Source organism: Triticum aestivum, chromosome 6A (assembly GCF_018294505.1).
Source record: "Triticum aestivum cultivar Chinese Spring chromosome 6A, IWGSC CS RefSeq v2.1, whole genome shotgun sequence".
Lineage (NCBI taxonomy): Eukaryota > Viridiplantae > Streptophyta > Magnoliopsida > Poales > Poaceae > Triticum > Triticum aestivum.
This window is the reverse complement of record NC_057809.1, coordinates 75,568,920-75,641,008: the sequence shown is the minus strand read 5'-3', so window position 1 is coordinate 75,641,008 and position 72,089 is coordinate 75,568,920.

Below are 72,089 nucleotides of genomic sequence, written 5' to 3'. Positions count from 1 at the left end.
ACATCGCACACGGACTAAACAATGGAACCCGTCGCTGATGTTTTCAAGAATCACTCACAATTGTATACCAGCAATCGTTTTCTCACAACACACACGGCTTGTTAGAAGTAATCGTCTGTGTTGTTATCGGTCTTCGCACACGTTTCCGATTACAGACCTGTTTGCCTCATATCACACACATCTTGTTCATTTGAACCATTTCTGTTCTCATGTCTCAACGCAAACATTTCATCTGAGTGAACCGCATGCCATATATCGCACACAACTTTGATCTAGCTGAACATTTCTTTTGTGTTTCCTAATCACAAACAGTTCATCCGAGTGAACCGTATGATGTACATTGCACACACCTTCATCTGGCTGCCCATTTCTTTTGTTCCTCCTCATCGCAAATGGTTAATTGAGCTAAACTGTATGCCCTGCATCGCACACGCAACTAAAATCTGAACCATGTTTGATGCATCCTCCATCGCAAATGTTTTGCACCTTTTTGACGGTTACTTTACACCACCGTTTCGTCGAAGGGTCTCTGATCGTAGTGTCGCGTTAGCAGCATCCTGCAGTAGTGGTATGTCTTGCAAATAAATACTCATGGTGACAAAGGGGTATTATTTTGATTCACTTGATATATGTTTTGGCACTCAACTCACGGATTCCCGAGGTGACATTGGGGTAATCTACGCATAGGGGTTGATGCACGTTCTTGTCTTTGTTTCTTTGGTAGAAATCTTGGGGCACTCTTTGAGGTTCTTTGTGCTGGATTGAGTATTATGAATCTGAAATTATCTGGTGTTATTTTAGTACAAACTCTTGGATAGATCAATCAGAAATAATAGCTTCGAGGTGGTTTCGGACCCTACAAACGATTTCTTCTTATGTTCTCTGCTAGATAAGAACTTTGGAGTGATTCTTCATTGCATGTTGAGGGATAGTTATATGATCCAATTATATTAGCATTGTTGGGAGATTGCACCAGCGAAAGTACAGTCCCTAGGCCTCATTTTCAAGCATTGCAATACCGTTTGTGCTCACTTTTGTTACTTGCTACCTTACTGTTTTTATTGTTCCTACTACAAAAATCAATATCTACTAGCATTACTACACTTGTACCACCATCTCTTCGCCGAACTAGTGCACCTATACAAATTTTCATTGTATTTGGTGCGTTGGGGACACAAGAGATTTTTATTATTTGGTTGTAGGGTTGTTTGAGAGATACTATCTTCATCCTACGCCTCCCACGGATTGATAAACCTAAGGTCATCCACTTGAGGGAAAATTGCTACTGTCCTACAAAACTCTGCGCATGGAGGCCCAACACGTGTCTACAAGAATAAAGTTGTGTAGTAGACATCAAGCTCTTTTCTGGCACCGTTTCCGGGGAGGTTAGGTAAGTGGCACTCATATCCCATCAACGAAGCTCTTTTCTGGCGCCGTTGTCGGGGAGGTGAGTGCTTGAAGGTATATCTTTAGATCTTGCAATTGAATCTTTTAGTTTCTTGTTTATCACTAGTCTGGTCTATAAAAGGAAACTACAAAAAAATGGAATTGAGGTTGCATCATATTATTGATCATCTTTATAATATCTTTCTTGAAAATGATGGTTTGGAAAATTGCGCTCAATTATTAGAAGAAGAAGTCAATAAAATTTTTGGCACAAAATATTTGAATGATGAGCATGATTGCAATGTTGTTAGTATGAATTATTTGAATATCCATGATGCTAATGATATGCAAAGCCATAAGCTTGGGGATGCTATATTTGATGAATATGATATTTTTAGTCCCCCAAGTTTTGATAAGAAAATTTGTTATGATGATTGCATGCCTCCTACTTATGATGATTATAATGATGAAAGTGGATTGGGAAAGGTCATGACTTTATTTAGTGATGAATCCACCATTTTGGATGAGGCTTCAATTGACTATGATAACAAAGTAGCTATCTATGATGATTATGCTGATGACATGTATGCTATAAAGAATAATGATAACCATGAAACTTGTCATCATGATTTTAATTTTCACTCTCATGATAGTTATTTTGTTGAGTTTGCTCCCACTACTATTGATGAGAAGAAATTTGCTTATGTGGAGAGTAATAAACTTTCTATGCTTTTGTGTCATGAAAAGAATGCTTCATGTGATAGTTATATTTTTGAATCCATGCATGATGCTACTAAAAATTACTATGAGAGAGGAACATATGCTTTTACATATTGCAATAGTATCAAGTTCCCTCTTTATGTGTTGAAAGTTTTGAAGTTGCACTTGTTTTGCCTTCCTATGCTAGTTGATTCTTGCTCCCATAAATTATTTGCTCACAAAATCCATATGCATAGAAACTGGGTTAAGCTTAAATGTGCTTTTCATGTGATTCATGATGCTCTCTTTTCGTGTTTCAATTCTTATCTTTTATGCGAGCATCATTGAAATCATCATGCCTAGCTAAAAGGCATTAAAGAAAAGCACTTGTTGGGAGACAAACCAACACTTTTACCTACTGTTTTTGTGTTTTCACATGATTAGGCTACTGTATTAATCATGTTTTATTGCTTGTGTTTCAATAAAGTGCCAAGTAAGACCTTTGGGATGGCTTATGGTGATAGTTGATTTGATCTTGCTGAAAAACAGAAACTTTTGTGCTCAGGAAAACAATTCTAATTTTTAACAGAAGCGTGATAAAATGCTCATTCTTTTCGAAGAATATTAATAGACAAATTACCCAGGTTTTCCTATTTTTTCAGAATTTTTGGAGTAGTAGAAGTATGGTTGGGGTACAGATTACTACAGACTGTTCTGTTTTTGACAGATTCTGTTTTCAATGCATAGTTTGCTTCTTTTCTAATTTCCATGGCTTATATTGCTCAATATAAATTGTGTAAATGATATGACACAGTAGGAATTGTGTGGGAAAAATTATGAATCTTGTCTTTGACAGTACGAAAAGTGAAATGGTTTGCTCTTTATCATACTACCCTATCTCAAAAAGTTTCGTTAAGTTTTGTGTGATTGAAGTTTTCAGGTTTTGGGTGAGATGTCGATATGAGAAGAATAAATAGTGACAATAACCTAATCATGGAGATGCCCAAGGCACCCCAAGCTAATATTCAAGGAATATCTAAGAAACTAAGCTTGGGGATGCCCCAGAAGGCATCCCCTCTTTCGTCTCCAACATTATCGGTAACCTCACTTGGAGCTATGTTTTCATTCGTCACAGGATATGTGCTTTGCTTGGACCATCATTTTATTTTGATAGGATTTGCTTTCTGTTATTTATAATAATGTTTTGCATCTTTTGTTTTAATAAAAGTGGTAATGATAGCATTTGCCATGCTTATTTTAAAAGTATACATGTTGTTGTTTGAAAGCAGAAAGTTTGCCGCTATTGAAAAAAATCCCTAGAAAATTCAAAATGTGATAAAATATTGAAATTTTTTGCAAAATGATATCTGAAAAAATTTCTATAGTGTGGCAAAGTTTCATAACTTTTGGAGTTAGGGAAGTATTGATACTCTTGGATTCTTTACAGACTGTACTGTTTTGGCAGATTGCTGTTATGTTTTCATTGTTTGCATATGTTTGCTTGTTTAATTATTGTATGTGAGGATAGGAGTATTAAATATGCAGAGGAATTTAGTGTGAAATGTTGAATAATAATTTTAGTTATTTTCTACAGTCGATAATGATAAGTTTTTTGCATTGGTCTATACTAACTTATCTCACGAGTCCTTGTTGAGTTGTGTGTGGATGAAGCTTTTGAGATTTAGGAAAACCGTGATATGAGAAGAATTAAGGAGACACAAAATCTCAAGCTTGGGGATTCCCAAGGCATCCCAAGATAATATTTCAAGAAGTCTCAAGCATCTAAGCTTGGGGATGCCCCGGTAGGCATCCCACCTTTTTTCTTCAACAATTATCGGTTAGTATCAGTTGAGCCTAAGTTTTTGCTTCTTCACATGATGTGTGATATTCTTGGAATGTCATTTTATTTTGTTTTTCTTGCTGTTTTAATAAAATGCTTAGATCTAAAAGTTTTTGAATAAGAGAGAGTCCTCAAATAGCTACCTATTTACTCAACTACTCGCTTGATCTTCACTTATATCTTTTTTGGAGTAGCTCGTCATTTCTCTTGTGCTTCACTTATATCCTATGAGTAAATCGTTGAATGAATTGAATATCATGAAGTTAAAATTATATCATGCCTAGTGGTAGCTTCACATTGGGTTTGGAAAGTGAATCTTTTGAGGCTTGACAATCACAATATTGGTCATACAAGCAATTCACGAATAATTAGTATAAGGAAGAGAACTTTCAGATGCAAATACACTATCATGGAAATATTTAGTGATTGTGAGCCCCCATCAAAATATTATATGCCAAAATTGCTGACGTTGGACAAGGAAGACAATGTAATGGTTTATGTTTGTTCGTATTCACATAGAAGTTATATTGTCATAGATCCTTCAACATGTGGTGCTTTCCCCCCATCCTTGCTAGCCAAAAATTCCGCACCAAGTAGAGATACTACTTGTGCATCCAAAAACCCTTAAACCCAAATCTTATCTTCAAGAGTCCATCATCCCTACCTAAGGATTGAGCAAGATCCTTCAAGTAAGTTTTCATCGGTGTAATAAGGCAGTAAAAATTGCTTCTAAAAGTCTGGGATCATTTAGTGTAAGAGAAAATTGAGCGTTGTACGAACTTGTGATGGTGAAGGATAAAAGCGACAGACTACATAATAAAGGTTTCCATCACAAGGGGCAATACGACGTGACGTTCTTTTCCACTAAGGGGTTCAGCATACAAACAAATAAGCGCATGTCAACCTCTGCTTCCCTCTACGAAGGGCCTATCTTTTACTTTTATGTATTTACTTTCATGCAAGAGTCAAAGTTTTTCTCTCTATTCCTTTTATTTTTCTCCTTTGGCAAGCATCATGTGGTGAGGAAAGATCTATGCACATATATCCTGTTGGATATGGGTAGCATGAGTTATTATTGTTGACATCACCCTTGAGGTGAATACGTTGGGAGGTGAAATTATAAGCCCCTATCTTTCTATGTGTCCGGTTGAAACGTTTTGCTCATGTGTATGCGGTGAGTGTTAGCAATCATAGAAGACTATATGATGGTTGAGTATGTGGAGCTCTTACTTAAACTCTGTTGAATAAGTTGAATTACAATTGTTTGGTGACTATGAACATAGGTTGTTGAGTTTCAAGAGAATTCATTGTTTGAACCTTAACATGTGAATTGATTACTGCTTTAACATGAGAAGTTTTATAAGAAACAATTGATGTTATGATGCTAGGAAAAGTGATTGAAATTGTCATTGATCAAACTTGTGCACTTTGCTAGCATTCACACTTCATAAATTATTTCTTTTATCATTTACCTACTCGTGGACGAGTAGGAATTAAGCTTGGGTATGCTGATACGTCTCCAACATATCTATAATTTATGAAGTACTCATGCCATGTTTACAACAATTTTACATGGTTTTGGTATGATTTGCATGGAACTAACCCGGACTGGTGCTATTTTCAGCAGAACTATCGTGTTGTTGTTTTTTGTGCAGAAATGAAAGTTCTCCAAATGAGCTGAAACTTTTTGACAAATTTTTTTGGAACAAAAGAGACCTCCGAAGCTTCGTGGGAGGACCAAAAGAGCCACGAGGAGGTCACAATCCACTAGGGTGCACCTGGTGGGCCGGGTGAGGGAGACCTGGATTCGGGGGTCCTTAGGTGTCCGGCCTATTCGAGCATGTGCCAGGCTGATGGGCCATGAAGATAGAACGGAAGATTATTCCTCGTGTTCGGATAGGACTCCTGGATGCGTGGAAGGCAAGATTGGAGACCATATGTATTCTTTCCTTCCCTTTTAAACCGCCTTTGTACCCCTCTGGTGTATATATAAACCGGACGGTTTAGTCTGTAGAGATGATCAGAATTCATATAGGCTAGACATCTAGGGTTTAGCCATTATGATCTCGAGGTAGATCGACTCTTGTAACCCCTATACTCATCAAATACAATCAAGTAGGACATAGGGTTTTACCTCCATTAAGAGGGCCCGAACCTGGGTAAACATCGTGTTCCCTGTGTCCCTTGTTACCTTCCATCCTGAGACGCACAGTTCGGGACCCCCTAGCCGAGATCGGCCGGTTTTGACACCAACATTGGTGCTTTCATTGAGAGTTCCTTTGTGTTGTCGACAAAAGGATCGATGGCTCGCCTTGTCATTAATGACGATATTACTTCTAGAGGGGCCCTAACTCTAGGACAGCTCCTCCAGCTCGGCGGTTTTACCATGGTGAAGGCAGCTGGAACTACGTCGGTATTTCCCCGGAGAGGGAGGAATGATGTAGCACAGCGACGGTAGAGTATTTCCCTAAGTTATGAAACCAAGGTATCGAACCAGTAGGAGACCCAAGCAACACAATGTAAGCAGCACTTGCACACAAATAACAACACCTTGCAACCCGACATGTTAAAGGGGTTGTCAATCCCTTTCGGGTAACGGCGCCAGAAATTGGTGTGTGATAGTAAAAAGGTTGTAATAGATTGGATAAATAGATCGCAAATAAAATAAAGTGTAACAAAGTATTTTTGGATTTCTGGTTTAATAGATCTGAAAATAAAAGCAAGGAAAAAGTAGATCGCAAAGGCAAATATATGAGAAATAAGACCCTGGGGCCATAGGTTTCACTAGTGGCTTCTCTCGAGAAAAATAGCAAATGGTGGGTAAACAAATTACTGTTGGGCAATTGATAGAACTTCAAATAATTATGATGATATCCAGGAAATGATCATTACATAGGCATCACGTCCAAGATTAGTAGACCGACTCCTGCTGCATCTACTACTATTACTCCACACATCGACCGCTATCCAGCATGCATCTAGTGTATTAAGTTCATGGAAAAACGGAGTAATGCAATAAGAACGATGACATGATGTAGACAAGATCCATTAATCTATATGGTGGTAGATAGAGATCTCGTCTTTTTATCCTTAGCAGCGACGATACATACGTGTCGGTTCCCTTTCTGTCACTAGGATCAAGCACCGTAGGATCAAACCCACTACCGGGCACCTCTTCCCATTGCAAGACAAATAGATCGAGTTGTCCAGACAAAACGGAAATATCAGAGAATAAATACGAGGCTATAAGAGATCATGCATATAAGTGCATAAAAGAGATCAAAGAAACTCAAATACTTCCATGGATATAAAAACATAGATCTGATCATAAACTCAAAGTTCATCGATCCCAACAAACACACCGCAAAAGAGTTACATCATATGGATCTCCAAGAGACCATTGTATTGAGGATCAAGAGAGAGAGAGAGAGAGAGAGAGAGATGAAGCCATCTAGCTACTACCGACCCAAAGGTCTACAAAGAACTACTCACGCATCATCGGAGAGGTACCAATGGAAGTAGTGAACCCCTCCGTGATGGTGTCTAGATTGGATCTGGTGTTTCTGGACTCTGCGGTGGCTGGATGAATATTTCGTCGACTCCGCTAGTATTTTGGGAATATTTGGGTATTTATAGAGCAAAGAGGTTGTCCGGGGGGACCCGGGGTGGGCACAACCCACCTGGGCGCGCCAGGTCGTCCTGGAGCTTCCTGGTGGGTTGTGCCCCCTCAGGGCACCACCCCAGGTGCAACCAGGGCCCATCTGCTTCCTTTTGGCCCATAAAAAATCATCATAAAGTTTCATTCCATTTGGACTCTGTTTGACATTGATTTCCTGCGATGTAAAAAACATGGAAAAACAGGAACTGGAAATAGCACTATGTCAATAGGTTAGTACCAAAAATGCTATAAAATGATTATAAAACATCCAAGATTGATAATAAAACAACATGGAACAATCAAAAATTATAGATATGTCGGAGACGTATCACATGGGCGCTCGCTCGGCCGTCAAGCCAACGACGGCCCCCATAATCGCCAAACATCATCTCCGTGTCAGCCTCGAACACTCCGAAAAGGTGGATCCAGTAGATTGTTGGGGAACGCATTATTTCAAAAAAATTCCTACGATCACGCAAGAACTATCTAGGAGATGCATAGCTATGAGAGGGGAGAGTGTGTCTACGTACCCTTGTAGACCGAAAGCGGAAGCGTTGAGTAACGCGGTTGATGTAGTCGAACGTCTTAGCGATCCAACCGATCAAGTACCGAACGCATGACACCTCCGTGATCTGCACACGTTCAGCTCGGTGACGTCCCTCGAACTCTAGATCCAGTAGAGGTCAAGGGAGAGTTTCGTCAACACGACAGCGTGTTGACGGTAATGATGAAGTTACCGACGCATGGCTTCCCCTAAGCACTACGACGATATGACTGAGGTGTGTTACTGTGGAGGGGGGCACCGCACACGGCTAAAACAATTGTTAACTTGTGTGCCTTTGGGGTCCTCCCGTCCCCCGTATATAAAGGAGGGAGGGAGGAGGCGGACATCCTAGGGGGGTGCGCCCAAGGGGAGATTCCTACTCCTAGTACGAGTAGGTTTCCCCTTTTCCTATTCCAAGTAGGAGAAGAAGGAAGGAGAGGGAGAGGGAGAAGGAAAGAGGGGGGCACTGCCCCCTCCTAGTCCAATTCAGACCAGCCCATGGGGGGCGCGCTGCCTCCCCTTGTGGCCCTTCTCTCCTTTCCGCCAAAGCCCAATAAGACTCAATACTTCCCCCGGTGAATTCTCGTAACTCCCCGGTTCTCCGAAAAATACCCGAATCACTCGGAACCTTTCCGATGTTCGAATCTAGCCTTCCAATATATGAATCTTTACCTCCCGACCATTTCGAGACTCCTCGTCATGTCCGTGATCTCATCCGGGACTCCGAACAAACTTCGGTCATCATATCACGTAACTCATAATACAAATCGTCATCGAAAGTGAAGCGTGCGGACCCTACAGGTTCGAGAACTATGTAGACATGACCGAGACACATCTTCGTTCAATAACCAATAGCGGAACCTGGATGCTCATATTGGATCCTACATATTCTACGAAGATCTTTATCGGTCAAAAGGCACAACAACATACGTTGTTCCCTTTGTCATCGGTATGTTACTTGCCCGAGATTCGATCGTCAGTATCATAATACCTAGTTCAATCTCGTCACCGGCAAGTCTCTTTACTCGTTCCGTAATGCATCATCCTGCAACTAACTCATTAGTCACATTGCTTGCAAGGCTTATGGTGATGTGCATTACCGAGAGGGCCCAGAGATACCTCTCCGATACACGGAGTGACAAATCCTAGTCTCGATCTATGCCAACTCAACAAACACCATCGGACACACCTGTAGAGCATCTTTATAATCACCCAGTTATGTTGTGACATTTGATAGCACACTAAGTGTTCCTCCGGTATTCGGGAGTTGCATAATCTCATAGTCATAGGAACATGTATAAGTCATGAAGAAAGCAATATCAATAAACTAAACGATTTATAGTGCTAAGCTAACAGATGGGTCTAGTCAATCACATCATTCTCTAATGATGTGATCCCGTTCATCAAATGACAACACATGTCCATGGCTAGGAAACTTAACCATCTTTGATTAACGAGCTAGTCAAGTAGAGGCATACTAGGGACACTCTATTTGTCTATTTATTCACACATGTACTAAGTTTCCGGTTAATACAATTCTAGCATGAATAATACACATTTATCATGATATAAGGAAATATAAATAACAACTTTATTATTGCCTCTAGGGCATATTTCCTTCACAGATATCTCGTCCTTGATCGAGCTGCTAGATCGCATCGCCGCCCTGGGGGTCACAACAGACTATGATGGGATTGGGCTTAAACCCGATCAGAGGGAAATCAAGTCCACGCCGGTCACCCACCTGGTAGCGGTCGTTGAGGAACAAGATGAGAACGCCTCTCCCCCTAAATTGAACACCAGCTATGTTCGGATTTCCAAGCCCGGCGAGCCGGATACTCATCCTTGAGAAGTGACCTCATGTCCTCCGAACACAGGATCAGGCATTAAGTCCGGAAGTCTTCAGGACCTTACTAATCCTGAACTGGTGACTATGGAGATTCTTCAAACTTCAGATCCAATAATGGGTCAGGGTCTAGATTTTAAACCGCCCACCCACCACAAGCAATACTCCCCAAGCAATTCAGGTCCTCCAGACATATATGCGACCTAATGTACATACGGCAGCAACCTCGGGAAATGGTCCATCACTTCTCTACAAGGTTCCTCCTTAAAAATAAGATTAATGATTGCTGCGACGACGATGCAGTTTCATTTTTTGCCACAACTGTACGAACGAGGGAATCCTCAATGCCCTCAACCACCGCCGCATACTACACTTTACAGATTTGGCACACATAGTACAGAAGTACTGCAAAATGGAAAGCTCCTGGGAAGCCCAAGTAGCTTGGTGGGACCCTCCTGCCCTTAAGCAGCCCACCGGACGGGCAAAAAGGATGAACCCTTACGGGGGACCCGATCATCAGCCTATTGACAAGAAAATCAAGCCCTTTCGAGCGATAGTGAAGGAAATATGCCCAAGAGGAAATAATAGAGTTTTTATTTATATTTCCTTATATCATGATAAATGTTTACTATTCATGGTAGAATTGTTTTAACTAGAAACTTAGTACATGTGTGAATACATAGACAAAACAGAGTGTCCCTAGTATGCCTCTACTAGACTAGCTTGTTAATCAAAGATGGTTAAGTTTCCTAACCATAGACATGTGTTATCATTTGATGAACGGGATCACATCATTAGAGAATGATGTGATGGACAAGACCCATCCGTTAGCTTAGCATAATGATCGTTAAGTTTTATTGCTATTGTTTTCTTCATGACTTATACATATTCCTCTGACTATGAGATTATGCAACTCCCGAATACCGGAGGAACACCTTGTGTGCTATCAAACGTCACAACGTAACTAGGTGATTATAAAGATGCTCTACAGGTGTCTCCGAAGGTGTTTGTTGGGTTAGCATAGATCAAGATTAGGATTTGTCACTCCGAGTATCAGAGAGGTATTTTTGGGACCTCTCGGTAATGCACATCACTATTAGCCTTGCAAGCAATATGACTAATGAGTTAGTTTCGGGGTGATGCATTACAGAATGACTAAAGAGACTTGCCGGTAACGAGATTGAACTAGGTATGATGGTACCGACGATCGAATCTCGGGCAAGTAACATACCAATGACAAAGGGAATAACGTGCGTTGTTATTGTGGTTTGACCGATAAAGATTTTCATAGAATATGTAGGAACCAATATGAGCATCTAGGTTCCGCAATTGGTTATTGGTCAGAGATGTGTCTCGGTCATGTCTACATAGTTCTCGAACCCGTAGGGTCCGCACGCTTACCATTCGATGACGATTTGTATTATGAGTTATGTGTTTTGGTGACCGAAGTTTGTTAGGAGTCCAATGAGATCACGTACATGACGAGGAGTCTTGAAATGGTCGAGAGTTAAAGATTGATATATTGGAAGGTAGTATTTGGACACCGGAAGGGTTCCGGAGTGTACCGGGTACTTATCGGAGTACCAGAGGGGTTACCGGAACCCCCTGGGGAAAGATATGGTCCATCTGGGCCATAGGAGGGAGGCTAACCAGCTAACAAGGGGCTGGTGCGCCCCCCACAAGGGATGCGGCCAAATTGGACTAGGGAAGGGGGCGCCACCCCCCTTTCATTCTCCTACACCCTCTCCTTTCCCCATTTCCCCCTCCATGAGAAGGAAAAGAAGGGGGGCGAATCCTAATAGGACTAGGAGTCCTAGTAGGACTACCCCCTTATGGCGCGCCCCCTAGGGTCGGCCTCCTCCCTATCCCTCCTTTATATACGTGGGCAGGGCACCCCTTGGAGACACAACAATTGTTCCAAGCTGTGTGCGGCGTCTCTCTCCATAGTTTGCTCCTCCGGTCATAGCATCATAGTGCTTAGGCGAAGCCCTGGATGGATCACATAACCATCACCGTCACTACACCATCATGCTGACGGAACTCTCCCTCGACCTTCTGCTGGATCAAGAGTTCGAGGGACGTCATCGAGATGAACGTGTGCAAAACTCGGAGGTGCCACATGTTCGGTACTTGGTTCGGTTGGATCGTGAAGACGTTCGACTACATCAACCACGTTAACCTAATGCTTCCGCTTTTGGTCTATGAGGGTACATGGACACACTCTCCTCGTCTCCTTGCTATGCATCTCTTAGATAGATCTTGCGTGATCGTAGGAAATTTTTGAAATTGTATGCTACGTTCCCCAGCAGTGGCATTCGAGCCAGGTCTATGCGTAGATGTTATATGCACGAGTAGAACACAAAGAGTTCTGGGCGATAATAGTCATACTGCTTACCACCAACGTCTTACTTTGATTCGGTGGTATTGTTGGAAGAAGCGTACCGGACCGACATTACATGACCGCGTTCATGAAACTGATTCTACCGATGTGCTTCGCACACAGGTGGCTGGCGGGTGTTTGTTTCGCCAACTTTAGTTGAATCAAGTTTGACTATGGCCGGTCCTTGTTGAAGGCTAAAACAGCACACTTGATGAAAAATCATTGTGGTTTTGATGCATAGGTAAGAACGGTTCTTGCTAGAAGCCCGTAGCAGCCACGTAAAACTTGCAACAAAAAAGTAGAGGACGTCTAACTTGTTTTTGCAGGGCATGTTGTGATATGATATGGTCAAGACATGATGAGATATAAATTGGTGTATGAGATGATCATGTTTTGTAAAATTTATCGGCAACTGGCAGGAGCCTTATGGTTGTCTCTTTATTGTATGAAATGCAATCGCCATTTAATTGCTTTACTTTATCACTAAGCGGTAGTGATAGTCGTGGAAGCAATAGTTGGCGAGACGACAACGATGCTATGATGGAGATCAAGGTGTCAAGCCGATGACGATGGAGATCATGATAGTGCTTTGGAGATGGAGATCGAAGGCACAAGATGATGATGGCCATATCATGTCACATGTTTTGATTGCATGTGATGTTTACCCTTTATGCATCTTATTTTTCTTAGTACGGCGGTAGAATTATAAGATGACCCCTCACTAAATTTCAAGGTACAAGTGTTCTCCTTGAGTATGCACCGTTGTTACAGTTCGTCGTGCCGAGACACCACGTGATGATCGGGTGTGATAAGCTGTACATTCACATACAACAGGTGCAAGCCAATTTTGCACATGCAGAATACTCTGGTTAAACTTGACGAGCCTAGCATATGTAGATATGGCCTTGGAACACAGAGACCGAAAAGTCGAACGTTCATATAGTAGATATGATCAACATAATGATGTTCGCCATTGAAAACTACTCCATCTCACGTGATGATCGGACATGGTTTAGTTGATATGGATCACATGATCATTTAGATGGCTAGAGGGATGTCTATCTAAGTGGGAGTTCTTTAGTAATATGATTAATTGAACTTTAATTTATCATGAACATTGTCCAGATAGTATTTGCATATCTATGTTGTAGATCAATAGCTTGCGATGTTGCTCCCCATTTATTTTTGATATGTTCCTAGAGAAAAATAAGTTGAAAGATGATAGTAGCAATGATGCGGACTGTGTCCATAACTTGAGGATTATCCTCATTGCTGCACAGAAGAATTATGTCCTTGATGCACCGCTAGGTGACGGACCTATTGCAGGAGCAGATGCATATGTTATGAACGTTTGGCAAGATCGGTATGATGACTACTTGATACTTTAGTGTGCCATGCTTTACGGCTTAGAACCGCGACTTCAAAAAGGTTTTGAACGTCATGGAGAATATAAGATGTTCCAAGAGATGAAATTGGTATTTCAGACTCATCCTCGAGTCGAGAGGTATGAGACCTCTGAAAAGTACTTTGCCTACAAGATGGAGGAGAATAGCTCAGCTATTGATCATATGCTCAGAATGTCTGAGTACTATAATCACTTCAATCAAGTGGGAGTTAATCTTCCAGATAAAATAGTGATAAACAGAGTTCTCTAGTCACTATCACCAAGTTACTAGTACTTCATGATGAACTATAATATGCAAGGGATAACGGAAACGATTTCCAAGCTCTTCGCAATCCAAAAATCGACAAAGGTAGAAATCAAGAAAAAGCATCAAGTGTTGATGGTTGAAAAGACCGCTAGTTTCAAGTAAAAGGGCAAGGGAAAGAAAGGGAACTTCAAGAAGAATGGAAAGCAAGTTGCCACTCCCATGAAGAAGCCCAAAGCTAGACCTAAGCCTGAAACTAAGTGCTTCTACTGCAAAGGAAATGGTCACTGGAAGCGGAACTACCCCAAATACTTGGCGGATAAGAAGGATGGCAAAGTGAACATAAGTATATTTGATATACATGTTATTGTTGTGTACTTTACTAGTGTTCATAGTAACCCTAGGGTATTTGATACCGGTTCAGTTTCTATGATTAGTAACTCGAAACAGGAGTTGCAAAATGAACATAAAGTAGTTAAGGGCAAGGTGACAATGTGGGTTGGAAATGATTCCATGGTTGATAAGATCACCATCGCACACTCCTTTTACCTTCGGGATTAGTGTTGAACCTAAAATAAATGTTATTTGGTGTTTGTGTTGAGCATGAATATGATTGGATCATGTTTATTGCAATACAATTATTCATTTAAGTCAAAGAATAATTGTTGTTCTGTTTACATGAATAAAACCTTCTATGGTCATAGACTTAATATAAATGGTTTATTGAATCTCAATCATAGTGATACACATATTCATAATATTGATGCCAAAAGATGCAAAGTTGATAATGATAGTGCAACATACTTGTGGCACTGCCGTTAGGTCATATTGGTGTAAAGCGGATGAAGAAACTCCATGCGGATCGACTTTTGGAATCACTTGATTATGAATCATTTGATGCTTGCGAACCATGCCTCATGTGCAAGATGACTAAGACTCCATTCTCCAAAACAATGGAGAGAGCCACTGACTTATTGGAAATAATACATACCGATGTATGCGGTCTAATGAGTGTTGTGGCTCGCGGCGATATCGTTATTTTCTAACCTTAATAGATGATTTGAGCAGATATGGGTATATCTACTTAATGAAACACAAGTCTGAAACATTTGAAAAAGTTCAAAGAACTTCAGAGTGATGTAGAGAATCATCATAACAACAAAATAAAGTTTCTACAATCTGATCGCGGAAGCAAATATTTGAGTTATGAGTTTAGCCTTCATTTAAAACAATGTGGAATAGTTTCACAACTCATGCCACCTGGAACACCATAAGCGTAATGCTATGTCCAAACGTCGTAACAGTACTTTATTAGATATGGTGCAATGTATGATGTCCCTTACCGATATACCACTATCGTTTTGGGGTTATGGATTAGAGATAGCTGCATTCACTTTAAATAGGGCACCATCTAAATCCGTGGAGACGACACCATATGAACTATGGTTTGGAAAGAAACCGAAGCTGTCGTTTCTTAAAGTTTGGTGTTGCGACGCTTATGTGAAAAAGCTTCAAGCCTGATAAGTTCGAACCCAAATCGGAGAAGTGCGTCTTCATAGGATACCCAAAAAGGACTATTAGGTACACCTTCTATCATAGATCCGAAGGCAAGTTCTTTGTTGCTAAGAATGGATCCCTTCTAGAGAAGGAGTTTCTTTGGAAAGAAGTGAGTGGGAGTAAAGTAGAATTTGATGAGGTAATTGTACGCTTCTCTCAAATCGGAAAGTAGATCATCATAGAAATCCATTCTCGTGATGCCTACACCAACTAAAGAGGAAGCTAATGATAATGATCATAAAACTTCATATCAAGTTACTAACGAACCTCGTAGGTCAACCAGAGCACGTTCCACACTAGAGTGGTACTGTAATCATGTTCTAGAAGTCATGTTACTAGACCATGACGAACCTACAAACTATGAGGAAGCGATGATGAGCCCAGATTCCGCAAAATGGCTTGAGGCCATGAAATATGAGATAGGATCCATGCATGAGAACAATGTGTGGACTTTGGTGGACTTGCCTGATGATCGGCAAGCCATTGAGAATAAATGGATCTTCAAGAGGAAGACGGATGATGATGATAGTTTTACTATCTAGAAAGCTCGAATTGTCGCAAAATGTGTTCGACGAGTTCAAGGTGTTGACTACGATGAGATTCTCTCACTCGTAGCGATGCTTAAGTCTGTCCGAATCATGTTAGCACTTGCCGCATTTTATGAAATCTGGCAAATGGATGTCAAAATCTACATTCCTTAATGGATTTCTTAAAGAAGAGTTGTATATGACACAACCAAAGGTTTTGCGATCCTAAAGGTGCTAACAAAGTGTGCAGACTCCAGCGATCCATCTATAAACTAGTGCAAGCATCTCTGAGTTGGAATATACACTTTGATAAGGCGATCAAAGCATATGGTTTTATACAGATATATGGTGAAAGCCTGTATTTACAAGAAAGTGAGTGGGAGCACTACAGCCTTTCCGATAAATCTATGTGAATGACATATTTGTTGATCGGAAATGATGTAGAATTTTCTAGAAAGCATAAAGAAGTGTTTGAAAGGAGTTTTTCAAAGAAAGACCTCGGTGAAGCTGCTTAAATATTGGGCATCAAGATCTATAGAGATAGATCAAGACGCTTGATAAGATTTTTCAATGAGAACATACCTTGACAAGATTTTGAAGTAGTTCAAAATAGAATAGTCAAAGAAGAAGTTCTTGCATGTGTTGCAAAGTGTGAAGTTGAGTAAGACTCAAAACCCGACCACAGCAGAAAAATAGAAAGAGTATGAAAGTCATTCCCTATGCCTCAGTCATAGGTTCTACAAAGTATGCTATGCTGTGTACCAGACCTATTGTGTACCTCACCATGAGTTTGGCAAGAGGGTATAATAGTGATCCAGGAGTGGATCACTGGACAGCGGTCAAAATTATCCTTAGTTACCTGAGAGGACTAAGGAAATGTTTCTCGGTTATGGAGGTGATAAAGAGTTCGTCATAAAGAGTTACATCGATGCAAGCTTTTACATCAATCCAGACGACTCCAAGAGCAACTCTACCAGACCCCGCCAAATGCACACCCCGCAAAAATTCCAGCGAGTATGCGGGCTCGGCCCAACTTTCCGGCCAGAACAGAGCCCGCATACTCGCCCAGCCCGAAATTTTTTTGCTGCAGCCTGCAAACTGCATGCCCTGAGCAGTATAACCGCGGTTCCGTGAACCTTTCGCGGGTCCAAACCCTATACCCCCGCCGCCGTGAGCCACCCGATTCCCCTTTCCCCTCTCCACATTCCTCGCTGCCGGCGACCACCCGCCCCGCCTCCAGCCGCCATGTGGGGCCGCTTGTGGAGCTCCGGACGCGGCTCCGGTAGCAGATCCGGCGGCGGAAGGGACCCGGAGCACGAGCGGCGCGCCCGGTCCGACGGCGCGCGGAAGTGCGGGGCCCGGAAATGGACCAACCGTGGCCTATCACCGCTGGCGAGCTTCCAGCAGAGCGAGATAGCGGAGTACGACCGCCGACGCACGTCCTTCTCCTCAGTGAAGTCCTCGTACGCCGGGAGCTCCTCCTCCTCCGACGCGGGCCTTCTCCCTGTGAAGAGGGAGTGGTCGGACAGTGAGGAGGAGCCAGCATCGTTCGCCTTCGTCCCTGTGGAGGAGCCGAGGACCCCACTCCGCTTGGCCGCCACGGAGTCGTCGGGCCTGAGGTCTATGTTGCAGACGTCGAAGCCGTCGCAGCCGCCATCGCCGAGCAGAGCGTGCGCGAGGAGGTGGAGCGCCAGCGCCACACCGAGAAGATCGAAGATCTCGAGTGGCCGTAGGCGGTCGCCGCCAACGTCGCTGCCAACGAGAAGGCCGAGGAGTGGCGCCGTGTCAGCGCGGAGCAGGCGGCGAAGTACATCGACCTGTGCAGCTCTGGCGAGGAGGATTGAGCGTCCGGCACCTCCATGGCGTCGTCCATTTGCCGCGACTTCGCCGCTGTTTAGATCCGACCCCTCTAGTACTAGTTTAATGTAGTATGTAGTATAACTATGCTTGTAGTTTGTTGATCATGTGATGAACTATGTTTCTACAATTTCTCCCGCGAAAGTGTTTTTTCAAATTATGCAGGTTTAGATACGGGTTCTATTCGGCCGCGCTAGTTTTCGACCCGCAAACGCCACCTTTGTGAAACCGCAAACGCGTTTTGCGGGTCGATTTTTTGCGGGGTCTGCTAGAGTTGCTCTAAGTCTCAATCTGGATACATATTGAAAGTGGGAGAAATTAGCTATAGTAGCTCCATGCAAAGCATTGTAGACATAGAAATTTGCCAAATACATACAGATCTGAATATGGCAGACCCGTTGACTAAACCTCTCTCACAAGCAAAACATGATCACACGTTAGTACTCTTTGGGTGTTAATCACATGGCAATGTGAACTAGATACTGACTCTAGTAAACCCTTTGGGTGTTGGTCACATGGCTTTGTGAACTATGGGTGTTAATCACATGGTGATTTGAACTATTGGTGTTAAATCACATGGCAATGTGAACTATATTATTGACTCTAGTGCAAGTGGAGACTAAAGGAAATATGCCCTAGAGGCAATAATAAAGTTGTTATTTATATTTCCTTATATCATGATAAATGTTTATTATTCATGCTAGAATTGTATTAACTGGAAACATAGTACATGTGTGAATACATAGACAAAACAGAGTGTCCCTAGTATGCCTCTACTAGACTAGCTCATTAATCGAAGATGGTTAAGTTTCCTAACTAGAGACATCTGTTGTCATTTGATGAACGGGATCAGATCATTAGAAAATGATGCGATGGACAAGACCCATCTGTTAGCTTGGCATAATGATCGTTATGTTTTACTAGAACATATGCCCATGCGTTGCAACGGGAAAAATTGATGTTTCGTGCAAGCATAATGTCCCACAGCCTATATATGACAAAAAATATATATTTAGAAACTACATCCATGTAGAAATCTAGTGATATACTTTTCATGACATATAGCACATATTTAATTCCTCAAATCGATGACCTAGAACTACGCGAATGACTTATACACCGAGACGGAGGTAGTACCTCAAATCCTTCATGTAGAATTTATTAAGACCACAATCTTTCTTTTAGTCATTCCACCGGTTTACCCATAATCCTTTCTTTAATTAGCCACGTCCGTTAAATATTCTATTTGACCCACAATTCTTCCTTTATTAGCTCATTCGCTTAATTAGCTCGCCCTACACATGATGACTGTCACTCGTATATTTAGAGTGAGTTGGGATTAGTAAATAGAAAGGCGCATAGGTCCTATGTTCAATTCCCATAATGTTGATATATTTTGACCCAATTATTCTTTGCGGTCTCTATGAAAGCCCATAAAAGGCCCATCAACATACAAGTACCTGGCCTAGATCGCTTAATGTGTGTAAACCAAACGAAAAGGACTAAATCAAACCAAGAATACCCATTCCCTTTAATAGTAGGTATAGATTGCTATTGTTTTCTTCATGACTTGTACATATTCCTCTGACTATGAGATTATGCAACTCCCGAATACTGAAGGAACACATTGTGTGCTATCAAATGTCACAACATAACTGGGTGATTATAAAGATGCTCTACAAGTGTATCTGAAGGTGTTTGTTGGGTTGGCATAGATCAAGATTAGGATTTGTCACTCCGAGTATCGGAGAGGTATGTCTGGGCCCTCTCGGTAATTCACATCACTATAAGCCTTGCAAGCAACATGACTAATGAGTTAGTTGCGGGATGATGCATTACGGAACGAGTAAAGAGACTTGCCGGTAACGATATTAAACTAGGTATGATGATAACGATGATCGAATCTCGGGCAAGTAACATACCAATGACTAAGGTAATAACGTATGTTGTTATTGCGGTTTGACCGATAAAGATCTTCATAGAATATGTAGGAACCAATATGAGCATCCAGGTTCCGCTATTGGTTATTGGGCGGAGATGTGTGTCGGTCATGTCTACATAGTTCTCGAACCCGTAGGGTCCGCACGCTTAATGTTCGATGACGATTTGTATTATAAGTTATGTGTTTTGGTGACCGAAGTTTGTTTGGAGTCCCAGATGAGATCATGGACATGACGAGGAGTCTCAAAATGGTCGAGAGGTAAAGATTGATATATTGGAAGGTAGTATTCGGACACCGGAAGGGTTCCGGAGTGTATCATGTACATATCGGAGTACCAAAAGGGTTACCGGAACCCCCCGGGGAAAGATATGGGCCATATGGGCCATAGGAGGGATGCTAACCAGCCCACAAGGGTTGGTTCACCTCCCACAAGGGATGAGGCCGAATTGTACTAGGGGAGGGGGCATCACCCCCTTTCCTTCTCCCACTCCCCCTTTCCCCCTCCACGAGAAGGAAAACAAGGGGGGCCGAATCCTACTAGGACTGGGAGTCCTAGTAGAACTCCCCCATTATCGCGCGCCACCTAGGGCCGGCCTCCTCCCTCTCCCTCCTTTATATACGTGGGCAGGGCACCCCTTGGAGACACAACAATTGTTCCCAGCCCTGTGTGGCATCTCTCTCCACAGTTTGCTCCTCCGATCAATAGCGTCGTAGTGCTGAGGCGAAGCCCTGCATGGAAACATCACCATCACCGTCACCACACCATCGTGCTGACGGAACTCTCCCTCGGCCCTCTGCTGGATCAAGAGTTCTAGGGACGTCATCCAGCTGAACGTGTGTAGAACTCGGAGGTGTTGTATGTTCGGTACTTGGATCGGTCGGATCGTGAAGACGTTCGACTACATCAACCGCGTTAACCTAACGCTTATGATTTCGGTCTACGTGGGTACGTGGACACACTCTCCCGGTCTCGTTGCTATGCATCTCCTAGATAGATCTTGCGTGATCATAGGAAATTTTTTAAATTGCATGCTACGTTCCCCAACACGTAGAACCGTCCTCGACGAATTGCTCAACAAGCCTTGTCTGATACACGACGCCAAATACCGAACCAACGCATAGCCTTCGAGCATGTTGGGTACTCCGGCAAGTGGCTAAGAGCGATGAGGCCATCCTCACCAACACTAACCCAGAGAAGTACTCTTCGAAGGATGACAATCTCAATGTCTTTACGATCTTCGAGACCTTTTCTTCAAATAATCGGCACAAAAGGGTGCTACGCGACCTCACTGAAGTTTACCAAGTAGCCGCAATAGATCCTTGGAACGATACGGCAATAACTTTCACCGCCGACGACAAACCAAGGGCCCAATCAGTCCGAGCTCCAGCTGCCTTGGTCTTAAACCCAATTGTGGATGGCTTTCGACTCACTAAAGTGCTCATGGATGGCGGCAGCGGACTGAACCTCATCTCCGAAGATATGCTCAACAAAATTCAAATGGACAAGAGTCGCATCGAGAAAAGTAGCACTACCTTTCGAGGCATTATCCCCAGTCGAGAAGCATGATGCTCGGGGAAAATTAAACTTGATGTAGTATTCGGCACCCAGAGAACTACAGGTCCGGAGATTTGCTCTTCCATGTGGCACCTTTCAATAGCGGATATCACGCCCTGTTGGGACAAGACGCCTTCACACGCTTTCAAGCCATACCCCATTACGGGTACGTGAAGCTCAAAATGCTAGGGCCCAACAGAGTTATCACTATCACCAGTGATCCGGATATAGCACCCCGCACCGAAAACAAAACTGCATCCTTGGCCCTCGAGGCACTATCCGAGGCCCTCACGGTCGAGGAGCTGACCACTCTGTGTTCCACAGTGGACAAAGACGATGTAATCCTCGACAAGAGGCCCAAATCTACATCTTTCAAACTAGCCGATGAAATAGTCAAATTTCAAGTGCACCCGACATATCCTAACAAAACAGTATCCATTGGAGCACAGCTGGATCCGACGGTCGATGCGGCCCTACAAGCGTTCCTGTGCGAAAATTGGGATATCTTCGCCTGGGACCCTTCGGACATGCCCGGGATCCCAAGCAGACTGGCCAAACACAGCCTCAAGATAATAAAGAGGTTCAAACTAGTCAAGTAGACGATGCAGCGATTTTTCGAACCCAAACGACAAGCTATGGGGGAGGAGCTAGCCAAACTACTTGAGGCCTAATTCATTAGAGAAATCAAGCATCTGGACTGGCTAGCCAACCTAGTCATGGTGCCGGAGAAGGATAAATCCTGGCGCCTTTGTGTCGATTTCAAAGACCATAATAAGGCTTGCCCTAGGGACCCCTTCCCACTGCCCCACATTGACCAAATCATTGATGCGACCGCATGACATGACTCATTGTGTTTCCTCGACGCATACTTCAGATACCATCAAATTAAGTTGAAGGCATCCGACCAGGCTGCAACGGCATTCATTACCCCGTATGGGCCTTTCTGCTTCAACACTATGTCTTTCGGGCTCAAAAACGCTAGCATCACTTACCAACGCATGATTCAAACATGTCTGGAAAGCAAATTGGCAAGACAGTGGAGGCATACGTAGATGATCTCGTCATCAAGAATAAACATGTCGAAACATTGGTGGACGGTCTACACCTCACATTCGACAACCTCCGAACATATGACATATGGCTCAATCTGGAAAAATGTGTCGTCGGTGTTCCAGCCGGAAAAGTACTCGGGTTCATTGTTTCCAATAGAGGAATCGAAGCAAACCCAGCCAAAATCTGAGCCCTGTCACAATTGGCAACACCAACAGACTTAAAGCAAGTCCAAAAACTAGCTGGGTGCGTGGCAGCCTTGAGCCGCTTTATCTCCATATTCGGAGAAAAGGTGATGCTACTTTATCGACTGCTCCAATGCACCGACCGTTTTGAATGGATGGATGCGGCTACAGCCGGATTGGAAGAAATAAAAACTTTGTTAGCAAGAAACCCAATCCTTGCTGCACCAAGCGTTGGCGAACCTATGTTGCTCTACATATCTGCGACTCACCGGGTGGTGAGCGCCATACTCGTCGTCGAATGAGAGGAAGAGGGACACAAATTCCCACTCCAGAAACCAATGTACTATGCATCGGCAGTACTTACACCATGCAAATCTCGATGCCCACACTATCAAAAGATAGCGTCTGCAGTCTTCATGGCATCCCGAAAGCTGCGACACTACTTTCAAGAGTGTTCGATCACGGTGGCATCCGAAGTACCACTCAATAACATCATAAATAATTGGGACGCCACCGGCTGCATAGCCAAATGGTCCATCGAGCTCTTACCATTTGAAATAACATATATTCCATGCCGAGCTATTAAATCTCAGGTGTTGGCCGACTTTGTCGCCAAATGGATGGAAGCCGAACTCCCTAAAGAGTACAACACATACTCCAACTGGGTAATGTACTTCGATGGCTCTAAAATGTTAGCCGGACTGGGGGCTGGTGTCATCCTAACATCCCCTACAAGGGACACGGTCCGCTACGTATTACAAATCATGTATATGGACTCCAACAACGCGGCTGAATATGAGGCACTACTGCATGGTCTCCGAATGGCTGTCTCTATGGGCATACACCGCCTAGAGGTGTGTGGGGATTCGAACCTTGCAATGTCCCAAAAAATGGAAAATTCGGTGCAAAAGATCCAAAGATGGCGGCATACCGAAACACCGTACTTAAAATATCAGCTCGGTTTGAGAGGCTCGAGTTTGATGACCCACAAGTATAGGGGGTCTATCATAGTACTTTCGATAAGTAAGAGTGTCGAACCCAACGAGGAGCAGAAGGAAATGACAAGCAATTTTTAGTAAGGTATTCTCTACAAGCACCGAAATTATCGGTAACAAATAGTTTTATGATAAGGTAATTCGTAACTGGTAACAAGTAACAAAAGTAAACAAGGTGAAGCAAGGTGGCCCAATCCTTTTGTAGCAAAGGACAAGCCTGGACAAACTCTTATATAAAGGAAAGCGCTCCCGAGGACATACGGGAATTATCGTCAAGCTAGTTTTCATCATGCTCATATGATTCGTGTTCCTTACTTTGATAATTTGATATGTGGGTGGACCTGTGTTTGGGTACTTCCCTTCCTTGGACAAGCATCCCACTTATGATTAACCCTCCTCGCAAGCATCTGCAACTACGAAAGAAGAATTAAGGTAAACCTAACCATAGCATGAAACATATGGATCCAAATCAGCCCCTTACGAAGCAACGCGTAAACTAGGGTTCAAGCTTCTGTTACTCTAGCAACCCATCATCTACTTATTACTTCCCAATGCCTTCCCCTAGGCCCAAACAATGGGGAAGTGTCATGTAGTCGATGTTCACATAACACCACTAGAGGAAAGACAACATACATCTCATCAAAATATCGAACGAATACCAAATTCACATGACTACTTCTAACAAGACTTCTCCCATGTCCTCAGGATCAAATGTAACTACTCACAAATCATATTCATCTTCATAATCAGAGGGGTATTAATGTGCATAAAGGATATGAACATATAACCTTCCACCGAATAAACCAACTAGCATCAACTACAATGAGTAATCAACACTACTAGCAACCCACAGGTACCAATCTGAGGTTTTGAGACAAAGATCGGATACAAGAGATGAACTAGGGTTTGAGAGGAGATGGTGCTGGTAAAGATGTTGATGGAGATTGACCTCCTCCTGATGAGAGGATCGATGGTGATGATGATGGTGACGATTTCCTCCTCCCGGTGGGATGTTTCCCTGGCGGAACAGCTCCGCTGGAGCCCTAGATTGGTTCCGCCAAGGTTCCGCCTCGAGACGGCGGCGCTTCGTCCCAAATGCTTCCTTCTGATTTTTCCAGGGCAAAAGACACGTTATACCAGAAGATGTTTCCTCGTGGACAGTGGGTGGCCCCCCTCTGGTGCTTTCTTCGCCCAATGTTTTTAATATATTCCAAAACTGACTTTCGTGGAGTTTCAGGACTTTTGGAGTTGTGCAGAATAGGTCTCTAATATTTGCTCCTTTTCCAGCCCAGGATTCCAGCTGCCGGCATTCTCCCTCTTCATGTAAACCTTGTAAAATAAGAGAGAAAAGGCATAAGTATTGTGGCATAATGTGTAATAACAACCCATATGCAATAAATATCAATATAGAAGCATGATGCAAAATGGACGTATCAACTCTCCCAAGCTTAGACCTCGCTTGTCCTCAAGCGGAAGCCGATATTGAAAAATATGTCCACATGTTTAGAGATAGAGGTGTCGATAAGATCAAATACGGACATGAGGGCATCATGATCATTCTTAGAATAGCAACATATATATATATATATTATCATACGATTTCTTATACTGAAGTAACAATCTATTCACAATGTAAAGTATGAATCAGAAACTTCGTTGAAAAACTAGCAAACTATAATCCCAGTCATTGAAGCAATTGCAATTTATCATAACATCGGAAAGAGTCAAAATAAGAGCTTTTCAGCAAGTCCACATACTCAACTATCATTTAGTCTTTCACAATAGCTAACACTCACGCAATACTTATGGGTATGAAGTTTTAATCGGACATAGAGAAAGATAGGGGCTTATACTTTTGCCTCCCAACCTTTTACCTAAAGGGTAACGTCAACAATAATGCTTTATGAAAACCCACATCCAATTGGATATATATATATATATATATATATATATATATATATATATATCAGGATCTTTCCAACACATAGCTTGCCAAACGATAATGTGTAAAAAGGAAAGGTGAAGATCACCAAGACTGTTGTATAAGGTATAAGACAAAAATAAAAGATAGGCCCTTCGCAGAGGGAAGAAGAGGTTGTCATGTGCTTTTATGGTATAGGGACCTTTATTATGCAGTCTGTCGTTTTTATTTCTTCCATATCACAAGCTCGTATAAAGCTTATTTTCTCCACACTAATAGATCATACATATTTAGACAGCAATTTTTATTGCTTGCAACAATGACAACTTACTTGAAGGATATTACTCAATCCATAGGTAGATATGGTGGACTCTCATGGCAAAACTGAGTTTAAGGATATTTGGAAGCACAGGTACTATCTCTACTTGGTGCAAAGAATTTGGCTAGCATGAGAGGGAAAGGCAAGCTCAACATGTTGGATGATCCATGACAATATAATTTAATTAGGATATAAGAAAATATAACCCATTGCATTGTCTTCCTTGTCCAACATCAACTTTTTAGCATGTCATATTTTAATGAGTGCTCACAATCATAAAAGATATCCAAGATAGTATATTTATATGTGAAAACCTCTCTTTCTTTATTACTTCCTATTAATTGCAACGATGACCAAAACTATGTTTGTCAACTCTCAACAACTTTTATTCATCATACTCTTTATATGTGAAGTCATTACTCTCCATAAGATCAATATGATCTCTTTATTTCTTTTTATTCCCTCAAGATCATAGCAAGATAACCAAGCCCTCGACTCAAGACTAATCTTTATTATATATAGCTCACGGACTCGATTACATAGATAAGGATCAACACAAAAACTCAAAGCTAGATCATACTAAACTTTATTCTACTAGATCAAGATATAACCAAAATGATCGAACTAAGAAAACGGTAAAGATAGAAGTGTGATGGTGATACGATACCGGGGCACCTCCCCCAAGCTTGGCAGTTGCCAAGGGGAGAACCCATACCCATGTATTTATGTCTCTTGCTTCGGAGGTGGTGATGATGGAGTTGTTGATGATGTAGGCTTGTCGTCCATCTTCGAAGGCATAGTGAGGGAGTCCTGGATTAGGGGGTGTCCGGATAGCCGGACTATACCTTCGGCCGGACTCCTGTACTATGAAGATACAAGACTGAAGACTTCGTCCCGTGTCCGGAAGGGACTTTCCTTGGCGCGGAAGGCAAGCTTGGCGATATGGATATGTAGATCTCCTACCATTGTAACCGACTCTGTGTAACCCTAGCCCTCTCCGGTGTCTATATAAACCGGAGGGTTTTAGTCCAAAGGACGAACATACAATCATACCATAGGCTAGCTTCTAGGGTTTAGCCTCTCTGATCTCGTGGTAGATCTACTCTTGTACTACCCATATCATCAATATTAATCAAGCAGGACGTAGGGTTTTTACCTCCATCGAGAGGGCCCGAACCTGGGTAAAAACATCGTGTCCCTTGTCTCATGTTACCATCCGCCTAGACGCACAGTTCGGGACCCCCTACCCGAGATCCACCGGTTTTGACACCAACATTGGTGCTTTCATTGAGAGTTCCTCTGTGTCGTCACTTTTAGGCGAGATGGCTCCTCCGATCATCAACGATGATGCGATCCAGGGTGAGACTTTTCTCCCCGGACAGATCTTCGTATTTGGCGGCTTTGCACTGCGGGCCAATTTGCTTGGCCATCTAGAGCAGATCGAAAGCTACGCCCCTGGCCATCACGTCAGATTTGGAAGTTTGAACTACACGGCCGACCTCCGCGGTGACTTGATCTTCGACGAGTTCGAGCCGCAGCCGAGCGCGCCGCACTGTCACGATGGGCATGATCTAGCTCTGCCGCCGAACAGTGCCCTGGAGGCCACACCCGCATCAGCTCCGACCCATAATTCGGAGCCAATTGTGCCAATCGAGGATGGGTGGTTGGACACCGCCTCGGGGGCTGCAATCTCTACGGTGATCGAGCCGAACACCAGCACTATTCTCTGCGAAGCTCGTGACTCCAAGGAGCCAGACTCCTCTCCAAACTCTGAGCCCTCCGCGCCCCTACCGATCGAACCCGATTGGGCGCCGATCATGGAGTTCACCGCCGCGGACATCTTTCAGCACTCGCCCTTCGGCGATATTCTGAATTCACTAAAGTCTCTCTCTTTATCAGGAGAGCCCTGGCTGGACTATGTTCAGCAAGGTTGGCATGTGGATGATGAAGAAATTCAAAGCCCACCCACCACCCACTTCGTAGCCACTGTCGATGATTTAACCGACATGCTCGACTTCAACTCCAAAGACATCGATGGTATGGACGCCGATGCAGGAGACGATCAAGAACCAGCGCCTATAGGGCACTAGAAATCCACCTCGTCGTATGATATATACATGGTGGACACCCCAAAAGAAGGCAATGGCGATGGAACAGCGAAGGATGACCCCTCCAAGAAGCAGCCTAAGCGCCAGCGTCAGCGGCGCCGCTCTAAATCCCGCCAAAGCAAAAACAGTGATTCGGGCACGGGAGATAATAACACCCCGGAGAGTGCCGAAGACAACCACCTCCAGCAAGATTCAGCACAGGAGGATGGAGAAGCCAGCCCTCATGAGAGAGCGGCAGACAGAGAGGTCGAGGACGATAATTATATGCCTTCCTCCGAAGACGAGGCAAGCCTCGACGACGATGAATTTGTCGTGTCGGAGGATCCCGTCGAACAAGAGCGTTTCAAATGCAGGCTTATGTCCACGGCAAGCAGCCTCAAGAAAAAACAGCAACAACTTAGAGCTGATCAAGATTTGCTAGCCGACAGATGGACTGAAGTCCTTGCGGCCGAAGAGTATGAACTCGAACGCCCCTCCAAGAGCTACCCAAAGCGCAGGTTGCTACCCCGATTAGTGGAGGGAGCACCTAAACCTACATCACCAGCGCATGATGCAGCCGACCGGCCACCCCGTGGCCACGACAAAGAGGCCTCTTGGCCCTCCACTCAAGCCGCACCCCGGCGCCGCTCAAAAAATACCAAGCCATGGGAAAATGCGCCAGACCTACGAGATATATTGGAGTACAAGGCAAGGCAAACAAGATCGATCTACGGATCGCGTGGGTGCCCCACGGCATGAGACGGTAATCGTCACTCCGGATATAGTAAATCCGGCTGGGCCGAACACAGTAGACAAAGCTCGTTTGAGCTGTGCCGTGATATAGCCCAATACAGAGGCGCCGCACACCCACTATGCTTCACAGATGAAGTAATGGATCATCAAATCCCCGAGGGTTTCTAACCCGTGAACATCGAATCATACGATGGCACAACAGATCTTGCGGTATGGATCGAGGACTATCTCCTTCATATCCACATGGCCCGCGGTGATGACCTACACGCCATCAAATACCTCCTACTCAAGCTTAAAGGACCAACTCGGCATTGGCTTAACAGCTTGCCAGCAGAATCAATTGGTTGTTGCGAGGACCTGGAAACCCTATTCCTCGACAATTTCCAGGGCACTTATGTGCGACCACCAGACGCCGATGAACTTAGCCACATGATTCAGCAGCCAGAGGAATCGGCCAGACAATTCTGGACACGGTTCCTAACCAAGAAAAATCAAATCGTCGACTGTCCGGATGCATAGGCCCTAGCAGCCTTTAAGCATAACATCTGCGACGAGTGGCTTACACGGCACCTAGGACAGGAAAAGCCGAAATCTATGGCAGCCCTCACGACACTTATGACCCGCTTTTACGCGGGAGAAGACAGCTGGCTAGCTCACAGCAATAACATGACCAAGATCCCTGGTAATTCGGATACCAAGGACAATAGTGGCAGGTCGCGTCGCAACAAGCAAAAGCGCCGCATTAACGACGACAATGCTGAGGATACGGCAGTTAATGCTGGATTCAGAGGCTCTAAACCCGGTCAGCGGAAAAAGCCATTCAAAAGAAATACTCCAGGCCCGTCCAGTTTGGACCGAATACTCGACCGCTCATGCCAGATACATGGCACCCCTGAAAAACCAGCCAATCACACCAACAGGGATTGTTGGGTGTTCAAGCAGGCAGGCAAGTTAAATGCCGAAAGCAGAGACAAGGGGCTGCATAGTGATGACGAGGAGGAGCCCCGCCCGCCGAACAACAGTGGACAGAAAGGTTTTCCCCCACAAGTGCGGACGGTGAACATGATATACGCAACCCACGTCCCCAAGAGGGGGCGGAAGCGTGCGCTAAGGGACGTATACGCGATGGAGCCAGTCGCCCCAAAGTTCAACCCATGGTCTTCCTGCCCGATCACTTTTGATCGAAGGGACCACCCCACTAGCATCCGTCATGGTGGATTCGCTGCATTGGTTCTAGACCCAATTATTGATGGATTTCACCTCACTAGAGTCCTCATGGACGGCGGCAGCAGCCTGAACCTGCTTTACCAGGATACAGTGCGGAAAATGGGCATCGATCCCTCGAGGATCAAACCCACTAAAACGACCTTTAAAGGCGTCATACCAGGTGTAGAGGCCAACTGTACAGGCTCAGTTACACTTGAAGTGGTCTTCGGATCTCCGGATAATTTCCGAAGCGAGGAGTTAATCTTCGACATAGTCCCGTTCCGCAGTGGCTATCACGCACTGCTCGGGCGAACCGCATTTGCCAAGTTCACTGCAGTGCCGCACTACGCATACTTCAAGCTCAAGATGCCAGGCCCTCGAGGAGTCATCGCGGTCAATGGAAACACCGAACGCTCTCTCCGAACGGAGGAGCATACAGCGGCTATCGTAGCGGAAGTACAAAGTAGCCTCTCAAGGCAATTCTCCAGTCGGGCCATTAAACGTCTGGACACCGTCAAGCGCGCCTGGAGTAACCTACAACAAGACCGCCTGGCATGTTCCGAGCAAGCGTAGCAATGCGGCCCCAACCCCAGCCCTCGCGAACTTGCAAAACCAGTGTTGCGCATACATAACTACGTTCTGGAAATACCACGTGCACAGGGGGAGGGGCACCATCACGACATGCCCGAAACGCGGCTTAAACCGCACTAGGGGCTGCTGACTTCTTAATTTCTCTTATTTTCAGGATTCCATTCTTCGGAAGGCTTGTCCGGCAGTACAATTGCCGCGCAAACGATACAACCAGGGAAGCAGAAAGCTACGCCGCACTATGGAACTCTAAGGTGGTCTCTATAACGAGCAGTATACCTGTTTCTCATAACATTCCGCAGCTCGCCCCTAGAAAGGACATGTTAAATAGTCTGATCTTTTGCTTATTGCACTATTTGTATCGTTCTGCTTTGATCGTAGCCTTTTTAAATAAACAATGCATAGCTTCCGTCTATTATTGCATTACTCTTTTTATGAATATATGTTCATTAATGCCATGTTGCACCCGTACACTTTGGTACGGCCAATACGCCAGGGGCTTAAGTACCCCACAATACGGTGTGAGAAGTCCGAACACTTTCACAAGTGCGGCACCCCGAACTTATAGCATTATATGCATCGGCTCCGAATCATGTCTTGGGTCAATAGTTGGGTTTGCCCGGCTCCTATGTTTTGGTACCTTACGTTCCGTTATATCGGTTAAGGTAGTACTAGGAGAACTACTATGATTGTGCCCCAGTTGAGCTGGGCTAAGCACCTCATTAGAGAAAGCTAAAACTGACCATCATGATGAGGAGAGAGTTGGTCGCTGTTCGAGAGGTTTTCGAGTCCCTAAAGACTTATGCCGCTTAGAGCGAGGAGTCGGCTTTGTCCGGCCTAGGCGTGGATAGCGCCCCGGACTCGGTATTCCAAACACTAGGGGCTTCGCTGAAATTTAAAATTATAGAATTCTATGGCTAAGTGAGAGTGTTCAAGCATTATAGTCCGATTGCCTTGTTCGTTGTGTTGAGCGCCTCCCTCGAAGGACCCAAGAATGGGAAAAAGAGCGCTCATGTTTGTCCCGAACACCCTAGCACTCGTGGCACGGGGCAGAAGCCGACGACTCGCCATCTCTCAAATTTGATAAATGGCCGCACAGAAGGTAATATTTTAAATTCAAAAGCATTGCTTAGCGCACATGAACAAGTTTTCAGCGTACATGATCACAAATGCGAGTTTACTCAAAAATTACATCTTTGGAGCATTCATCCGCTATAAGGCGGGCACCCTTCAGGACGCCCTCATAATACGCTTCTGGGACGTGATGCTCCTTGCCCGGCGGCGGCCCATCCTTCACCAACTTCTCCGCATCCATCTTGCCCCAGTGCACATTAGCACGGGCAAGCGCCCTACGGGCACCTTCAATGCAGACGGAGCGCTTGATTACTTCAAGCCGTGGACAGGCATCCACCAACCGCCTCACCAGCCCGAAGTAGGTCCCAAGCAGAGCCTCTCCAGGCCAAAGCCGAACTACGAGGCCTTTTATGGCCTGTTCGGCCACCTTGTGGAGCTCGACCATTTGCTTCAGCTGGTCGCTCAAAGGCACCAGGTGTCCAGCCTCAGCATACTGAGACCAGAACACCTTCTCCGTCGAGCTCCCCTCCTCGGATCGTTAGTAGGCGGCGACATCAAACGCACTATGGGGAAAATCTGCGAATGCTCCTGGAGAGCTCCGGACTCGGGTAAGTAACAAGTAATTCACTTTCACGTGCTTGCTTTGCATAATGAATGCCTTACCCGCCACTATCTTCTTAATCGCTTCAATTTCTTGGAGGGCTTTCTGGGCTTTGGCCTTGGCAGACTTCGCGCTTTCGAGGGCTGCCGCAAGCTCGAACGCTTGCGTTTTTTCATGAGAGCCTGGAGCTCTTTCTGCACCTCCTCCACCCGCGCCTCCTGCTTCCCTCTCTCTGTGCGCTCTGCGGCCGCTCTGTTTTCGGCCTCGGACAACGATTTCTTAAGGGTTGCCACCTCGGTCGTGGCCCCTATAATAGCACGTTGATCCTATCATTTTTTGCAACCACATCTTCTCTATATACTTGCGCAAGGTATTACTTACCTTCCTTCTCCTCGACTTGTCTCTTGGCATGGCCGAGCTCGTTCTCGGACCGCGCGAGGTTTTGCTTCAGCGTATCCACCTCCGCAGTCAGTGCGGCGGAGGCCAGCAGCGAAGCCTACATACGCATATTGACTTGATTATGTTAGACTCCTGCGAATGTTATTAGATCCTCTATTCGGCTTTTCTTTCCGAATGCCGAACAGAGCATCAGGGGCTACTGTCTATGCGGTAATATTTTTACATATTCTTCACTTACCTCAAAGCCCGTTAGAAGGCTGGCATAGGCTTCAGTCAGTCCGCTCTTGGCGGACTGAACCTTCTGGATCACCGCACTCATAATAGTGCGGTGCTCCTCGTCGATGGAGGCGCCGTTAAGCACCTCCAGCAAATTGTCTGGTGCCTCCGGTTGGACGGAGGCTTCCGGCTCGGTAGCCTTGCTCCTATTGGAAGGAGGCTGCCTACCGGAGTACGGAACCGTTGAAGGTTCCGGCGCGGTGTCCGGCTCAAGGCCGGACTCGGAGCCATTGGGGGTTCTATCCCCTTTACGCCTGGAGTCCGGGAGGTCGCCTTGCGGCGCCTCTAGGACCACCTCCTCCTGGCTTGGAACCTGCTGGGACGCCACCGCGGCGTCGTCCGTAGGATGGGGGGAGGTAGCCGTCGGAAGCGAATTCACATCTGACGAATCCAAGGAACCGCTCGATGACACGTCGAGCCGTTCTTTGGGTGGACTGCATAAACATGTTCGACGTAAGGAAAAGCTATGCAATGGGGGAATACTATGAATCACTCTGGTATCCGGATACTTACGATCTCGCCAGGGGCTTGGCCCTGTGCGGCCACTCCTCTTCACCGTCGTCGGTGTTGGTGGAGTAATCCGGAGGAGGGGTCTTCCCCTTCTTGGACCCTTCGGCCTCCCCAGTTGGGGCGACCTTCCTTTTCTTCCCTCCCCCCGCTGGAGGGGGAGAGGTCTCTTCTTCCTTCTCCTCGTATTCATGGGAGGAGTGCGCCTTGGAGTCGTCGGATGATGAATCCGACACCTCCTGGCGCCGGGCACTCTTTCGAGTCCCCGTGGCCTTCTTCTTGGCCTTCTTCTCCGGCACCACATAGGGTGCCGAAACCAGCAGCTTCGCCAAGTGAGCGTCTGCTGGGCCTTCGGGCAAAGGAGCTAGACAGTTGATTTGTCCGGACGTCTGCTGCCAATCCTGTCAAAGGTAAGGGAGCTTATATCCCGCATGGAGTCAAACTATGAAAAACTAATACCCTGTAAAAGGTAAGAACAGCTTACCGCACGAGCGTGACGCTGCGTGCTGAATCCGCGATCCTCGGTAGCGGATGCGGGGGCCTCGGCGCCCTTGAAAAGCAGCTTCCAGGCATCTTCGTACGTCGTGTCGAAGAGCCTGCTAAGAGTTCGGTGCCGTGCCGGGTCCAACTCCCACAGGTTGAAAGCCCGTTGTTGACACAGGAGGATCCGGCGGATCAGCATAACCTGGACTACGTTGACAAGTTTGAGCTTCTTGTCCACCAGGGTTTGGACGCATGTTTGGAGTTCGGTCAGCTCTCCTTTTTTACCCCATGACAGGCCTGTCTCTTTCTAGGAGGCGAGCCGCGTAGGGGGTCCGGATCGGAACTCGGGGGTTGCGACCCATTCAGGGTCGCGCGGCTCGGTGATGTCAAACCACCCCGATTGCCACCCCTTTAGGGACTCCACGAAGGAGCCCTCGAGCCATAGGACATTGCGCATCTTGCCCACCATGGCGCCTCCGCACTCCGCCTGGGTGCCGTGCACCACCTTCGGCTTGACATTGAAAGTCTTGAGCCATAGGCCGAAATGGGGGCGGATGCAGAAGAAAGCCTCGCACGCGACGATAAATGCCGAGATGTTGAGGACAAAGTTCGGGGCCAGATCGTGGAAATCCAGGCCATAGTAGAACATGAGCCCCCGGACAAATGGGTGGAGGGGGAAGCCCAGTCCGCAGAGGAAATGGGGGAGGAACACCACCCTCTCATGGGGCCTAGGGGTGGGGATGCGCTGCCCCTCTTCGGGAAGCCGGTGCGCAATGTCGTTACACAAGTATCCGCCATCCTCAGTTTTTTGATGTGTCCCTCTGTGATGGAGGAGACCATCCACTTGCCTCCTGCTCCGGACATGGCTGGAGAAGGTTGAGGTGGGGTGTGTGGACTTGGGCGCTAGAGCTCGAGTGCGCGGAAATGGATAGGCAAAGGAGGAAGAAGGCATGGATGAAAAGGTGGATCCTTATCCCCTTATATGGGCACACGCGACTATGCGTCCCCACCAGCCTGGTAAAACTCGCTTATCTCCCAAGCGCCATAATCAATGGTGCGGTTGGGTTACCCACGCCTGTATTGATGAGAATCCCGGACTAAGGGGACTCAATCTCTGCTTTGACAAGACGTGCCAAGGAAACTGCCTCGCTAACACTACAAGAAATATGTCAACTTATGACCTTCTGTCAGTGACCCTCGAAGAATTGGTCATAAATTTATGACCATTTTAGACCAATTGGTCAAAAGTTGTTCAGGGGGCTTCAAACCCTAAACCATTGCGACCATTTTGGTCAGAAAGGTCGTAATTTCCTTACACGAAATGGTCACAAAGCAAACAGTGCTAGTCCGCTGCCTTATTTCTAGTTGTTAATGACCAATATAGATGGTCATAACCTTGTAGATTGTGGTGGGTTGTGATGACTAGGCGCCATCTCATCAGTTTTGCCTATGTGTCATGTCCATGTGGCAGTTTTTGCCCTAGGTTGTGAAGCAACCTATATTTCTATCATTCCCAAAATTCCCAAAAAAATCTCATAAATTCTTTGGGTCATATCTTCATCAAATATGTAAAAATCTATCCTTGCCTAGTTCAAAACTAATTCAACAATATTCATTTTCCTATTATGTTCACAACAACACTTTATGAAGGAAGTGCTATTTATATATTCTTGATTGCCCTACGAATTTTTGGGCACTCTTTCCTATCCAAATCATTACCGCGTGACAAAATTCAGCTCCATTTGCCTAGCAAATCTTCCTCGGCAAATTTCCAAAGTTTTTGTCCACCTAGAAGCATTGTGAAGGAAGTGCCTTTTTTATATATCTAAATGACATGAAATTTATACAGTTTCTTCATATGCCCAAATTATCACCCTCCTCCAAATTGCAGCTCAGTCAAATCATCTATGTGAGCCCAGGTTCAATTTATATTTTATGGCCAAATTGGCACGTTGGAAAGCAAGTGTTATATAGACCCCTCCTATTACCCTCAAACTTTTCGGCCACTCTTCCATACCCAAATCATTGGCACGTGATAATATTCAGCTCAATTTTCCTAGTAAATCTTTCTCGGGAAATTTCCAAAGTTTCTACCTCGAGAGAAGCTTTGTGAAGTAAGTACTAGCTAGGCTTACCCAAATGATCTGAAAATTGACCAGCGCATGACCATACCTAAGTAACTTACCTACACCAATTTTGAGCTCATTTCATTCATTCAATCTCTCTCACTAGTTTTCCCAAGTTTCTGTCCATAGAAGAGCATTGTGAAGGAAGTACTACTTTGGCATGTCCAAATGGTATCAATTTTCTACAATGCTTTCCTATGCCCAAATAACCATCCTCCACAAAATTTCAGCTTAATCAATTCATTATTTTGAGCCCAGCTTCAACATTCATATTTTTGTCCAGCGTGGTACTTTGCAAAGCAAGTACCACCTAGGATCCTCCTTTTGAGCTAAAAATTTGTGACAACATTCTCCTTAGTAGATGATCATCCTCAGCCAAAACTCACGCCCATTGGCCATGTGAATTTCCCGTACCGCTAATCAAACACTTGGCTGCTAATTCATGTTTGAGCATCGATCGATCTTCTCGTGAGAATCTTATGTTGTAATTTTCTTCCTAGCACCAACCTGGGGAGTGCCCAACCCTCTAGACATGCCTAAGCCTCCCAGAACACATAGCAACATTACGGTCACGCGGTGACAACGCGACGGGCATGCGAGTTTACGCGCTCTAGAGTTGAGGCCCTCGGCCACCGCCCAAACCTCAACGTATCGCCACCAAACCATGTATTTATGATTAAATAGGTCCTTATGTAACTAGAAATGATTTTTGGAAAAAATAAACAGCAAACTATGAGGCAGCTGCAGTTCAAATTTGACCCGCTTCCAACTGAATCGGCGGAAATTTGTCTTTTCACGAGAGGTGGATCAAAAAAAATTACACCCAACCATTTTGTCAATTGTTCATTAAATATGGCCTAGTATTTTATAAAAATGATTCGGTCCAATTTTGCAACAATTATTTGGTAGTTCCTTCACAAAAAAACCTCCTTTCGGGCACTCGAAAAATGGAAAATGGTTTTTTCGTCCAACGAAAATGAAAACTTCCTTAGGCAACATTGTTTGCCATTCCAATATGCACCCTTGTGCACAATATGAGATCATTTGAACAAACTATGCCATGAATGTGGCCGTAAGATTGATCATTTGGCTTGAAAGCCATTGATCTCCACACATGATAGCTCATTTCTGAGAACACTTTTTTAAAATAATTGACGTATTACAAGTTTGTAATTTTTCCTAGGAACTTGGCCACATATGATGACACAATGCGAAGGTTTCCCAATTTTTTGATTTTTTTGAATTTTTTATACCCGTTTCAAAATGCGGTCAAAACGGCGGGAATGACCGTTCCTAGCTAGTGGTTGAATCTTGGAATTTTTTTGGTGTTTCTCTGATTAAATAGATACTTATGTACCTATAAATGATTTTTGAAAAAATAAATAGCAAACTATGTGGCAGCTGCAGTTCAAATTTGACCCACTTCAAGCTGAATCGGCGGAAATTTGCCTTTTTCACGAGAGGTGGATCAAAAAGTTTTACACCCAACCTTTTTGTCAATTGTGCATTAAATATGGCCTAGTATTTTATAAAAATGATTCGGTCCAATTTTGCAACAATTATTTGGTAGTTCCTTCACAAAAAAACCTCCTTTCGGGCACTCGAAAAATGGAAAATGGTTTTTTCGTCCAACGAAAATGAAAACTTCCTTAGGCAACATTGTTTGCCATTCCAATATGCACCCTTGTGCACAATATGAGATCATTTGAACAAACTATGCCATGAATGTGGCCATAAGATTGATCATTTGGCTTGAAAGCCATTGATCTCCACACACGATAGCTCGTTTCTGAGAACACTTTTTTAAAATAATTGCCGTATTACAAGTTTTTTATTTTTCCTAGGAACTTGGCCACATATGATGACACAATGCGAAGGTTTCCCAAATTTTTGATTATTTTGAATTTTTTATACCCGTTTCAAAATGCGGTCAAAACGGCGGGAATGACCGTTCCTAGCTAGTGGTTGAATCTTGGAATTTTTTTGGTGTTTCTCTGATTAAATAGATACTTATGTACCTAGAAATGATTTTTGAAAAAATAAATAGCAAACTATGAGGCAGCTACAGTTCAAATTTGACCCGCTTCAAGCTGAATCGGCGGAAATTTGCCTTTTTCACGAGAGGTGGATAAAAAAATTTTACACCCAACCTTTTTGTCAATTGTGCATTAAATATGGCCTAGTATTTTATAAAAATGATTCGGTCGAATTTTGCAACAATTATTTGGTAGTTCCTTCACAAAAAAACCTCCTTTCGGGCACTCGAAAAATGGAAAATGGTTTTTTCGTCCAACGAAAATGAAAACTTCCTTAGGCAACATTGTTTGCCATTCCAATATGCACCCTTGTGGACAATATGAGATCATTTGAACAAACTATGCCATGAATGTGGCCATAAGATTGATCATTTGGCTTGAAAGCCATTGATCTCCACACATGATAGCTCGTTTCTGAGAACACTTTTTAAAAATAATTGTCGTATTACAAGTTTGTTATTTTTCCTAGGAACTTGGCCACATATGATGATACAATGCGAAGGTTTCCCTTTTTTTTATTTTCTTTTGAATTTTTTATATCCGTTTCAAAAATGCGGTCAAAACGGCGGGAATGACCGTTCCTAGCTAGTGGTTGAATCTTGGAATTTTTTTGGTGTTTCTCTGATTAAATAGATACTTATGTACCTAGAAATGATTTTTGAAAAAAATAAGTAGCAAACTATGAGGCAGCTGCAGTTCAAATTTGACCTGCTTCCAACTGAATCGGCGGAAATTTGCCTTTTTCACGAGAGGTGGATCAAAAATTTTTACACCCAACCATTTTGTCAATTTTGCATTAAATATGGCCTAGTATTTTATAAAAATGATTCGGTCCAATTTTGCAACAATTATTTGGTAGTTCCTTCACAAAAAAACCTCCTTTCGGGCACTCGAAAAATGGAAAATGGTTTTTTCGTCCAACGAAAATGAAAACTTCCTTAGGCAACATTGTTTGCCATTCCAATATGCACCCTTGTGCACAATATGAGATCATTTGAACAAACTATGCCATGAATGTGGCCATAAGATTGATCATTTGGCTTGAAAGCCATTGATCTCCACACATGATAGCTCGTTTCTGAGAACACTTTTTTAAAATAATTGCCGTATTACAAGTTTGTTATTTTTCCTAGGAACTTGGCCACATATGATGACACAATGCGAAGGTTTCCCAATTTTTTGATTTTTTTTGAATTTTTTATACCCGTTTCAAAATGGGGTCAAAACGGCGGGAATGACCGTTCCTAGCTAGTGGTTGAATCTTGGAATTTTTTTCGTGTTTCTCTGATTAAATAGGTCCTTATGTAACTAGAAATGATTTTTGGAAAAAATAAATAGCAAACTATGAGGCAGCTGCAGTTCAAATTTGACCCGCTTCCAACTGAATCGGCGGAAATTTGTCTTTTTCACGAGAGGTGAATCAAAAATTTTTACTCCCAACCATTTTGTCAATTGTGCATTAAATATGGCCTAGTATTTTATAAAAATGATTTGTAAAATTTTGCAACAATTATTTGGTAGTTCCTTCACAAAAAACCCTCCTTTCGGGCACTCGAAAAATGGAAAATGGTTTTTTCGTCCAACTAAAATGAAAACTTCCTTAGGAAACATTGTTTGCCATTCCAAGATGCACCCTTTTGCACAATATGAGATCACTTGAACAAACTATGCCAAGAATGTGGCCATAAGATTGATCATTTGGCTTGAAAGCCATGAATCTTCACGCATGATAGCTTATTTCTGAGAACACTTTTTTAAAATAATTGCCGTATTGCAAGTTTGTTATTTTTCCTTGTAACTTGGCCACATATAATGACACAATGTGAAGGTTTCCCAATTTTTGATTTTTTTTTGAATTTTTGATGCCCGTATCAAAATGCGGTCAAAACGACGGGAATGACCGTTCCTAGCTAGTGGTTGAACCTTGGAATTTTTTTGGTGTTTCTCTGATTAAGTAGATACTTATGTACCTAGAAATGATTTTTTGAAAAAGTAAAGAGCAAACTATGAGGCAGCTCCAGTTCAAATTTGACCCACTTCCTACTGAATCGGCGGGAATTTATCTTTTTCACCAGAGGTGGATCAAAACTTTTGACACCCAACCATTTTGTCAATTGTGAATAAAATATGGCCTAGTATTTTCGAAAAATGATTTGGTCCAATTTTGCAACAAATATATGGTAGGTCCTTCACAAAAAGAACTCATTTTGGGCACTCGGAAAATGGAAATGAATTTTCCATGCAAAGAAAATGAAAACTCCCTTAGGCAACAATGTTTGGAATTCCAAGATGCACTTTTTTTAATGATATTAACATTATTCAATGTTTGTTATTTTTACTGAAAAGTACTCCCTCCGTCCCATAATATAAGAATGTTTTTGACACTACACTAGTGTTAAAAACGTTCTTATATTATGAGACGGAGGGAGTAGGTCACACTTGGTGACGTAATGCGAAGGTTTTTTTATTTCTATATTTTTTAAATTTCTTAGGTGGTCAAATAGTAGACATGATTCAAAATCTTGTTTTCAATCGATTACGACCAATTTAAATAGTCTTAACATCATCAAAGGGGATACTGTGTTCTGATTGGTCTAAAATCAGCTCACGCGGATCATGGATTAAGCACCGTCGGATGCGCCCGGATCCAACGGCAGCCCACACCCCCTCCCCCCCCGTCGCTCTCACCCCCTCCCAAATCACCCCGTATCCCTCTCACCCTCGTCCACCCACGAAACCCTAGCCCCCTTCTCCCAATCGCCGCTTCCGCCTTCTCCCTCCCAGATCCAATCCAAATCAGAGCCCCCGGCCTCCATATCCATTCCTACGCGCGTCGGCCACCTCGCTCCGGCGGAGCTCGACCCCCACCCCCAAGCGAAGCTGCTCCACCCTCTCCCGCGAGGGTCTTGAGTTTACCCCATCCCCTCCGCCGGCGAGCCTCTCTGCTGCCCGCGCGCACACAACCTCTGCCCCCTGTTGCTCTCCCTGCTGGCCCTCCTCCCTCGCCCCGGCCCCCTCCTCCGCCTCGACCGGCCAGCGCGCCGCCATGACCGGCCAGCCCAAGCTCGCGTCGCCCGCTTCGTTCGCCGGATCTGGCCGCCTCTCTCTCTTCCCCTACTCTCTATTTCTCATGATTTCTCTATCTGAATCTCTCTCTCTCTCTACAGGCACCCATGAAGGCAAAGATGGATCCTCACCGACGATGAGGATGCTTGTACTACTCAGGTGGTAGCTACCATGGCTTCTTCTCCAAGCTTCGGCCCGGCCATGGCAGGGACGATCCAGTCCGTGAAGTCCCGCCAGATCTTCGACAGCCGCGGCAAACCCACCGTCGAGGTACCCGCACGCGCCCATCCCCCGTCCATCTCCCCGATCTGTACGTTGTGGTCCGGTTCGATTAGATCTGGTAGGGCGGGCGTACGCAGCAATGGCTTGTTTTCGATCTGGTGATTCGGCCGTCGCCGGGCCCGTAGGTTTCTGACACGCTAGATTCGAGGTGTTTTGGGTGGGTGGGCCGGTAGGTTGGTAGGATGCGGATTACAGCTGCCCCTCGACCAGTCTGGGAATTCCATGGGAGCATGCTGTATCGAAGAACGGCAAATGCCAACAGCGTATGGTTTCAGTCGCTCAAGTTTTCTTCTGCATATGATTCGTTCTCTTGCCTATCAATCGGTGACCCCAGCATTCGGTCTGGGATCTCAATGTAGAAATAGGATTGATTGCTTGCCACATTTTCCCATCATCTATATTCTAGGCAGTTGAGCATGCAAATCCGGGGTAGGCTCGAATGCTTGGTATCTGGGAATATGCAAGTTATGATTTCAGGCGAAGTTACGATTCAGTGAGTGAAATAGAAACAATCAGTTTGGCCTGAAAGTATACACTTTTCCCATCAATTTTGTCACTTCTCTTACTAGAATGTGCAGACTTTAAAGACCTGCACGATTCTTTGGATACATCCAGGCACCTGTGTATTATCTTGTTGTAATAGCAAGTTCCGTAGCTCTATCATTATGTTTAGCCTCGTACGCCTCCGCTCCGTGCTTCATATGTCAACAGTGGATTCTACTAGTTTGATTAGGCAAACCAACCATACATTTCTTGTGTTTTCTAGTCTGCTAAATCTGCAGCTTCGAGGAACTGTCGGACGCTGCCTGCTTGTCATGCATTTTGTTATTATCGTCGCTCTCTCCTTTTCAACCTTAAAATTTGGTTTGGTTCCTGAGTTCCTGACTAGTGAACGCACAAACTCTTGTTTATATCATTATTTACTGAATGTTATTGTATTATTTTTGTTGAACTAATCTTGTCTGAATCATCCCTCTTCTGTAGGTCTTTATGAAGCTTTGGAACTGAGGGCCGATATATGGATCTCACTACTTGGGAAAGGGTGTTTCCAAGGCTCCATTTGAGCGAATTTTATATTAGCGTGGATAACGAATTCCTGAGCTACAGTCTTAAGTAATTCTGTTACCTAGTTAGTGTTGGTGTAGTCTACCGTCGCTCACATCTTTTGGTCTAACATATCTGCAGTCTAACTATGTTGGTATGCATGATACCTTGCTGCTCTGTTGCCCTGACATTTCTGCATGGTTGTTTTGTGCTGCTGACCTAATTAAACAAGATAAATATGTATACTTCTTTGAGATAGAAATTCCATGCATGTTTATGAGGCACAAATTCTTTGAGATAACCATAACTGTACTAAAGTGGAAAATCATTGTCTTCTTTGTTCCTGACTATAAAAATTGATGCATGTGCCCTGTTCTAAAGTGGAAAATCATTGATAGCTTGTACTACTCATCTGTTCTAATATTTCCCTTGACTGACATGTGATGTGGTTCCCTGCCATGGATGAGCTACAACCGGATTAGCTAGGGTCAATTTCTGTTGCTGCTAATGCATATTGATCCATATGTTCTTGTTTCTGTACACATGGGCAGCTTACACCTAACTGACTGACTGACTGTTGATTTGTTCGAGCTGGTTTGTGTTGTTGGTGGTCATCTAGCTACTGATTTGGTGCTAGATGTTGTCAAACCAGAACCTCATCCATGGGCAGCTTACACCTACGGTTTTGTTCACCTTTGATTTCAGAGATGTTGTCAAACCAGAACCTCATCCAACCATCTGGAGTAATATCTTAGCGCGGTAGTTCCACAGCTGCTGCTACTACTAGGCTAATATTCTCATTCATAAACTTCCTAAAAAATGTATTTTACGTGCCTACTCATGTGCATTGTGTCCATTGGAATTCTGCTCTTAAACTAGGCAATCATACACGATCTGCAACTTTGGGGTACCAAAATGTTTATTTTCGTAGACAGTACACAACTGATCTGTAAATTAGCTGAATAAAGCATGTTCTAAGGTTTCCATAGAGTACTTGTTTGCTTCGTTTGGATGTACGGTTTGGGGGCAGCCATCTATTTAGTTTGTTGTCCAGAAATATATTACAGTTTGTAAAAGCAACCAATTCATGATAAGACTTGGTGTGGCTGATGCACATAGCTACTTTCAGTACCTTGTTAACAGTGTTGAGGATAAGTTAAATCTTGTATTGGTGTCCTGTTCTTGTAAACATTATGTAAAGCTAAAATTCTTCTGTGTCTTGCTTCCCGTGTCTTGCTCATTTGTTATAAACATTATGTAGAGCTCTGTTTCTTCTTCTTTTGCTTCCTGTATGTATGTATGTGTCTGACGACGAAGTTGGTTTCTTCAGAATTGATCGAGTCTGACAAAGTTGTTCTGAACATTTCTTGAAACAGGGCGAGGCCGGTGATGTCCATGCGGTGATGTCCCTGGGGTGGCGCCACTGTGCCCGACGCTTGCCCTGGTCACCGCGGTGGTGCTTTGGCGGCTTCCAGACCCTCTCCTAGATGTGGTGATGGTCACACCACAGCCGTGGTGTGGCTGAGCCTCTGCTACGGCTACAATGTCCCTCTAGTGAGCTCCTCCCCATTCCTTCTTCTCTGATGTAGCTCCTGCATGGCCTTGGCCATGATTTGGGTTGGACGTGGGGCTGTACTAGTTGCTGCTAGATGCTGTAACCAAGCATCAACTCCTACTGGAGCTCTTTGGTGATAAATTCATGTGGTTCTAGGGTCTGTCAGTAGCTGCCCACGTGTACTTGCTTTACATATGTGCCCCTGTGATGCTCTGGTGATATGGAGTGGCTGATATCAAAATCATGGTGGTGTTGATGCTTATCTTGTGTGTCTCTGGTGGTGGTGGTGTTGACAGCAGTTACACACCTAGCTTGTAACTAATATCATTACTGCTAATTTACCTCAAGTTAGTCTGAACATGGTTGAAATGAGCGCTGCTAATTTTCATGTCTAATATCAATTTTTACCCCAAGTCCTTAAGTAATTATTTTCATTACATCAAAGTTAGCTGAGAATATTGACTAGAATATTTTATGTATGACATGATGCATGTACACATACGGTTGAGAAAATACCGAGCTGCAGTGGAACAACCTGGAGTTAGAGAACTTCTAGGACAAGATCAACGAGGTGACCGGCGTTATGGTGGCTGTGCACGGTGGCGACCACAAGTTCTTCGGTGAGCTGGCAGTGTCCATATTGTGTGATATATGATGCTGCTCCGTTGTGCATCTCTCTTTTCTTGTGTGTTGCATCATTGTTGCTTGATAGAGTAAATGATTTCAGTTTTGGTTGTGTCCAATATTTACTATGTACCGTGCTTAGTGTTTACTAAACTGAGGCATTGGGCATTGGAATTTAGGCATTTACGTATAATTTTAGTTTTGGATGTGTCCAATGCAAAAATTGCTGTCAACTGTCAAGTTGATTTTAAAATGTCTCGTTAACTTCATTATTCTGTTATTTATTGTTAAATATGCTGTTAGATTTACTTCTATTTTGTTCTTAAACATTTTGTTCTGTAACATGCAGATGCTGGGCTTTCATGTTTCTTCGTGAGCATCAGGACAAAGAAGTCGGAGGAAGCATAGTTTTAACATTGTTGTCAAGTGTCAAGTTTTGCATTAATGAAGCCCTTTATGCTGCTCCTATTTGTATGTGTGTATGATGTAGCAGAACCTGGCTCATGTGATTGTACACTTGTGGAACTTGTTATCTGATTGTAAACTTGATGCTGATCACATTTGTATGTGTGTTATATGATGTAGCACTTTGATGGTTGATAATATTTGAAGTATTTCGTGTGTTTTCTGTGTGCCAATTTAAATACCAGGTATTTATTTGCGTGAAATAAAAAAATGAAGAATATTGCCCTGATGGCTAGGACCCAGTACTAGAACCTGACAATGGGGACCCACCTGACTAGTGAACCCAATTTATAAAAAAAGAAAAAAATGAAACTGTTGAGACTAAAAGGCCATGGGCCAAAAATAAAAAGGCTGCAATGTTGGGCTTGGTCCATGAAGCTGACAAAAAATTCACAGAAAAAAATATAAATGGGCTGAATTAATGGGCTCGGCCCATATAAACATCGAATTGGACCGGGCTGAATCTTGTGCCACGTCAGATTGCCACGCTGGATGCCTATGTGGCCTAGGGAGGTTGCTAGTGACCAAAACGCCACAGTAGATGTATTTTGGTCATAAACGTTTGCGACCATTCCAGAAGAAAGGTCGCTATAGTCAGTTTACGACGCCCAGCTTTTGACCTTATGTTTTTGGTCACAAAAAGGTCATAAATGGAAATTTGTGACCTTTCGGTGACCAATAGTGGTGGTCATAAGTTGACATATTTCTTGTAGTGTAAACGCGCTGAGGTGGAACAGTAAAACGATTTGAATAAAGACTTGGCCGTGGTGTGATGTCATGCTACGGAATACGTCAGTAGATTAGATTTGTATAAATATTACTCTCTCTATGGCAATATGTGGAAACTTATTTAGCAGAGCCGGACACTACCTTTGTGTTCAAAATCTTCTATGAAGTACTTGGAGGAGGAACCCTCCTTGCAATGCCAAAGACAATCTGCGCGCCGGACTCGTCATCATTGAAGCCTGGTTCAGGGGCTACTGAGGGAGTCCTGGATTAGGGGGTGTCCGGATAGCCGGACTATACCTTTGGCCGGACTCCTGGACTATGAAGATACAAGATTGAAGACTTCGTCCCGTGTCCGGAAGGGACATTCCTTGGCGTGGAAGGCAAGCTTGGCGATATGGATATTTAGATCTCCTACCATTGTAACCGACTCTGTGTAACCCTAGCCCTCTCCGGTGTCTATATAAACCGGAGGGTTTTATTCCATAGGACGAACATACAATCATACCATAGGCTAGCTTCTAGGGTTTAGCCTCTCTGATCTCGTGGTAGATCTACTCTTGTACTACCCATATCATCAATATTAATCAAGCAGGACATAGGGTTTTACCTCCATCGAGAGGGCCCGAACCTGGGTAAAAACATCGTGTCCCTTGTCTCCTGTTACCATCCGCCTAGACGCACAGTTCGGGACCCCCTACCCGAGATCCGCCGGTTTTGACACCGACACATAGGCTCACCATCATAGAAGGATCATCGAGTCTTCGACATCCTCAAATCTACAGACAAACTCATCCTCTTGAATCTATATTCATACTCATAGTTCTAGTTTTGCAAGTCATAGATCTGGGCTTGGAGGTGCTCGATTTTCTCGTGAAGCTTGAAGATGATCTCCCCAATGTTCTTGGCATCTAGCTTGTGGTTGTTGGTGAACTCCGCGATCATCATGTGGTTGGCATTGAGTCCGCGTTCCACCATCCCCTGGCACTTGAAAACTTGTTGCTACATTGCTTCGAGTCTTGTCTCCACGCTTCCGGTCCTCCTTGGTCCCTCAACATTGCGGATGTGCACCACCCCATCACGCATCTCAATGGTTTTAAGGTGTTGCAGCACCTCCACGAGGTAGGGGTTGATGACCTTCTAAAAATATTTGTCCTTGGGGGCGCTTGAAGATGTCATGGTGATCTAGATCTGTCAAAAAAATAGCTCGAAACAAAATGTAGCGACCAATCCTCAAACGGTCCAATCTCTGTGCTCCGGTGTCATCCCTGGATCAGTAATGCTGACACCACACAATACTTGAAGGATTTATAACAGAGTAGCAATCACACACTTATTACATCGAGTGTCTCAAAAGAGAACTTATACAATAAATATGGCTTAAGGCCATCTAATAACGATAACAGCGGAAGCCTTGGAAGATAAGTGAGTCCATCAACTCCAATGGCATCACTGAGTATAGAACCACGACCTAAAAACACCTTACTCGTCGTCTGAAAAGTCTGCAACATGAACGTGGAATCCCGAAACGGGTCAGCACATGAAATATGCTGGAAATGTAACACATAGAGAGCAATGAAAGGATAAAACTATACTACATGCATATTTGGATGGTGGAAAGCTCTATGGTTACAGTTTTTCGTAAAGCCAATTTTTCCCTACTGTAAAGGAATACATTTTAATTAACTATCATGGCAGTTGTTAAACATTGAGAATGGTTGACAGCATTCTCAATCCCAATTAAGTAACATCATTAAAACCCAACAAAATTAATTAGAGTAACATGATGAGATTCACATGATAATCCAAGTACTAGATACTCAAGATGTCCATAACCGGGGACACGGCTAACCATGATTAGTTTATACACTCTACAGAGGTTTGCGCACTTTTCCCCACAAGACTCGATCTCCTCCGTTGGGATTCTCGCACTACATGATGTTTGGGAAACGGATGACCGAGACATAGTCTTTCAGAAGCGCTTGCACCTTACGAACGGGTAGACCGTACCAATCTACAACCCCTACATCAGCTAGTCTACCACTGTAAGAGTTCACACAACTTAGTCAACTATGCTAGAGCCCATAGTAGCTTGTGGCTGCACACGGAAGTTTCTAGTATGAATAATCCCATGATCCCTTTGAGCCTGGGTGGCGGTCCAAAAGAAAAACATGCAATCGCTGGAATACCCAGGTGCCTCAATCCACCCAGATGTGTATTTAAGTTGCCACCTTAAATAAACCATTAATTTAACAAACTCACATCTGTCATGGATTCACTCATCCAATCCACGTCTACTAGCATAGAATGGCATAAGAAGCAAACGTAGAAGTAACTCCCAATGGTTTGAATATAAAACATGTATTAGGTGCTACCTCATCTACTTCCCAAACCCACAATTTAATTAGATCCTAATCATGCAATGTGTGAGGGTTGATCTAATGCAATAAAAACTGGGTAATAGGAAGTATGATCAAAGTGTTACTTGCCTTGCTGACGATCCGCGAAACCTAGTGATTCGAAGTAACAAGCGGCGCACTCCGGGTACTCTATCGCAAACAAACAAGCATACAATAAGTACTCTACTAATGCATAGGTAAAACTCAAATAAGAGATCTAACTAGAAAGTTCAACTTAAGAACTTCGGTTGGCAAAAAGAATCAAATCGAACGAAGCGATGAAAGACAAACGGCAAAAGAAACAAGCTTCATTTACTATTTTGGATCTAGGTCAAATTTTACAGAAGCAAAAACTTGTTTGAGTTGGTTAAACGGAAAGAGGGTTTTGAGACGAAACTCTAGGTGCTTGAATCACCTGATTCCGATAAACGAGCGAAAAGTTATACTAAAACGAAAATCGGATCAGAAATCGCGATCAGAACAATCGCGGATTTAATCCGAGAAAAAGAAAACAACGAACAGATTAACGAACGAACGTTTGTCATCTGGATCTAAATGATGAACGCGTTCGTTAGAACGAACGAACGAGCGAACGCTCGCTAATTAACTAAACCGAGAAAAAAACCGATCTATCAAAAAACGAATCTAAAAAAACCGACAAAACACCGGTGAAAACCAACGGTTTTCTAAAAAAACCAGCGGGCGGCGGCGGTTTCGACCTCGTCGTTGGCGAGCTCCGGCGGCGGCGCGGGCGGCGGCGGCGGCGGCGGCTAGGGTTTGCGGAGCGCGGTGGCTTGGGCTAGAGGCGGCCCGGGCGCTCGCGATATAAAGCCTCCTCCCCGGAGGAGTCCGAGCCGGATACGGCCTGTAGGTCGGTTCGCGTTTTTTAAATAATTACGCTCAGAAAAAAACAAAAGGAATACTAAACGGAGTCCAAAAATCCCGAAATAAATTTTCCCCGCTTCTAAAATTAAGGTGCATAGGATGAACATTTATTTGGGGCCTAAATGCAATTTTGGAAAACGCGCATTTTTCCTAAATTCAAATAAAATAGCAAATAAAACCAAAATAAAATATTATTTGATTTTATAATTAAATCCTCAATATTTCTTTATTTTGGGAAAGTCATTTTATTCCCTCTCTCATATTTTTATGATAGAAATAATTGAAGATAAAATAAATAAAATCAAATGATCCTATTTACAAAATTTGAAGAAAACTCAAATATGAAAATAACAAAATCGCCAACTCTCTCCGAGGGTCCTTGAGTTGCGTGAAATTTCTGGATCAACCAAAATGCAATAAAATATGATATGCAATGATGATCTATTGTATAACATTCCAAATTGAAAATTTGGGATGTTACAAACCTACCCCCCTTAAGATGAATCTCGCCCTCGAGATTCGGGTTGGCTAGAAAATAGGTGAGGGTGGTCTTTGAGCAATTCTTCCTCTCGTTCCCAGGTGGCTTCATCCTCCGTGTGGTGGCTCCATTGAAGTTGGCAAGACTTAATAACCTTGCTGCGGGTGACTCGGCTGGCATACTCAAAAATCTTAACTGGTTTCTCCTCATAGGTAAAATCACTGTCCAACTGAATCGCTTCCAGCGGTACTGTATCTCTCAGTGGTATATCAGCCATCTCCGCATGGCACTTCTTCAACTGGGAAACGTGGAACACGTCGTGAACTCCTGACAATCCTTCAGGCAATTCCAACTTGTAGGCTACTTCTCCCATACACTCCAAAACCTTGTATGGTACTACAAAACGTGGTGCTAACTTTCCTCTAACTCCAAAGCGCTTAACTCCTCGAAGTGGAGATACTCGAAGATAAACTCTGTCTCCTACTTCGTAAACTGTCTCCTTGCGTTTAGAATCTGCCTCACTCTTCTTCCTGGACTGGGCTACCTTGAGCCTATCGCGAATCAATTTCACTTTCTATTCAGACTCTTTAATCAGATCCGGTCCAAACAACTGGCGGTCTCCAACTTCATCCCATGACAATGGGGTCCTGCGCCTCCTTCCGTACAAGGCTTCGAAAGGGTCCATCTTGAAACTGGATTGATAGGTGTTGTTGTAAGAGAACTCTACATACGGCAAATTATCGTCTCAACTATATCCATAATCTAGCACACAAGCTCTCAGCATATCCTCCAAAATCTGATTGACTCTCTCGGTCTGTCCATCTGTCTACGGATGGAAAGCTGTACTGAACTCTAGCCTGGTACCCAAGGTTTCCTGCAACTGATTCCAGATTTTGAGGTAAACTGGGTTCCTCTATCTGATACAATACTCCTTGGAACTCCATGCAGACATATGATCCTGGTCATGTATATCTTTGCCAACTTGGCACTAGTATAGGTAGTCTTCACTGGAATGAAATGAGCTACCTTTGTCAAGCGATCGACTACAACCCAAATCGAGTCATAGCCTGAACGAGTTCTGGGCAATCCTGTAATGAAATCCATGCCTAACTTATCCCACTTCCATTCGGGTATCGGCAATGGTTGTAGTAATCCGGCTGGCTTCTGATGCTCTGCCTTTACTCTCTGACATACATCACAAACTGCTACATACTCCCCAATATCCTTCTTCATTCCGGTCCATCAGAAAATATCCTTCAAATCCAAATACATCTTGGTATTTCCTGTGTCAATCAAATATGGTGAATCATGGGCTTCCTGCAGAATTAACTTCCTGATCTCCGGGTCATTGGGCACATAAACACGATCTTCAAACCACAGCGTATTGTGCTCATCCTCACGAAATCCTTTAGCTTTTCCTTTGCTCATTTTCTCCTTAATAGAAGCAATCTCCTTGTCAGTCCTTTGAGCTTCTCCTATTTTATCCATCAAAGTAGACTGAATCTCCAATGTTGCTACATAGCCTCTCGGAACTATCTCCAAACATAGCTCACGAAGATTCTCAGCTAACTCTCTTGGTACATCTCCCATCATTAAGGTGTTAACATGGCTTTAACGACTCAACGCATCGGCTACTTCGTTAGCCTTTCCGGGGTGATAATGCAATCTCATATCATAATCCTTGATGAGCTCCAACCATCTCCTCTACCTAAGATTTAACTCTTTCTTCATGAAAATGTACTTCAGACTCTTGTGATCCGTGTACACCTCGCAATGATTTCCAATGAGAAAATGTCTCCAAGTCTTCAACGCATGCACTACGGCTGCTAACTCGAAATCATGCGTAGCATAATTCAACTCATGAGGCTTAAGCTGTCGTGAGGCATATGAAACAACTCTTCCTTCCTGCATAAGCACTGCTCCAAGTCCTCGGCGTGAAGCGTCGCAATACACCTCATAATCCTTGGTCTGGTCTGCCAAAATCAACACTGGTGATGTAACCAGACGTTTCTTCAACTCCTGTAAACTGTCCTCACATTCCTCGGTCCATATGAACTTGGTATCCTTCTTGAACAACTCTGTCATAGGCTTCGCAATCTTCGAGAAATTTTCAATGAATCTCTGGTAGTATCCTGCAAGTCCAAGAAAACTCCGGATCTCTCCAACTGTTGTTGGGGCTTCCCAATTTGTCATAGTGTCAACCTTGGTGAGATCCACTGCTATACCTTCTTTGGATATAACGTGTCCGAGAGATCCAACTTCCTTCAACCTAAATTCAAATTTGCTAAAGTTGGCATATAACTGATGTTCTCTGAGTTTACCAAGCACCAAACGCAAATGCTCCTTATGCTCCTCTTCATTCTTTGAGTAAACCAGGATATCATCAATGAACACTACGACGGACTTATCCAAAAACTCCATAAACACTTTGTTCATCATGTTCATAAAATATGCAGGTGCATTAGTCAGACCAAATGACATAACGGTATACTTGTACAACACATACCTGGTGGTAAAAGCTATCTTAGGTATATCCTGTTCTCGAATCTTCAACTGATGGTACCCTGTGTTGGGGAACGTAGCAGAAATTCAAAATTTTTCCTACGTATCACCAAGATCTATCTATGGAGAGACCAGCAACGAGTAGAAAGAGAGTGCATCTACATACCCTTGTAGATCGCTAAGAGGAAGCGTTCAAGTGAACGGGGTTGATGGAGTCGTACTTGTCGTGATTCAAATCACCGATGATCAAGTGCCGAACGGACGGCACCTCCGCGTTCAACACACGTACAACCCGGTGACGTCTCCCACGCCTTGATCCAGCAAGGAGAGAGGGAGAGGTTGAGGAAGACTCCATCCAACAGCAGCACAACGGCGTGGTGGTGGTGGAGGAGCGTGGCAATCCCGCAGGGCTTCGCCAAGCACCACGGGAGAGGAGAAGAACTTGGGAGAGAGGGAGGGGCTGCACCAAAGGCATAAGGTATGTTTGGGAGGCCCTCCTACCCCACTATATATAGGGATCCCAAGGGGGGGGGGGTGCGCTAGCCCCTAGGAGATCCAATCTCCAAGGGGGCGGCGGCCAGGGGAGGAGTCCTCCCCCCCCCCCAAGCCACCTAGGAGGTGCCTTCCCCTGCTGGGACTCTTCCTTTAGGGTTTCCCTAGGCGCATGGGCCTCTTGGGGCTGGTGCCCTTGGCCCATGTAGGCCAAGGCGCACCCCCTACAGCCCATGTGGCCCCCCGGGGCAGGTGGCCCCACCCGGTGGGCCCCCGGGACCCTTCCGGTGGTCCTGGTACAATACCGATGACCCCGAAACTTGTCCCGATGGCCGAAACAGGACTTCCTATATATAAATCTTTACCTCCGGACCATTCCGGAACTCCTCGTGACGTCCGGGATCTCATCCGGGACTCCGAACAACATTCGGTAACCACATACAAGCTTCCTTTATAACCCTAGCGTCATCGAACCTTAAGTGTGTAGACCCTACGGGTTCGGGAGACATGCAGACATGACCGAGACGTTCTCCAGTCAATAACCAACAGCGGGATCTGGATACCCATGTTGGCTCCCACATGTTCCACGATGATCTCATCGGATGAACCACGATGTCAAGGACTCAATCGATCCCGTATACAATTCCCTTTGTCTATCGGTATGTTACTTGCCCGAGATTCGATCGTCGGTATCCAATACCTTGTTCAATCTCGTTACCGGCAAGTCACTTTACTCGTTCCGTAACACATCATCCCGTGATCAACTCCTTGGTCACATTGCGCATATGATGATGTCCTACCGAGTGGGCCCAGAGATACCTCTCCGTTTACACGGAGTGACAAATCCCAGTCTCGATCCGCATAAAACAATAGATACTTTCGGAGATACCTGTAGTGCACCTTTATAGTCACCCAGTTACGTTGTGACGTTTGATACACCCAAAGTACTCCTACGGTATCCAGGAGTTACACGATCTCATGGTCAAAGGAAGAGATACTTGACATTGGCAAAGCTCTAGCAAATGAACTACACGATCTTTTGTGCTAGTCTTAGGATTGGGTCTTGTCCATCACATCATTCTCCTAATGATGTGATCCCGTTATCAACGACATCCAATGTCCATAGCCAGGAAACCATGACTATCTGTTTGATCACAACGAGCTAGTCAACTAGAGGCTCACTAGGGACATATTGTGGTCTATGTATTCACACGTGTATTACGATTTCCGGATAATACAGTTATAGCATGAATAAAAGACAATTATCATGAACAAGGAAATATAATAATAATACTTTTATTATTGCCTCTAGGGCATATTTCCAACAGTCTCCCACTTGCACTAGAGTCAATAATCTAGTTCACATCGCCATGTGATTAACACTCACAGGTCACATCGCCATGTGACTAATACCCAAGAGTTTACTAGAGTCAGTAGTCTAGTTCACATCACTATGTGATTAACACTCAATGAGTTTTATGTTTGATCATGTTGCTTGTGAGAGAGGTTTTAGTCAACGGGTCTGAACCTTTCAGATCCGTGTGTGCTTTACAAATCTCTATGTCATCTCCTAGATGCAGCTACCACGCTCTATTTGGAGCTATTCCAAACAACTGTTCTACTTGGAGCTATTCTAAATTATTGCTCCATTATATGTACCCGGTATCTCTATTTAGAGCTATCCGGATAGATGTTAAGCTTGCATCGTCGTAACCTTTATGACGAACTCTTTTACCACCTCCATAATCGAGAAAATTCCTTAGTCCACTAGTTACTAAGGATAACTTTGACCGCTGTCCTATGATCCATTCATGGATCACTCTCGTACCCCTTGACTGACTCATGGCAAGGCACACTTTCTGTGCGGTACACAGCATAGCATACTGTAGAGCCTATGTCTGAAGCATAGGGGACGACCTTCGTCCTTTCTCTCTATTCTGCCAAGGTCGAGCTTTAAGTCTTAACTTCGTACCTTACAACTCAGGCAAGAACTTCTTCTTTGACTGATCTATCTTGAACACCTTCAAGATCATGTCAAGGTATGTGCTCATTTGAAAGTATTATTAAGCATTTTGATCTATCCTTATAGATCTTGATGCTCAATGTTCAAGTAGCTTAATCCAGGTTTTCTATTGAAAACACCTTTCAAATAACCCTATATGCTTTCTAGAAATTCTACATCATCTCTGATCATCAATATGTCAATAACATATACTCATCAGAAATTCTATAGTGCTCCCACTCACTTCTTTGGAATTACAAGTTTCTCATAAACTTTGTATAAATCCAAAATCTTTGATCATCTCATCAAAGCGTACATTCCAACTCCGAGATGCTTACTCCAGTCCTTAGAAAGATCGCTGGAGCTAGCATACCTTTTAGCATCCTTAGGATCGACAAAACTTTTCTAATTGTATTGCATACAACCTTTCCTTACGAAAACTGGTAAGGAAACTTGTCTTGACATCCATCTGCCAGATTTCATAAATGCAGCTAATGCTAACATGATTCCGACGGACTTTAAGCATCGCTACGAGTGAGAAAATCTCATCGTAGTCAACTCCTTGAACTTGTCGGAAAACACTTCGCCACAAGTCGAGCTTCATAGATGGTGACATTACCATCCAAGTCCGTCTTCTTCTTAAAAGATCCATTTATCTCAATGGATTGCCGATCATCGGGCAAGTCCATCAAAGTCCATGCTTTGTTCTGATATATGGATACTATCTCGGATTTCATGTCTTCTAACCATTTGTCGGAATTCGGGCCCACCGTCGCTTCTCCATAGCTCGTAGGTTCATTGTTGTCTAGCAACATGACCTTCAAGACAGGATCACCTTACCACTCCGAAGTAGTACGTGTCCTTGTCGTCCTACGAGGTTCGGTAGTGACTTGATCCGAAGCTTCATGATCACTATCATAAGCTTCCACTTCAATTGGTGTAGGTGCCACAGGAACAACTTCCTGTGCCCTGCCACACACTAGTTGAAGAGACGGTTCAATAACCTCATCAAGTTTCCACCATCCTCCCACTCAATTCTTTCGAGAGAAACTTTTCCTCGAGAAAGGACCCGATTCTAGAAACAATCCATATTGCTTTCGGATCTGAATTAGGAGGTATACCCAACTGTTTTGGGTTTCCTATGAAGATGCATTTTATCCGCTTTGGGTTCGAGCTTATCAACCTGAAACTTTTCATATAAGCGTTGCAGCCCCAAACTTTTAAGAAACGACAACTTAGGTTTCTCTAAACCATACGGTGTCATCTCATCGGAATTACGTGGTGCCCTATTTAAAGTGAATGTGGTTGTCTCTAATGCCTAACCCATGAATGATAGTGGTAATTCAATAAGAGACATCATGGTACGCACCATATCCAATAGGGTGCAACTATGATGTTCGGACACACCATCACATTATGGTGTTCCAGGCGGTATTAATTGCGAAACAATTTCCACAATGTCTTAATTGTGTGCCAAAACTCGTAACTCAGATATTCATCTCTATGATCATATCATAGACATTTTATCCTCTTGTCACAATGATCTGCTACTTCACTCTGAAATTACTTGAACCATTCAATAATTCAGACTTGTGTTTCATCAAGTAAATATACTCAACATTTACTCGAATCATCTGTGAAGTAAGAACATAATGATATTCACTGCATGCCTCAGCACTCATTCGACTGCACACATCAAAATGTGTTACTTCCAACAAGTTGCTATCTTGTTCCATCTTACTGAAAATGAGGCTTTTCAGTCATCTTGCCCATGTGGTATGATTTGCATATCTCAAGTGATTCAAAATCATGTGAGTCCGAACGATCCATTTGCATGGAGTTTCTTCATGCATATACACCAATAGACATGGTTCGCATGTCTCAAACTTTTCAAAAACGAGTGAGTCCAAAGATCCATCAACATGGAGCTTCTTCATGCGTTTTATACCATTATGACTTACATGGCAGTGCCACAAGTAAGTGGTACTATCATTACTATCTTATATCTTTTGGCATGAAAATGTGTATCACTACGACCGAGATTCAATAAACCATTCCTTTAGGTGCAAGACCATTGAAGGTATTATTCAAAAATAGAGTAACCATTATTCTCCTTAAATGAATAACCGTATTGCGATAGACATAATCCAATCATGTCTATGCTCAACGCAAACACCAATCTCGGTGGTAGAGGGAGCGTGCGATGCTTGATCATATCAACCTTGGAAACACTTCCAACATATATCGTCAGCTCACCTTTAGCTAGTCTCCGTTTATTCCGTAGCTTTTATTTCGAGTTACTAACACTTAGCAACCGAACCGGTATCTAATACCCTGGTGCTACTAGGAGTACTAGTAAAGTACACATTAACATAATGTATATCCAATATACTTCTATCGACCTTGCCAGCCTTCTTATCTACCAAGTATCTAGGGTAATTCTGCTCCAGCGGCTATTCCCCTTATCACAGAAGCACTTAGTCTCGGGTTTGGGTTCAATCTCGGGTTTCTTCACTAGTGCAGCAGCTGATTTGCCGTTTCATGAAGTATCCCTTCTTGCACTTGCCCTTCTTGAAACTAGTGGTTTCACCAACCATCAACAATTGATGCTCCTTCTTGATTTCTACTTTCGCGGTGTCAAACATCGCGAATTCCTCAAGGATCATCATATCTATTCCTGATATGTTATAGTTCATCACGAAGCTCTAGCAGCTTGGTGGCAATGACTTTGGGGAAACATCACTATCTCATCTGGAAGATTAACTCCCACTTGATTCAAGTGATTGTTGCACTCAGACAATCTGAGCACAAGCTCAACGATTGAGCTTTTCTCCCTTAGTTTGCAGGCTAAGAAAATCGCCGAAGGTCTCATACCTCTTGACGTGGGCACGAGCCTGAAATCCCAATTTCAGCCCTCAAAACATCTCATATGTTCCGCGACGTTTCGAAAATGTCTTTGGTGCCTCTACTTAAACCATTTAACTGAACTATCACGTAGTTATCAAAACGTGTATGTTCGATGTTCGAAACATCCACAAACGACGTTTGGGGTTCAGCACACTGAGCAGTGCATTAAGGACATAAGCTTTCTACTGTCCGCATAATTGCTACTTTCAACTTTCAAACTATATTTTCTCTAGGAACATATCTAAAACAGTAGAACTAAAGCGCGAGCTACGACATAATTTGCAAAAGGTCTTTTGACTATGTTTAGGATAATTAAGTTCATCTTATGAACTCCCACTTAGATAGACATCCCTCTGGTCATCTAAGTGATCACATGATCCGAGTCAACTAGGCCGTGTCCGATCATCACGTGAGACGGACTAGTCATCATCGGTGAACATCTTCATGTTGATCGTATCTACTATACGACTCATGCTCGACCTTTCGGTCTTCGTGTTCCGAGGCCATGTCTGCACATGCTAGGCTCGTCAAGTTAACCCTAAGTGTTTTCGCTGTGTAAAACTGTCTTACACCCGTTGTATGTGAACGTAAGAATCCATCACACCCGATCATCACGTGGTGCTTAGAAGCGACGAACTGTAGCAACGGTGCACATTTAGGGGAGAACACTTCTTGAAATTTTGTAAGGGATCATCTTATTTACTACCATCGTCCTAAGCAAACAAGATGCATAAACATGATAAACATCACATGCAATCAAATAGTGACATGATATGGCCAATATCATTTTGCTCCTTTTGATCTTCATCTTCGGGGCTCCATGATCATCATCGTCACCGGCACGACACCATGATCTCCATCATCATGATCTCCATCATCGTGTCTTCATGAAGTTGTCACGCCAACGACTACTTCTACTTCTATGACTAACACGTTTAGCAATAAAGTAAAGTAGTTTACATGGCGTTCTTCAATGACACGCAGGTCATACAATAAATAAAGACAACTCCTATGGCTCCTGCCAGTTGTCATACTCATCGACATGCAAGTCGTGAATCCTATTACAAGAACATTATCAATCTCATACATCACATATCATTCATCACATTCTTCTTGGCCATATCACATCACATAGCATACCTTGCAAAAACAAGTTAGACGTCCTCTAATTGTTGTTGCATGTTTTACGTGGCTGCTATGGGTTTCTAGCAAGAACGTTTCTTACCTACGCAAGACCACAACGTGATATGCCAATTGCTATTTACCCTTCATAAGGACCCTTTTCATCGAATCCGTTCCGACTAAAGTGGGAGAGACTGGCACCCGCTAGCCACCTTATGCACCAAGTGCATGTCAATCGGTGGAACCTGTCTCACGTAAGAGTACGTGTAAGGTCGGTCCGGGCCGCTTCATCCCACAATACCGTCGAAACAAGATTGGACTAGTAACGGTAAGCATATTGAACAACATCAACGCCCACAACTACTTTGTGTTCTACTCGTGCAAAGAATCTACGCAATAGACCTAGCTCATGATGCCACTGTTGGGGAACGTAGTAGAAATTCAAAATTTTTCCTACGTATCACCAAGATCTATCTATGGAGAGACCAGCAACGAGTAGAAAGAGAGTGCATCTACATACCCTTGTAGATCGCTAAGCGGAAGCGTTCAAGTGAACGGGGTTGACGGAGTCGTACTCGTCGTGATTCAAATCACCGATGATCAAGTGCCGAACGGACGGCACCTCCGCGTTCAACACACGTACAGCCCGGTGACGTCTCCCACGCCTTGATCCAGCAAGGAGAGAGGGAGAGGTTGAGGAAGACTCCATCCAACAGCAGCACAACGGCGTGGTGGTGGTGGAGGAGCGTGGCAATCCCGCAGGGCTTCGCCAAGCACCACGGGAGAGGAGAAGAACTTGGGAGAGAGGGAGGGGCTGCACCAAAGGCATAAGGTATGTTTGGGAGGCCCTCCTACCCCACTATATATAGGGATCCCAAGGGGGGGGTGCGCTAGCCCCTAGGAGATCCAATCTCCAAGGGGGCGGCGGCCAGGGGAGGAGTCCTCCCCCCCCAAGGCACCTAGGAGGTGCCTTCCCCTGCTGGGACTCTTCCTTTAGGGTTTCCCCAGGCGCATGGGCCTCTTGGGGCTGGTGCCCTTGGCCCATGTAGGCCAAGGCGCACCCCCTACAGCCCATGTGGCCCCCCGAGGCAGGTGGCCCCACCCGGTGGGCCCCCGGGACCCTTCCGGTGGTCCCGGTACAATACCGATGACCCCGAAACTTGTCCCGATGGCCGAAACAGGACTTCCTATATATAAATCTTTACCTCCGGACCATTATGGAACTCCTCGTGACGTCCGGGATCTCATCCGGGACTCCGAACAACATTCGGTAACCACATACAAGCTTCCTTTATAACCCTAGTGTCATCGAACCTTAAGTGTGTAGACCCTACGGGTTCGGGAGACATGCAGACATGACCGAGACGTTCTCCAGTCAATAACCAACAGCGGGATCTGGATACCCATGTTGGCTCCCACATGTTCCACGATGATCTCATCGGATGAACCACGATGTCAAGGACTCAATCGATCCCGTATACAATTCCCTTTGTCTATCGGTATGTTACTTGCCCGAGATTCGATCGTCGGTATCCAATACCTTGTTCAATCTCGTTACCGGCAAGTCACTTTACTCGTTCCGTAACACATCATCCCGTGATCAACTCCTTGGTCACATTGCGCATATGATGATGTCCTACCGAGTGGGCCCAGAGATACCTCTTCGTTTACACGGAGTGACAAATCCCAGTCTCGATCCGCATAAAACAATAGATACTTTCGGAGATACCTGTAGTGCACCTTTATAGTCATCCAGTTACGTTGTGACGTTTGATACACCCAAAGCACTCCTACGGTATCCAGGAGTTACACGATCTCATGGTCAAAGGAAGAGATACTTGACATTGGCAAAGCTCTAGCAAATGAACTACACGATCTTTTGTGCTAGTCTTAGGATTGGGTCTTGTCCATCACATCATTCTCCTAATGATGTGATCCCGTTATCAACGACATCCAATGTCCATAGCCAGGAAACCATGACTATCTGTTTGATCACAACGAGCTAGTCAACTAGAGGCTCACTAGGGACATATTGTGGTCTATGTATTCACATGTGTATTACGATTTCCGGATAATACAGTTATAGCATGAATAAAAGACAATTATCATGAACAAGGAAATATAATAATAATACTTTTATTATTGCCTCTAGGGCATATTTCCAACACCCTGATCGCACACCGATCTTGGAAAATACCTTAGCTCCTTGCAATCGATCAAACAGATCATTGATCATCGGTAGTGGGTACTTGTTCTTGATGGTTACTTCATTCAATCCTCGATAATCAACAACCATCCTTAACGATCCATCCTTCTTCTCCACTAGAAGTACTGGCGATCCCCAAGGCGAAGAACTTGGGTGAATATATCCTTTATCCAGTAACTCCTTAATCTGCTTCTTAATCTCCTCAAAATTCTTTGCGGGCATCCTGTATGGTCTCTTAGATATTGGCCCTATGCCTGGCAAAAGCTCAATCAAAAACTCAATATCTCTATCCGGTGGCATGCCTGGCAACTCGTCTGGAAATACATCAGGGAAATCCTTCACTACTGGTACTTCCTCCTGCACAACTCCTGTTAGGGAATTTACTTGAGTCCTTTTAGGCACATGCCAGGATATATACTTGATCCTTCTTCCTTCTGGCGTTGTAAGCAAAATTGTCTTAGTGGCACATTCAATATTCCCTTCATACTTAGATAACCAATCCATGCCTAATATCATATCCAATCCTTGAGATTCCAATACTATTAGGTCTGAGGGAAATACGTAGTTACCAATCCTCAATGGTAACCGATCACACCATAGACTAGCCATATACTCTGCTCCAGGTGAGGTTACTAACATGGGTGACCTAAGGGCTTGGGATGGTAATTCATACTTATCCACAAATCCCCTTGAGATGTATGAATGCGATGCACCAGTATCAAAAGAACAAGTGCAGTAAATGACTTAACCAAAAACTTACCGATTACTGCATCGGGCTGCTCTTCAACCTCCTCCACGTTAACGTGGTTCACCTGTCCCCTGTTGAAAGGGTTCGGCTTCTTCCCAGAGCTTCCATTGCCATTTCCATTCTGGGCTTCAGGACATTCATTGGCATAATGTCCGGTCTTCTGGCACTTAAAACAAGTGACTTGGTTCAGGTCTCTCCTGGCTGGGGTTGATGGGTTGGTACGGTTTTGGCTGTTGCTTCCTCCATTCCCATTACCATTCTTGAGGCCATTATGATTGTGCAAGCTACCTCCTCCATGGGTATGCTGAAAATGTCCTCCCAGTCTAGGGGTAAAACGTGGCGTCTGTTGAGCTCCTGAGTTGTACTTCCTGTCGGGGAAACTGATCCTCGAACACCTATGGGGCCGGTGGACCGGGCCCCTTTCTGTTCGGTGGGGGGCGGAGATCGCACGAAGAGCAGATCGAGGCGAGGCACACGAGCAATTTACCCAGCTTCGGAGCTCTCCGGAGAGATAACACTCCTACTGCTGCTTGTCTGTTTGTATTATCTGGTGTTCTTGCTCTCCAAAGCGAGAGTGTGATGTTCTCTGGGCTACGGATGGATCGAAGCAAACTGTCTGAGGCCCCGAACCTATGAGCCGAACCCCCCCTACGTTGCGCATAGGCCTCGTTTTATACGCTAAAGGGGTCACCGACAGGTGGCAACGCAAAGGAGGGTAAAAACGTAAAAAGCGAGGTAGTTGATACAGTTGCTTGTACAGTGCACCCTACCTAACTCTGACGGCAGGGGACAAGGGCATTAAATGCCCATCTGAGTCGTCCGAACAGTGCAGAAAAGGACCGTTAGGGGCGCCACCGCTCACCATGATGGCGATCTTGTCAGCTTCGCATGCCACTGCGCACCGCTGGCTGCACAGCCTCCCGCCATGCATGCCCGGAGAGGCCCCCAGAGCGACACGTTTGGTGGATGCGCTGGAGCGTGAACGCAGAGTGGCCGCCTGCCGCGGCAAGCGCCTTGCCGCTGTTGTTATCTTGTCGGGTCCGGAAGCTTGTCGCTCACCGGGCCTCGAGGTACCTTGGTTGGTCTTCCCGGCAAGCTCCTCTTGCCGGGGCCTTGTTGCCTTGCCGGAGCGCGTGGCGCATCGCGGCAAGTTCCTTGGAGCGCTTTGGTTGGCCTTCCCGGCAAGCTCCTCTTGCCGGGGTCTTGTATCCTCAGCTTAAATACTTTGTTCTTGGATGGCTCCAAGGGAACCTTGGGGGATCTTGGCGATCACCCGGCAAGCCTTTGCCGCGGGGTGCTGCAACTGCCCGTGCACAAGTTCGGGGTACTAGGGTACCCCTAATCTAGTACACCGACAGGAGCCCCCGGGCCTAGGCCAGACACGGTGCCGAGCGCTGTTGGGCCAGGCCCAATACAGGGCACGGGCACACGCGGGCTGGGCCACGCCAAATCTTGTTCCGTATCCACCGCGTTCTCCCATAACGGCACGCGTTGAATGCGGCATCGTGGGAGAGATCGTGGGTGGTTGTTTAAGCGGAAGGCCGAAACGTCCGCCCCGTCCCTCTTTATAAGCAGAGGAAACAGGGGCAGTTCGTTCCCCCTCGCTGGTTGCTGCTACTTCTTCTTCACAAACTCCGCCGCTCCCCCCTTCTTCTCGAAGCCGAGAGAGCAGCGTTCCGCCCCCCCATTGCCACCAGCATCACCACGTCGTCGACCTTCTCCACCACCTCCGCCATGGCCCCGAAAGCCGAGAAGGGAAAAGGCGTGAAGTCGGCCGAGGCGCAGCGGCTCGCGGCGCTGCGGAAGGAGCGGGCGATCTTCACCCCCCAGATCGGCGTGCAGGAGTTGAGGGAGTACTTCTACCTCTTTTGGGCGACGGAGACGCGTGCGCATCCGCGCACGAGGGTACTCCCGGCCGCTGCCTCGGAGTCGGCTCCAAATGGGTACCCGTTCTTCCCGCTATTCTTCTACTGCGGGCTCTGCCCGCCCTTTTCGGAGTTCTTTTGTGACATTATGAACACATATGGCTTCCGCCTCCTTGACTTCACCCCCAATGCTGTCTTGACCATGGCAGTTTTCGCACACTTGTGCGAAAACTTTGTCGGAGTCCACCCTAGTGTAGCCCTTTTCCGCCACTTCTTCATACCTCGGGTAGAGAGAGGAGAGCCGCTTGCCAGAGGGATTGCCTGGGTCTCGAGAGTCGGCAAGAAAGATGCGTACTTGGAGGGTGAGCTCCGCAGCAAGTGGGAGGAGTGGAGAGCGGAGTGGTGTTGGATCGTCGAGGAAGATCCGCAGCCCTTCACCGCCGTGCGCCAAACTCCAATAGTGCACGGCAATGACTGGAGCAACGTGGCCCCGGAAGACGAGAGGCTGAAGATCGCCATCACTAGGATTCTTTGCCTCAGGCTTGCTGGGCTCACCGTAGGTGCTGTCGGGGCCGATTTCCTCCGCCGCCGCATCATGAGAATTTAAGAATTCGGCGGACATCATGAGGCTGCGGCCGGGCCTCAACTACAACTTCACTGTCTTGGAGTTGGATGCAATGCTCTTGGAATTATTCAAACGCGACCCCCAGCACCCATTCACACTGCCGAGGGGCGTAGTTCCTTTGTGCAATAACTCTTCGCTTGATCGGATCCGCGCCATGATGCCATTGTGCGATTCACACGGCATCGTCCCCACTTGGCAAGAGCCTGCGAACGACGTTGTGCGAGCGTTCTTCAACACCTTGGAGGAGTTGCCGGTCCGCGCTGATGAGCAGAAGAGCCTCACTCGTGACACCACCGACAAGGAGCTGCAGCTTATCGCTACCAGGGCGGAAGAGGCTGCGGCCGCAGCTGCTGCGGGTGTGTTTGGGTTTACCGTGGAGGAGGCAGAGGCCGCAGAGGCGGAAAACCTTGTCGAACGTGCGGAGTTCATGGGCGAGGAGGAGCCTGCTGGTTCCGAAGCCGAGTCGAGCGAGGCCGGCGAGGAGGAGGCTGAGCCTTCAGAGAGCTTGCCGCAGGCGGAGCCCCCGGCCCCGCCAAGGAGGCGCCTTCGCAGGGCCGGGGACGCAGCAGGGCGGCAGCCGGTTCCACAGCCACCGAGCCGCGCGACGCGCTCTACCGCGACAAGTAATGTTGCCGCGGGAGCGCCTCACGCAACAGCGGCAACTGGAGCGGGATCTTCCCGGGCCACCGCCGTCGCCCCCGCCAAGCGAGCAAGGGATCCTACTCCTCCACCTCGCCGCACCGGAGGAGGGCCGGATTTTGATCTTTCCGCGCTCAGCTCCGATGAGGAGGAAGAAGAGTGAGTTTCTTTGGCGCCCTTATAGTCCTTCAATCTTGCTGTTTATATCTTGTAGCTGACTTGCTCCAATCTGGACTCTTTTCTTTTCAGAACATTGGCCCAGAGAGCGGCGAAGAGGGCCAAGGCCGCGGTGATCGTCATCGAGGATGACCCCATCGCGTCGGCAGGAGGTGGGTCCGAGACCACCTTGACGGACCCGGCAATCAGCCCTCGGAGTAGCCCCTAGCGCAGCCCCCAGCGTAAGTTCATAGTTTAGCCTTCTGCTGTCGGGCGCGCTTGAGTGCTTTTTCCTTTGTTGATATCTTGCTTGTTGACTTGTGCAGGAAAAGAGCGGCCTCATCAGGAGCGCCCGGAGGCCAGTCCCGAAGTGCCACCTGCTTCGACTGCGCCGCCAAGGGAGGAGTCCCCGGCAAGGGAGCGCTCTCTGGCAAGGGGGGACTCTCCGGCAAGGGACGGCACTGCTGATCCTGCGGCGACCGAGGCCGCAACTGAAGATCTTGGCGCAGGTAATCCACTTGTCCAAAAACTTTCCCTTGGGTTCTGCTTCTTCTGTTCTTCTTTCCTTGAATTTTTGATTGATTTTCCTCCCTTCTTCGTTCTTCAGACCCATCTTCGGCTGAGCCAATGGAGATAGAGGGCGCCGACGAGGAAGGTGCCGGTGCTGATGAGACCGCCGGCGAGGAGGCCGCCGGGGCTGCTGCTGCGGAAGCCAGCGAGGGATCGGGCGATCGCACTGACGACCCTGAGGCCGCAGGAGCGCCGGGCGCTGCACTGACCGCTGAACCCTCTGCCGCTTCTGCGGAGCCGGGCTCCGAGGAGCCCCAGCCCGGCGCCTACTTGCAGGCCGGTGACAACATCTTCATCAAGCTACCCTGGGCGTCGAGCTCCAGGGCTGTGACGCCCAGATAATTAAGCTACAGTAATCCCACGCTAATGATGCCACGTCACCACAGTTACTGTTGTTAAACTCGTGATGATTCGAAACCCTTTCAAGGTTCAAATTCAAATTAATGTCAACAATAAAAGTTTTCAAAAGTTAAAACAAAAATGTTCGAGCAGTGCCAAAAATGGCACAGGTAATTATGGTGTAGAAGACGCAATTTTATAAAATACACAAATGCCCTAAATTAAATAAAACAGAAAAGGAAAAATAAATAAATAAAAGAAAATACAAAACAGAAACAGAAAAAAAGCCCCTCCTAGACCAGACGGCCCAGCTCGCAGCCAGGCCGGCCCACCTGGCCATCCGGCCGACCCGGCCCGTTCCCCCGGTCGCTCTCCCCCTTTTCTGTTCCCCCGACCAGGGTCGGAACAGGGGCGTGCTTCCGCCGGACCCCCTCGCCGGCGCCGAGGAGGGGATAAGATTGCCACACCCCCGCCCCCTCGATCCCGCCTCCCACTCACCCCGCTCTCTCTCACGGTGCCTGCGCCTCCCCTCCCCCAGATCCACCTCTCCCCTCTCCTCTCGCCCGATCCCGAGCGCGCTCGCTCCCATGGCCGTGGCCGTCACGTAGCCGTGGCCACCGTCCTCCCCGCACCGCGCCCACGCGTCATCGGGCTCCCTCGTCGCCCGCCTCGTCGTCCCCTACCGTTGATTTGAGCTCCACACCGTCGCAGCGTCATGGACGAGGTCGTCTTCAACCTACAAACACCGAGCTCCACCGCGTCGGATTCCGCCTCGTCTCTGCGCTCCCGTTCACCGCGGGCCTTTCGTGTGCCACTCTGTGAGCTCCACCCCCTTCTTCTCCCCGTACTTACTTAATTTCCATGCCATAGCTAGTCATGTGCGACGCACCACCATTGCCGGGCTACGGCTCCGCCATCAAGCTCGCCGTCGCGGTCACCGCACGCGCGGCTCTCGTCCGACCTCGTAACCGTGCTCACTGCACCACCGCGACACCGTAGCACCCTCTAGTACACCCCCTCGTGCCTCCTAACGCCGTCCCCGACGAGCGCCCGAACGCTTCACCATAGAGCTCGCCGCCGGCAAGGCTCCGGTGACCTTTTGGTCACGGGCTCAACCCCGCTGCATTCCCCACGCCGCGTAGGCCTCGCCCCGCTCTCCGGTTTGCCCAAAACCGCCCCATATCATCGTTGTTGTCGCTCTCCCGGAGCACCTCGCCGCCGGCGAGCTCGTAGTGCTCGCCTCCGTCCGTTCCAACCCCTCTGGCCACCACCGCTCGATGCGCGATGTCGAGCCGCGTCGAACGCGCCCGGCCACAGCCTAGACGACCCCCTGGGCGCGAAACCCGCGTCCCTCCCAAGCCGCGCCGCCGCGTTTGGCTCGACGGACTCAGCTCCGGCGCGTCTCCGGCCGGTGTCCGACGTGGCGTCCACGTGGCACCGCCTGGGCCACTGACTGGTGGGCCCCGGGCCCCCTTTAACCTGTTGACGGTGGTCAACTTGCTGACTGGGTTGGTCCCAGCAGCTGACCAGTGGCCCCCCCTTTTTTTAGCTAATTAAATTAGTTAATCTAATTAATCTGAGCATATTAGGCACTGAATAATGGGCCCACACTTAACTAACCCTAATTAGTTTAAAACAAATCCTATTTCACCTCTGTCTCAATGACAGGTGGGTCCCACTGGACCCACAGGTCAGTTTTGACCCAGTCAGCCGCACTGTTGACCGATGAGCTCAGCATTGCATCATGCTGAGATCAGCAAACACTATTCTGGATAATGTTAGAATTAAATAACTAATTAAAATCAGAAAATGATTTAAATCTTTAGAAAATCATATCTTTTAATCCGTAACTCGGATGAAAATACTTTCTACATGACAGTTGCTCAGAACGACGAGACGAATCCGGATACGCAGTCCGTTCGTCCGCCACACACTCCTAACCTATCGAACTCGCAACTTTCCCCCTCCGGTTCCTCTGTCCAAAAACACGAAACACCGGGGATACTTTCCCGGATGTTTCCCCCCTTTGCCGGTACCACCTACTACCGCGTTAGGGCACGCCTAGCATCATGCATTGCTTTGTCATGCATCGTTATGCATCTGTTTGCATTGTATTCATTGTTTCTTCCCCCTCTTCTCTCCGGTAGACTACGAGACCGACGCTGCTTCTGCCCAGTTCGACTACGGAGTTGACGACCCCTCCTTCTTGCCAGAGCAACCAGGCAAGCCCCCCCTTTGATCATCAGATATCGCCTATTCTCTCTATACTACTTGCATTAGAGTAGTGTAGCATGTTACTATTCGGTTACTCCTATTCTGTTGCATAGCCTGTCATTGTTGCTACAGTCATTGATACCTTACCCGCAATCCTAAATACTTAGTATAGGATGCTAGTTTATCATCATTGGCCCTACATTCTTGTCCGTGAGCCGTGCTATACTATCGGGCCATGATCACTCGGGAGGTGATCACGGGTATATACTATATACTTTATACATGATACATGTGGAGACTAAAGTCGGGTCGGCTGGTGGAGCACCCGCGAGTGGATCTTTGTGGCGGAGCGACAGGGCAGGTTGAGACCGCCTAGGAGAGAGGTGGGCCTGGCCCTGTTCGGCATTCGCGGATACTTAACACGCTTAACGAGATCTTGGTATTTGATCTGAGTTGGCTACGAGCCTATACGCACTAACCAACTACGTGGGAAAGATATGGGCACTCGGCGTCGTGGTATCAGCCGAAGCACTTCATGACGCCAGCGACTGAGTGGCGCGCGCCGGATTGGAACGTAAGCCTGCTCTTGTATTAAGGGGGCTAGTTCTGCTTTCGGCCGCGTACGCAACGTGCAGGTGTGCTATGGGCGATGGGCCCAGACCCCTGTGCGCTTAGGTTTAGACCGGCGTGCTGGCCTCTCTGTTGAGCCTTGGTGGGGCTGCGACGTGTTGATCTTCCGTGGCCGGGCATGACCCGGGAAAGTGTGTCCGGCCAAATGGGATCAAGCGTGTTGGGTAAGTTGGTGCACCCCTGCAGGGAAGTTAATCTATTTGAATAGCCGTGATCTTCGGTAATAGGACAACCTGGAGTTGTACCTTGACCTTATGACAACTAGAACCGGATACCTAATAAAACACACCCTTCCAAGTTCCACAAACATCCCGGTGATCGCTTTTCCACAGGGCGACGAGGAGAGGATCGCCGGGTAGGATTATGCTATGCGATGCTACTGGAGATGCTAATTGGAGATGCTACTTGGAGGACTTCAATCTACTCTCTTATACATGCTGCAAGACGGAGGCTGCCAGAAGCGTAGTCTTCGAAAGGACTAGCTATCCCCCTCTTATTCTGGCATTCTGCAGTTCAGTCCACTGATATGGCCTCCTTACACATATACCCATGCATATGTAGTGTAGCTCCTTGCTTGCGAGTACTTTGGATGAGTACTCACGGTTGCTTTTCTCCCTCTTTTCCCGCTTTCCCTTCTACCTGGTTGTTGCAACCAGATGCTGGAGCCCTGGAGCCAGACGCCACCGTCGATGACGACTCCTACTACACCGGAGGTGCCTACTACTACGTGCAGCCCGCTGACGATGACCATGAGTAGTTAGGAGGATCCCAGGCAGGAGGCATGCGCCTCTTTCGATCTGTACCCCAGTTTGTGCTAGCCTTCTTAAGGCAAACTTGTTTAACTTATGTCTGTACTCAGATATTGTCGCTTCCGCTAACTCGTCTGTGATCGAGCACTTGTGTTCGAGCCCTCGAGGCCCCTGGCTTGTATTATGATGCTTGTATGACTTATTTATGTTTTAGAGTTGTGTTGTGATATCTTCCCATGAGTCCCTGATTTTGATCGTACACATTTGCATGCATGATTAGTGTACGATTGAATCGGGGGCGTCACAAGTTGGTATCAGAGCCAACTGCCTGTAGGAATCCCCCTTCCACACTCCTTGGTCGAAGTTGAGTCTAGTCATTGCAAAACTTTTACTAACATGGTTGTGCGGCTTACGGGCCCACGTCGCAATTGGGTGGTAGTAGGATCTTTTATTCCTCGACCTATACTCTGGGACTCTGATCTCTCTTCTATTCGGGTTAAATGCTTTTTGCTAAATCTAGCATTAGGATCTCGTTATCACTTTCACCCGGAGAGCCCCTTATTAATGATGATCGTCTGTGGCACGTGAAGACCCTGAAGATACTCTCCGCTGTTAACCCGAGAACTTATGTTCATCGCATTTGCAATTCCCCTTCCACCGTCAACCCTTATGGATAACTACTTGCAGTTGTTATTCTTACATTCATCCCCAGTTGGTCTTGTTATTACCAGATACCTCGAAACACTCGTCGATGTTTCGATAATCCTTTGAGCTTACCGCCTTGCTGTTCTTTGTCACCCGAATACCCCTACGGATAATTCTCGCACTTATCGAGTATTCGCTCATCCCCCGGTTTTTCAGGTGTTACACAGAAGCCTTCGAAATACCATTCGATCTTCCGAAAATCCTCAGCAACCTATTGCTCTGGAATTTCTTGTTTGCTTTCATTATGATTAATCCCATAAGTATAGTAATCATATTGGCATCCTTTGTCACCATCATTTTTGAGTCCAGGATTCAATATGTTGTGAATGTTCACCATCATCAGTCGAGTCCTAGGATTATCCTTCCGACTCAGACGTCATTTTGAACATGAGCTGGTTCTCGACCAAACTATCTGTCGTCAATTGTGCCTCTGGTACATTCAATTGCTCCATCCTTGATCAGAGCGTCTGCTTCTGATCCTATGTTTTGGAAATCATAATTCCTTTGCATTTAAGCTTTGAATTATTCAGATGATTCCATAACCTGTTGCATTTGCATTCCTTCCTCTTCTGGTTGAGTATCGATACTCACATCAGATCCTTTGTGGACCATCAAGTCCTTTGTTGGATTGTTATCCGACAATGTCCTTCACATTTGATCACTTTGTGAGTTCTTCCCCTGATGCCTAATGCCTTTGTTAAGTTGTATCCTCCACTTGGCCAACCATACTCTGCTTTCAGGCTTGTGTTATTTACTCTTGAAATTTGTGGTATATGTTCCTAAGATGCCCCTATGGGTTGAACCTATGCCTTCCCTAACCGTATGCACCCGAGAGTTTTCACAGGTCATACTCTTCTGGTGTTTTGCCAGATAATATTTCAACACTACAACTTCATCGAAAGCGAGAAGTGAATGAAAGGGTATGCATTGGAGAAGTGGGAGTCGACCTTGAACTTTGTGTTCATGCCCATGGACACGATGTAGATCTTATCATTAAAGCTTCTCTTAAATTAATTATCCCTTTGGTATAAGTTCATCTTATATCTGGGATCTGGCCTTTTGCAATCGTGGTTCCGACCATGTTCTCTTTTAAATACCATTTCTCGTGCAAGTTTAAGCACTTGTCTTCTGTAGAGCAATACCCCAGTCCAACCTCGACTTTGATCTGTCATCGAGTATTACCCCCCTGGTATCTCGAGATTATCATGGAACTGCGTAACTTCTTATGAGTTCTTCATCAAGTGCTACATTCCCACTGATTCCAATTTTTCACGGGCTCTGAGTTTTTAAACAATCAAAGACACCAATAACTGAACCGAGTCCGCACTACGGTTCAACAACTCTTTAGTAAGCTTCTATAAGTACGAGTTTGTACCCGATCACGCCATTCCTAGCCTATTTGACTATATCATTGTCGTGATGATTCTAACTGGGCTACCTGGTCCTTATTCTCGAAGCACAATTTTCGACATTGAGCTAAGATTACATCAACTTTCCTTGTCATATCATTTTGCCTTGAACAACAAGCTTGATTTCGAGTTGGCGTCGTACCCTTGGTTCCCATAACATTTCACTTCATCATTCCTTTGATTAGATGTCAGTTGTGTTCATGATGAGAAATACCCTCCTTGCCCTCGATGATTTTTATTATCATCGACAACACCCTTGACTTCCTTTTATCGCGAACTTGTCCACATTCTGAATACAACTTGCTCTCTCGCTAGTGTTGTGTTCTGCCTTGAAGTATTACTGTCTTTTATGTCGAGAATGTTGTGGGGATTGCTCCACCTCTTAGAAATTCTCGATATGATGATACTTCTCACCATCACCATTATTCCTTGGTCCCCGTGTTGTTTTTAACCAGCATACCAATAGATGCTGTTTGAGTTCTGTACTTCTAGCAACCCTATTGCTTTGAATTTAATGATCGACAGTTCGTTCTTGGACCGTTGAATTATGGAATCATCACTCTAACATTGATCTTGCTGCCTAAGGTCATATTTCAGGCACACCTTTCAACTAATGATTGATGGTGTATGTTTTCCTAG